Below are 60270 nucleotides of genomic sequence, written 5' to 3'. Positions count from 1 at the left end.
GGACCCGGTGGTGGCTGATGGTGGAGGGACGGTGGTGCAGGGAGAACGGGTGGTGCAGAGGACATTGTTGCGATTGTTGTTGTAAGGGTTTGGAGAGAGAAAGTTTTAGAGAGAGGAAATGGTTTTGTGATTTTGTGAGGAAGTGGTTTTAGAGAGAGAGATAGAATAGTGGTGGAGATTGATTTTTGGTTTGCAATTTAAAAAATAATGAATTTGAGTTTTAATTTTTTGATTTTCTCGGATTGTTATATGAAGATAATTGTCAAAGATGAAGAATATGATGATGAAGAAAATATCAAGAGTAAATAGTCAATTTCCCCCATGAAATTGTAAGTTTCATCAATTACCCCTCTGAAATTAACAAAATTTCAATTATCCCCCTGAAATTTCACAACGGTAGTCAATTTACCCCCTTCGTCAAATTTTTCTGTTAGTGAACATGACGTTTTGCAAATACCCCATGAAGTTTTGCACTTATGTGCAAAATGCCCCCCAAACTTAAAAATTTATATTATTTTTTTCTTAAAAACAAACAATTAATAGTTAAATATTAAAACTAACTATTAATTTTGAAATTTGGGAAAACTACATGAATATATACATCAAAATAGGCTTCAAAATGGGGAAAAATATGTATTTTTTAAAGTGACAATAATGGGATGATTTGTGGATTAATATCGGGGGTTGTGTAGTTTAAATGGTTTGAGCAAATTGTTGGAGAAGTTAAACGACTAAGATGGTGAAGGAGAAAATATAAATTTAAATCTGATTATTAATTTGTTTATAAACCTCTAAAAATAATAATTTGTCTATTAGAAATAACCATTATTGTCACTTTAAAAATACACATTTTCCCCTATTTTGATGTATGTATGCATGTAGTTTTTCCAAACTCCAAAATTAATAGTTAGCTTTAATATTTAACTATTAATTGTTTGTTTTTAAGAAAAAAATAATATAAATTTTTAAGTTTGGGGGACATTTTGCACATAAGTGCAAAACTTCGGGGGTATTTGCAAAACGTCATGTTCATTAACAGAAAATTTGACGGAGGGGGTAAATTGACTAACGTTGTGAAATTTCAGGGGGGTAATTGAAGTTTTGTTAATTTCAGGGGAAAATTGACTATTTACTCAAATATCAATGAAGATGATGAAAAGAAAAAATTAAGTGTTAATCATTCACCGTATGCTATAATAGACCTACATGATCCAACCGTTTTTATTTTGAAAAAAATATCGAACAGTTAAAATTAAAAAATTTAATAGGTCTATGGTAAACCACCTGCAATGTTGTTACACCTTGGACATTTATGGTTAAAATGTAAGGCTTAATAGATCATTTAATCCCTTAATTAATTTCAAGTTTTTATTTTGGTTCCATAATTAATAAAACTCATCTTTTGGTCCCTCAAATTCATCCATGTCTGTCAAAAAAGTCCACCTCTGTTAAGTTAAACTGTTTGATCTTTTTGTTAAAGGAGGACCATTGAATTACAAGTCTATTTTATTTTACATGTACCACCAACATCTAATTTTTTTCCCTTTTCTTCATCATCTTCATCTTCCTCTTCTTCATCTTCATCAATCATATTCATATCTTCATAAAAATCTTGAAACTTACACATAAAAAAACCCAGGAAAAATAAATTAAAACCCAAAAAATTGTTTCCTCCTCCTCATTCAAAATAGTAACAGCAGCAGCAGCATAAAGAGTACCTCTCTTCCTCTTCTCTCTCGGATCCCAACAACAACAACAAAAATCTATCAAAAAATTAGGATTAAGGATGTTGAATTTGCGTATAACTCTATCGATTTTATCTACTCACTCACGAATTTTCTAATCTTTCAAAGCTTTGCTATAGTGAATCGAAAGATTGTCCATAGCTTCAATCTGTACCATTGATTTCACCACACATGCTTGTATGTAACAAATTCAGATGCAAAGGAAGGAAGCTAACTTAATTATTAGATCCACAAAAGATATGGAAGCTTTTTGAATCAAGCAGCAAAGAACTCTCTCATGTGTGTCGTTGCTATGTGCTGAAGAGATTGAAATCATGTGTGCACTGTCCACTTTCCCTTTCTTCTTCTTCATCCTTTCAAGGAAATGTTTGTAGCACCTTCAAATTCAATCACTTCAATGGTATGCGCAAATCAATAAAATTATGAGTTGTTGATTGTTCTTGAATTAAGTTAATGGTGAGGGAAGCTCGAAGAATTGAGAGATTATGAGAGAAAGAGAATAAAGGGGGGTCAGAGAGAAAGAGAAAGGGATTTCGAGAGAGAGAGAGAAGGGAAACTCGAAATTATAGGGGATAGAAAGTGTTTTGTTTGATGAATTTTTTTTCTGGGTTTTTTCTCATAAATCCTTTAAAGATGATGAAGAACACAAGGGAAGAATATGAAGAAAGGGAGGAAAAATTAGCTATTGTTGGTTCACCGTAAAATATAATGGACTTTTACGATCGAACAGTCCTCTTTTTAAAAGAAAATCGAAGGGTTTAAATTAAAGAAATTAATAGGGTCTATGATGGACACCTACAATGTTGGTCCACCATACACATCTGTTGTTAAACTTAACAGAGGTGAACTTTTTTTTACAGACGGAGATCAACTTAAGGGACCAAAACATGAGTTTTATTAATTATGGGATCAAAATGAAAATTTGAAATTAATTAAAGGACCAAATGACCTATTAAGCCAAAATGTAATGGATAAGATCAAAATAGGTAACGGCAAAAAAACATAAGGGATCAAATTGAGACATTTTATAGTTATATGACCAAAATGAAATCCAAAAATAAGTTAAGGGACCAAAACATGTATTAAACCTTTATTTTTTGAGCAAATCACAACTAATCATAAGAAAATTAAACTCTTATTGAATTTGGTAATTTGTTTTCGGAATCACAGCTAATCAGAGGGAAATTTTGAAATTTGATGACAAGAAAATTCAAAACTAAAAAATCTTTAAATTTTTAGATTGGAATCTAAAAGAAAATTACAAGGGATAAACCGAAAACCGTTGATATTACTAAAAGTAAACATATATTAATCCTATAAATTATTCCTTTGAAAAGTTATAATCAATCTCTTGACTCATAAAGATGATCAGGTTTTTTAATCATCTATTTCTTATTATTCAGTAGATTGCACTTGTTCTTTATAATTATTTTCCTAATCTTATAAAAAAATTAACAAAATAGTTATAATTAATCTCTTGACTCGGAACTCTTTTCTCTTATTACAATCCTTTAATATCTTAGGCGAGTTCCTAATCGATGAAGGTTTCATAAAACATTAATTTCTAAAATCTCAACCTAACAATTATGTTAGATTGAACGGTGTGTTAGATCAAATTCAACACTTATGGCTAGTAATAAGTTATTATTTAAGATGAATTCATATGTTTATCAATATGTAAAACGATTAAGAACAAATATACTAAATATAGACTAGGATTGTAACCATATTGAATAGAGTTTCGCAACTACAAAGTTCAAACATTATTCTCCTAGTGTATCAAATTATTATTCAAAAGAACCCCGATTTAGTTTTTTATAGACAATTTAAATCATTCTCTTTGTGTATCTAGAAATGGCCAATTACTTGTTGTTTGTTGTACTGCAAGTTGTGGGATTGGGAAGTTGTTATCGTGTTGACGGTCAGTTTCGGTCACCATCCTTTTAAAAGATGAGTTTGAACTTGTCCATGGTTTGTTTAGATGTTTGGCGCGTTTACACGCTAATTTCTTTTGCAATTATAGTTTTAATCCTTGCGTTGGGTTTGTTGGGTTATGCGTTTGGTGTATATCCTATGCATATGGTTTCCTTAAACTGGATTTCGGTCTAGTGTGTCTTTGCCACATTTTGTTAATTGTTATTATTGGTTGTCTTTTGAACCCTTAGACTGGACCGGTTGACATGTAATATTATTTTTATTTTATTTATAAATTTTCTTGCAAGATCCCTACCATAAATCTATTTGTAATTACAATTATATTTTTTAAATGTTCTACCATATGTATTATCTGAATTATATTTTTTATTTAGAATTTAAAAAAGAGCAATGCTATGTATTCTGAGGTGGAACATCCCGAAATCATCCCAAATAAGCAATCAACCAATCACAATTCACCATTGGACAGAATACATGGAAGGATGGCGTCAAACATGGGAAATCAACAAATAAATTTGCAATGAAAAAATGTTACATGTATTGTGAAGGGTTCGTTGTATCTAAATTCCTTGTCTTTAGCATTTCAGTTTAAAAAATACTGGATGAGGCGTAAACCCAACCCAACTCATGAATTGACTTGGTTTGATTTTAGTGTTTAAACCACAAGCACCCCTACTAATAAAATGTCAACATTGTTAATGTTACGACAGTTAAAAGACCTATTGAGAAAAGAAAGGGAAAAAACGATAAGGAACTTTTTCTCAACAATAGAATTATAATTATAAGAATTTCGTTAAGAAAAAAAAGACAAAGAATCATATCAAAGTTGTTTGCTTGTAGAGTTTTTTTTTTTTTTTTTAATGCATTTTGCTTGTAGAGTTCATAGTTGCTTTTCTCTCTTCTGCCACAAAAAATATGGATTCCAAACATATGGTGAGTCAACTGATAGCTGCAAAAATCAAAGAAATAATTTTTAACCGGATAGAATCAAAGAGTATAGATCTTCTTTTCTTCTTTTGTATGCGTGAAAGAAATTAGTTAAGAGTGTTAGGTTTTAGATACCTGTTTGGTAACCTCCTTTTGATCTTTGACCTCTCAAGATGTATAGTAAAAAAAAATGTACTACTATTGTACATCCAATACTTTGTTTAACTATTTGCGTTGATTTTAGAGGGTAGATGAAAAATGCTCTAATACATAATATACGTAAAAGTTTTTCCTAGGTTACTAAAAAAATTATGGTTATTTATCCAAGTATCCAACCATCAATAAAAGTCAGCCACATAAATAAATGGCTAAATACTTTTTTTTTTTTAAGGAAAAATGGCTAAATACTTCTCCTAATCCTTTAAGACGTTATATCTTTATAATATTAAATTAATCATTTAAAGTTTTTTTTTTTATTATCAATTGGTCCTGTAAGTTTTTTTGTGTTTGTTACAAATTGATATTTTAAGTCATAGAATATTTATACTTTCATCTATTTTTTCGGTCAATTTTGTTAAAAAAGTGTTTATGGACATTGAGATGGTAGGTCCAAAAATATCTATGACAAACATCATTACTTACGCATATTTTCTTCTTTGTTTTTGAATGCAAGCATAATTTTACGATAAACATTTCATCAACAATATTATAAATCAAGTAATCGATCAATCTATTTTAAATCAAAACTGAATAACAAACATATGAATAATAGTTTTAAGAGTGGTGAATTTAGATATATGAACTTAACATTAAACGTCCACATAAACACTTTTTAACTAAGTTTGATAAAAATAAGATAACGGTGTGTAGATCCCCTCAGAAAAAGAAGAAGAAGGTAGTCTAGATCTAAAGAGAGAAAGATTACAACCTCAATTTTTTTTTTTTTTTAAAAATATAAAATATATTAAATAAAAAGAAAGAGATATAAAGACCGGGGGGCATTAACCTAACCTAAGAATAATCCAAACGAAAATACAACATGATAAATCCAGGTAGATCAACTCTGATATATCCTAACAAAAATTCACTAATCAAAGATGCAACCCAGCGAATCCACTAACGGGCACGAAACCAAGTTATAAAAAAATATGAAAAGTGAACATCTACATAGAACATTTAGAGTTTAGGTATGGCAAAATGATCGACCGCCAACACGGTAACAAAATCCAAGTGCCAACAACTCCCTGATAAATAACAAACATAAAAAGTTCTTTCGAGCAATACCAGAGTGAAGGTAGACCACCCCTCGAAACCTGCAGATCTCAACAAATCTGAAATATCAGAGAATCGAAGAAATCATACAACCAACCACAACATGTTTAAACGAACCAGACCCTATCGAGTTTTTTATCACACCCTTTCAGGTTTACAAAACAATCCACCGCAAAAAGGCCAAATCTGAATCCACCCAGTCTAAGAACAACAACACAACAGAAAGCAACAACAACAAAAACAAAGAACAAAATCCAAGGAACAGACCCCAAGCGATGCCAAACAGACGCCGACGATGGAACCACGACGACAACGAACACCACCAGCAGTCTATACAAAACGAAACAGAAAAATAAAAGTTAACCAACCTTTACCAAAACCGAATCAAACCCCTTCACCACTGGTGCATAGAGAAACGAATCGAAAAGCTTCTTAACAAAAAAAATGGATCTAGCTCCAAACAATCAGAACCGCAAACCATCGAATGGAAGAAACTGATGACGATCCAACCATCACGTCTCAAGAACAATGGAGAACCAGAGGAACGACGACATAAAAGAGTTAAACGTGTGGATCAACAACAACCTCAATTAATTATACGTGAAATGAGCAAATGACTCATTTAATTTAGGACGGAGGGAGTAAGCAACACAAACATTAGTTAATGGAACTAGAAATGGTGAGGTTTGTGATTAGGAAAATATCAAACGATAAGTGGTGTTTCGTTCATAGTAATGTTTGTGTGCCTTTTTTATCGGCCGTGAAACAAAAAGTCATCTGATCAAAAATTTAAATGCTTGTGGTTCAGTTAAGTTTGGATGATTTAAAAAAAAATTATATCTGATCCAGTTGTATACGGTTTAGTTTAGACCGTTTTCCGGATATTCAAAACAATTTTGTGAAAAAAAAAACTTAAAATTAAGAGATATCATAAAAACATGGTAAAAATCATAGGTTTGATGCAAAACGTAACATAAAATATGCTAAAAAATAAATTATTTATATTTGAAACATATGAATTAGCAAAAATGTTGGATTAAATTTAACTAATAAGTATTATTAAAAAAAATCAACAAATAACATATCAATGTAATGTCTACGAGTCTTAACTCAACTAATAAAAATGTTGAAACTGTTAAGACAAATATTGTGACCGGGGTTTGAACCTCGACTCCCCCACTTATATGTGAATTTTTTAATGTTTATTGTTATTTCGAATATTTAAAAATAAATAAATCAATTCAGTATTTTATACAAATAAACAAAGTATCAATATTTGTGTATGCTATTGGGTTTGGTTCAGTTAGATTTTATGAAAGGAATCTAAAATTCGAACTGGTTCCAGTAATCGTTACCTAAGCATATCCGATAAAATTCGATTTTATGCAATTTATTATTTTTTAATTAGAAATGCTAACAAATAGTCTTTAGGTATTTGATAAAAAGTTTAAAATAAAAGTTTTATCTTACGATTTTTGTATTCAATACATTGACACGTCAAAAAATCATTTTTCACACAAAAATCATCAATAATTTCTATTTTTTAATTTTTAACAAATTCCTAAAGCAAAACCCTTCTTAATTAGTTTTGATGTAAATAACTTAAATTCCAAAGGAGAAATTGGCAAGGGGATATTGCGTCGGTGATAAATTAAGTAGCTAGGAGGATTGGTGAGTTAAAGATGCCTGGAAAGGCAGTCTGTAGGCTGTACTGTATTAGCCAGGAAGAGAGAGAGATGGGACGATGAACTAGGGACATTTTGGGAAGTGCAAAGCATCATTGAGGAGAGTCTATCATTGTTTTGGCGTATACGAAGAGAGAAGCTAGTAGAAGTGAATAGGGAAAAAGTGGTGGGGTACATGTCCTATGTGGTCAAAAGAAATAATATTGACTCAGACAGAGCCTTTGACTGTCCCTTAGTGAAGTGAGTGAGAATGGAGGAGGAGGTGCAGCACTCTCTGCCAACCTCTGTCTCATTTTGTCAGTAACACCTTTCCCCCTTCACTCCGTAGTACTCCACTAGACCATTCCCAAAATTGCCCATGCATCAAATGCCCTTCTTTATCTACCCTAAATCCCACCATTAACTAAACACTGTTACTTCATCACTCTTTTCCCAATTATATGCCTCCTTCAACAATCTCCACCACATACCCTTTACCCATCTTCCCACCACATACTCTTTACTCGGATATCACTTCTGTACTATTGAGTTACCAATGTTATATAACATTAGTCAATTAAAGTGTGTCACGTAATCAATGTTAGTTATGAATAAAGAGAAAGATATGTCTATGAAAAAAAAGGATGTACCACGTGTTAATTGACCAATAATATATAACATTGATAGTTCGATGATACATAAGTGCTATCCCCATTTACCCATCTTGCTATTCATATTAGTATACAAATAACTAATAGTGTCACAGTCTCTTTGAATGTCTTTATTGTTAGAGTTTAATGGTTTGACTGCATGAACATTTTGTGCGGAATTTCGGGTTTAATCTCGAGTCGGAGTTTGATCTTAGGTAATCGCATTTTTTCCTTTTTATGTGTGTTTCTTTTGAGTATGTGTTGACTATCAGACTAATAACAAAAAACAAAAAAAATTGAGGTTGACTAGCACAATATTATAAGGAAAATGCTCAAAGTTTGCTTATATATAAAGTACAAAACTAATTTGCAAACTTATACAACTAACTTAGTACAACTGAGTTAGTCTCAAACCAAGTATAGTCAATACCTTTTCAAAACAAGGAAGACAAAAGGGTAAAAACAAATCAAATAAAAACAATTTTATGTCCAAGACTAGTACACACACATATCTCATGAAAATTCATCTGTTTAGAGACACAAACAAAGTACTACATTATTTAAATTAAATTATGTACACAATAATCACCGGATCAATACCATGTCTGTCTCAATGAACAATTAACATAGGGACACTAGGATTGGTTTCACCATCAAAGAATGGAACATATATATACCATGCATCAAGTGAAATCAATTGGTGAAAGTGACTTAAAAATACTAGACTACAAATGAATTATAAGTGGGTGAAAGAATGCATCACCAATAAATATTATACGATTTTCTAAATCACACAGTAATAAACTATAAGATCGATAAGCTAGCATATATTACTTAATATTTATCTTTGGCCATGGTGTTCAGAATTAATGAATGAGTGAATGGCACCGGAAAGGTTGCTAACAGCGGCGACAAGGGTGGCGATACCTTGCCGGTGAACTTCGTTCCGAGATTCCTCCATTTGAATCCGTCTTTGTTCAAGCTCGATCAATTCACGGTGCCGTTTCTCCTTCTTCTCTTCACATCTTCTTAGAGCCCTTGCCAACACTGATGCACTCCTCATTATGCTTGAACCAAGGTTCTTAACTTTCCTACGTTTTGATTCTGAGCCACCATCATCTTCATCATTATCCTCACTCTTCTCTGAATCTGATGATTCTGTTCTCTCTACAATTAAACAAAAAAAATTCCACAACACAATCACAAAATTCATCACATCCTTAGTTACAAGGTTCATGTTAGTGCTACAATTTACATTGCATGAAATAATAAATAAAATAAAGGATATGTAACAAATACCAACGATCCTGAATTAAGAAATAGTAAGCATGAAATAAAAAAATGTCCCATTCATAAAATAAAAACGATCCCCAAAAAATGCCAAGATGGAATTAATGAGAGTATTTAATTTGCATGAGTTTGGTTACATGACACATGAAATAGTATTGGTTAATGCATTGGCTACGTGGAAAACTGACAACCTTTTTTTTACTAATAAAATAATTTAGAGTAAGATTAAGGATTTTGTTAGGATTAAGGATTATGTTGATGATTACACCCAGAGGGATTAAGCAACTGAGAATCTATATTCTTGGATAGCCCACAAAATCCATGACAATCATGAGGTGGTACCCTTTCACACACTGGTCTGCATGATTGTACTGTATACCCTTTATTTATTTTATTTTTTCTCATTAATGTTTTCAAACAAAAATAAATAAAAACAAAAAATAAACAAAATTTCCTAGTTTGTTTAATGGGAACAAGAATCTTTGTGCAGTGAAGCAACGTGGTCTAAGATACCACCAATGACACCACATAATCTCTTCATGAACCGTCTGATGCAAATTAATCACTGTTTGATCAAACGGTCAGAAAACTATAACAGATAGCAACCGTATTTTAAATAACATGGAACTGACTGTACCATATTATTTGAACAGAGAAAAAATTAAAAAAAGATGAAAATGGGTCCCATTAAGTGTGACAGAAATTGCAGACCCTGCAAGTTTGACCGATAATAACCCACACACAACACAGCATCCAAAAACTGTTAATAACAAAAATATTACTAATAAAATAATGAAAAAATGTTAACATAGACACCAGAAACATTGTTAAATAAGTAAAATTATTTTCAAATTTGTATAGTTAAATTTTTAAAAATGTAAAATATAATTTTTTAGTACAATTTCTTTTCTTATCAAGTGCCTAATATCACTAGGGCACTGGTTAATATTGACCAAATGAAATATAAAAATAAAGAAAGTGTTTGAGCTGTGAAGCAGTATCAGTATCACATTGATGATTACTCTGCATTACCTGAAACCGCGGGAGCATGTGGCGGTGGAGGAGGTTGTTGTAATGGAAGTGGAGGAGGAAGAGGTGGAGGTGGTGGTGGAGGAAGAAACTGTGTTTGAAGTGGTAGTGCTGGTAATGGTGAAGAGGCTAATGTAACCAAACCTTGTTGCTGATGTTGTTGTAGTGGAGTGGGGTTGTTTCTTTGTGATTGTTTCCTTTGAAGAACTTCACTTATAGCTTGATAAACTTCAAAAACCATATTAGAAGGAAGATTTTGTTCTTTACGTTGTTGTTTGTTGAGAATCCAATAAGAAGGAAAATGATCTTTGTTGCTATTGTTGTTGGGTGGTGATGATTCTGATTTGGATTCATAATCACGAACTTTTTTGTAATCACGAAGTAAGTTATCCCATTTATCATTACATTGATTCTGGCTTCTCAAACAACCATGGCTCCAACAATAGTTTTCCACCCATTTCCATCTCAGTTCACCACTGCTCCTGCTGGTACTGGTGCTAGGGCTTGCAATGGAGGTGACATGTGTAGTGTTTGGTGTCCTATTTGGGTCTTGTGATGATGATGATGGAGTTGAGGTTGATGTTGAAGTGTTTCTTAGTCTACGTTCATCGTCTAGTTTCTTGGCTGTGATGAGAATAAGTGTTTCTTGGATTGTCCAATTACCTTTACGGTATTCTCTGGAGGAGGAGGAGGAGGAGGGTGGTTGTGGTTGTGGTGGTGGTGGTTGTGCGGTGGTGATGCTGTGGATAAGTGGTAGATTGTGTTGGTCGGTTAGGATTGATGGATGTGGTAATGGGGTGGTGGAAGTGGAAGGATCAGACATTGTTTAGATTTGGCATGAGATTTGGTGAGTGAATTAATGAATTTGATTTTTGGTTGGGTTGGGTTGTGTTTGTTTGTACTATTGTTGTGCTTGTGTTGTGTGTGAGAATGTGCTTATTTTATGATTGTTGAAGTTGTTTTGAGAAGTGAAAAGGGAGAGTGAGTGAGATTTGTTTTGTTTTGAGGAATGGAAATTGGAATGGAGTGGTACTGTGGTAGTAAATTTGTTGTGTTGTGGCTTGTGAGAGTGGAAATTGAAGAATGAGTTTTCTTTTTTCTTCTATGGTAAAAAGTAGTAGTAGGTGAATGATTTACAGCATTTGGTTATGAAAAGGTGCCACGTGAGTAGTATGGTGAAGCAAAGACTCATTGCACGTGGCTACACTGTGTAACTGGATGAGTGGGACTCTTTCTTTGTGTGCCCTGAAGACCAACTGAAGATGCATCAATTATGATCCGTTTATGTGAAAGAGTTTTTTTTTTAGCTTTTGGATGGAGGAGAAATGAAAATCATGATAGGGAAGTATACATAGACCAAGGGAAACACAGTTGATAATTTGCAAATGAATTAAGGAATTTTGATTAATAATAAGATAAAAGTGTTGTTCAATTAAAGTGGTCTCACTATGAAGATCATGAAAGTGATCTAAGTACTGTGGGTTTTTAATTCATCATTTACTTGTGAACTTTTGCTGTTAAGTTCAGTTAGAGTGATCTAACTAAATGGTTGGAGAGTACAAACTACGGATCAAAGCTGTCAAAGAAATTTTTACTTCACATTTTCATCTAAAATTTTGAGTTATTGAGTATATAAAATCTTTAAGTTATTGAGGGTACAATACGAGTTACATAGTCTCTATTTATGATCTCTCATTTGAAGAAATAAATATAGGAAGAAATTAATGGTGGTGGATCTACTTAATGATAAGATTCATTATCTATTTTTTCAAGTGTCTCTTACCACGTGACATTCTCTATTTACTTTAAGGTGACAACTAGGCTACCCATGAAAGAATGATGGATAATTTACCCAACCAATACACATTAACCACATAAGCACATATTCATGAACTATCTTGACCCCACAAATAAATTGCTCATTTTCATTGGTTGGTGGATAAATTACCCACCATTCTTCAAAGGTAATTTAGAAAAAACCTTACCGTAAACAAAGAGCGGTGCTATTTCTTTAGACAAATTTCATCCCGAGTCTATCCCAAACATTTGTTGGCCAATTACAATTATTTTTTGCCGGAAACCTGAAGGAGGAGTTGTTTAAGTTAGGAAAGGTACATGGAGAATACACGCTCGTGAAATTCTCGCTGTACATTGTGTCGGGATAACAAACATTTCCTTTTAATAAATAAAGAGGATTCTTACTCATATAATATAGTTGGCAAAGACATACACTATTATATATAGGGGTTGGGGTTCTAGCCATTAGATTAATTGACATAAAAAAAATAATTGTATTTTATGATAGTTAATATAAACTGTAAAAAACTGTAAAATATGATCATTTAATGTTAAAATTACAAAACTGTTAAAAAAACATGGTTGTTGTCTAACCGTAAATCAAGAAATACATTACGTTAATTTTCTTACAACAACACGTTGATTTTTCTCTCAAACACGCTACCCACATCACAACCTTTAAAGTAAATATTTGAAATACTTTGTAAATATTTTAAAACAAGAATATAAGAGAAATACAAAATTCATTTGCAAACTTAAAGTCTTTCTAATAAGTTGTGCATCTTGAAAGAAATGACCTGAGTCAATATATAGTCATGACAAGTGAGTACAACCCCCTTATTTTACTATCCATAGTGATGTGATACTTGTTCTAAGATGTTTCATTCCAATTATACCTCTAAAAATACCCCACCTTGTTTGTATAGAATATTTCTTTAGCTTTCATTGTCTACACCGATAAATTTCTTTTAGGATACTTTAGAATCTTTGACACGAATTACGTATTTACTTCAACATATCAATCAATAATAATTTATATAATAAAGTTTCATCAATTATTGCCGCACTTTTTTTTTTTTTTGGTTACATTTATTGCCGCACATCAGAGAACAAAAGAAACGACTTAAAAATATTTTTAACGTAAATTTACCTCATAAAAATCATGAATTTAACGTTCTTGTTCCATCCCTTTTTGCTATGGGATTCGGGCTCGAGTCCCAAACAACACAACTTTTTGTTTTCAATCATTTAATTAAATACAAAAATATTCAAAAAAAATCTATTGAGTAAATAGACAATTATCCATCGAAATTGTAAGTTTTGTCAATTATCATCGAAAATTAACAAAACATCAACTACCTCCCTGAAATTGCACAACATTAACCAATTTTCCCCCTCCGTCAAATTCTTCTGTTAGTCAACATGACGTTTTGCAAATACCTCATGAAGTTTTGCACTTATGTGCAAAATGCCACCTGAACTTGAAAATTTATATATTTTTTTCTTATCCTTAAGTGATAAAAAAATTTGACGGAGAAGGTAAATTGATTAACGTTGTGCAATTTGAAGGAGGTAATTAAAGTTTTGTTAATTTAAGAAGGTAATTGACGGAACTAGGAGTAATTGCCTCTTTAGTCAAAATCTATCTAACTCAAGGTTTGATCATGGGACCATTAATATTGACCGATGAACCATTCAAAACCATCACATCATCTATGAAATGTTTTTTGTTTTGTTTTACTTATCATCTATGAAGTGCTAAATATATTTATCATTCATTAAATGAAACCTTTGAGAATATATATATTCTGAAAATTCCTCTCTTAATATCCCACTATTTCCAATATATATTTAAATTTATCATTCTACAAATCTCATAGTTAAGTTTTCAAACATGATTAAAACATGTAATTTAATGAATGATGTTCTAGTATCAGCAACAAGCTTTGATGCAGAGATACAAGCGGCATACCATCAAGAAAACGTGAAAGGGTCTATGAGAGGAATCGTAAACATGGAACCCACCTAGAGCACATTCAGAGTTTTTAAGATTGCTTTCCTACCAGATGAACTAACATTTGCTATTGTCTTTTCTTTCAAATACTTGTTTGCTATTTTGAAATCACGTCGTATGAATCCCCCCGATCTTCACTTTCTTGGTCTACCAAATCTTCTTCCAACTTACCATGTGCATCACTTTCTCATTACATCCACGCAAATCAAATTTCTAACGGTCTTGTGCAACACTTTACAAGCATATTTTGAGGGAACCATTTAATATAATTTTTATGTTGTAAGATGAATTTTTGGTCCTTCAATATAGTTATTTACTATCATATCAGTCTTTACATGTATTAATTTAATGTCATATCGGTTCCTATCAAAAAAATTATTGTCATTATTGAAAAACTATTTTGATTAACAGAGTATACGATCAAATATTATTTTGAAATTTCGATACATTGAGAGATTATAAGATTTTTTTGAGAAGTCCTCCTTTTTCGTTTGAGTCCCCTAAAAATTCAACATATCTTTTTTATTTTCATATTTTACATTGGAATCCAAACCATGTATAAGAATAGGATGAGGGAGTAAAATTTATGAAATTAAATTTTTTTCACAAGAGAAATTTGGAAAATGTATCATGCGTGATTTTTTTTTTATTTTTTTTTTATGGGGGGTGGGGTGGAGTTGTGTATGAATTCACACAAATTCTTTTGTTCGACATTTCCAGGCCTACTCAAAGGAATTCTATTTTGACCTCTATATTTATTAAAACAAAAACCTATAAAAACAATGTTTAGTAGATTTCAATCAAATAAACACATAAAATGTCACACAAAAATTACGAATCAAACGACATTAGGAAACCAAAAAGAGCAAAATTCAGGCCAAAAGGCCTTAAGCCAAATTTGGAAATACAAACCAAATCCTCTATCATGATGTAGCAATTTGAAAATTACTCTTCTCAAATTTCTCATTTTTACCATTGTCGTTCGCATCTTCAACAGTAGTTAAGTGTCGTTCAACACATTATAAATCAGACGAGTCATTTTTAATTGGTTTAATTAATTTAAGAAGTATCATGAACGATAGGTAACTTCTGGAATAAATGAGTAATTTTAGATGGATTGGAGAAATTTTTAGTCTAGCAGTTTGGCTGACCCTAAGAAAATCCCAATAATATGAACCCAAATACCAAAGATGCACGACAAGAATTTAGAAATTCCTTTACGATGAGAAAATTTAAAGTTTAGGAAGACTGTTTTTTAGCTACAAGTACAAGTAGATTTTAATCTCAATAAAACTCGATCCAAACAAAAAAAAGAAACACTTATATTGGATCAAAATATTCATGTCAATCCCATGCCTAATGGAGGCCGACTTTTTTTTTTTTTTTTGATTAAAAAATGGAAGTTGACTTTAAATAGTCATTTGATAAAAAAAAGTTCAAACGATAATATCAAAAGGGTGTTCTATTTTGTCATATATAGTTTTTTTTGGGTATCTTAGTTATGAGGTGTTTTCTTCGAAAACGGATCACTTCCTGCTGTTTTGATATTAGATTGCCACCTCTCCTCTGCACTTTGCGTTGGATGACAAAAGAGGGAAAAGATTGGTAAGACATAATCAAAGAAGATCAAGATCCGTTTTCTTCATTAGCCAACCACACATATTGAAAGGAGAGGGATCAAATAGGGGGCACTTATGGGTCAACCTTGTATTAGTATAGCTATAGATAGAAGTACAAACTTTAATAATGGTCCCCATTCCACCACCTTTAAATAGCCGATGTTAATATTAGATGTGAGAATCAAATCTAAAACCACTCTTATAACTCATTTCTTTAAGAGTGTGTTTGAATGAGGTAATTAAAATTTTTAAAGATTTTCATTTCTCAATACTGTTATTTGGATAAATTAATAAGTTTTAATATTTATTTTTTAAGCTCAAATTTGAAAATTAAAATTATGGGTCAATTTATAAATTTCAAAAATTTTAAGGGGTTCAGTTATAATTTTTGGAAAATTTGAGGGGTCATTTACAATTTTTTTGGAAATTTATTGTAATCAAGTTGAAAATTTTGAAAAATTAAAGGACCAAAATGCAAAATTCGAAAAATTATAATAATGAAGAATTTTGAAATTCTCTAAATTTAACTTAAACAAGATACTTCATAAATTTCCATCATTTTAAAAATTCTTCAAAATTATTATCCAAACAATGAAATTCACTTCAAAATATTTAAATTACCTCAAAACATTGCATGATTTATGAGGGAAGGGGAGAGTTTGCTTTTAATTTTTAAAGACACTATAAAATGTTTTTTATAAAGTTAAAATATTAACATAATAAACAATCATATAATACTTCAATCACACTTAATTTATTTTTAAAAAACATGTTAAATAATCAATAATTTTAAAAAAAAAGTAAATTCTCCCCTCACTTTCCCTCCTAAACAGACTGTAAAGCTGTGTTTGGATGGAAAATTTAGAAAGAAAAAGAAGGGGAAAACTTAGTTTTCTTTTTTAAATTACAGACATTATAAATTAATCCCCTCACTTTTCCTCCTAAACCCTTCATCCAAACCAAAGTACGTCTTTCCCCTCAACCACCAAACCAATCTTATGTTTCCTTTTCCTGTTTTATATGCTCATCTTTCCTTTATTATTATGAATTATAGTCTAGACTTGTAACATGGTGGGTCTTTTCTTAACAAATATGCACTTCCACTCGGCTTTTATAATCTATGATTTAATCATTTACTGCATTTTTTTCAATCACTCAATAAAAAGAGGACAGAAAGAGAAGAACAGAAATAAGCAAATTGCAAATACATGATTAATTGCAGCCATTGGTATACACAATGTAATGCTACAAAGTGACACTCTTCATACAACAAACCCAAAAGAAAAGAAAAGAAAAGAGAGAGACAGGAACATAGTCCCGTGTCCCAAACTAGGAAACTACAATATTATTAAAAAACAAGAAACAAAGTGTAGTTATATGGATAATGATATTTATTTAAACACGAGTGCCACCAACAGGACCACCCTTGTGCATTGGATCTCCAGTAGCTCCTCCTCCAACACCATAGTCAGTGTCACGATAACCTGGACCATATCTGCTATTGTACAGTCCTGCATGGGTCAGCAATAAGCACAACAATTGTGTGAATGTTAGTATGATTATAAATGCCTCGACCATCTTCAGCCTCCATCCTCTATGTCCTCCTATGTGTATCTGCTTGCAAGCCAACCTATTCATAATGCATAGCAAATGTATTATAGTTAGTATGTGTCTGGTGTTCGTGTTCGTGTTTTGTGTCTGGTGTTCGTGTTTTCATAATAACGAATGATTAGATGTTTAATGTACCCCATGGCTAGAGCAGTAACAGCCCAAGCAATGACTGATGTAGCTCCAGCAGATGCTAAACTGTCACTCCTCCAAAACCTGAGATGATTTGCACCCATAAATTTCGACACTATACCAAGAACAGCAGCCAATATGGAAAAGGTCAAGAAGAACATGGTAGCACCATTTCCTCCAAAACCTGGAGAGAAAAAAAATATACACAATAAAGGGTCATTTCATTAGTAATGTGATGACTAAAAATTGAAGTGAATGGTACATAGAGAAAGAGAAAGGGTAAATGAACTTACTAGGGTGGTAAGTTTGGCCATTGATGAACCTATTGAGGCACCAACTAGCAAAACCAAGTACAATAAAATACATAACCAAGTTCAGAAACAACAATGGACCTAGAACGTTTCTTCCCACAGAAGCCATACTTCAGAAGTTTGTAGAAATCTTTTTGTCTTAAAAAACACACTGAAAATGCAGAGAGAATTGCTTGCTTTTGCACCGATTTAAACACTTTCGTTTTGTGAGCTTAAGGTGGCAATGTGAAGCTATAAATAGAGAGTTTAAAAGGTACGTTGAAGACACGTGTCAACTAACTGGTCTAGCATGTGTGATTTCATGTACAGGTGGTAGGACACTTGTCATTTTCTGTCAGAGTGTTCTTCACAAATCTATATACCTCTCTTTTTCTATTCTATTTTTTATATTTAAATTTGATTGATTTGAATCTCAAAGCTTAATATAACGGTGCCTTATCCATGGAAAGAAATCAAATAGTACTTTATATGAATGTGAATTCATATTACAAAATTACAACTCAAAAAAAAAAAAAAACTAAATTGTTATGTGAAATTCAAATGGATTAGTTTGTATGTAAAAATTCATTCTAATGATTTAATAAATTATGCTCGAAAAAAATCAAATATGTCAAACTCTTAAAAGGATTAATTTTGTTTTTCATGTGTAATGTTTAGTTAAATTGTTATTCACATTTTTTTTTCGTACAATTGTTATTCACATTTAATTAAGAGTTATTCAAATGAAAAAAAATAAAGATTGATTATCGATTAGTACCTTAATTTTCTTCATCACAAAGTATTCCAGATCAATTTAAATTCCATTGTAGTATATATCATCTTTTTTTATTGCACCCATTACTCACATTAAATGTTGTATATAATACTCTTATTAATGTGGTCATGGTTTTGGCATGTCGACATTGTTACAGAATGGGATATCTATTGGTTGAACACTTGTGCAGATGTTCTGTTCCAGAGAGATATTATTCTTATCCAATATTGGACAATTATAATAATCAGAATTCGGACTCTTATGTTTTGAGGTGCAGGTGCCACTCGCCGTTTAGAGTTGAGATTGAGACCCCAAGCATTTCCTAAGTTTTCAATTTCAATTTACAACTTTATGTAATTAAAAATATTCAATGAGACTTTGATAGTTCTTTTATAAAATCTTTTTATAAAATAAGTAAGTGCTTAAATTTTTAAATTGATTATAAGATTTAAAAGAAATAAAACATCGTTTTTTTTTATCACATAAGCGTCGGAACAAAACCTTAAATTTTCATAAATTTAGACTGATATTTTCATTAAAAAAAATTAAAAAAAGATTCATTTCCCTACATTTTTTATTAACAAACTCAGTTTACGAAGAAAATCAAATAACCACAAAAAGAAAATGGCTCCATTATTGACCGAAGAAAATAAACAGAAAAAATCTCTAAGAAAGAAAAGGAAAGGGACTCTTTCTTAGAATAAGAGAACTTGCTACAATCCAACTTACGAGAACTAAAACAAGCTTACAAGTTTACGTGCTTGTTTGGTTCCGCATCTTCTTAGTTCGGAAGCAACAACGTAGGTTTTTTATCCTTTTCGATTTGATGAATCTGATTGAGTTTATATATTTGAAGTTTTCACCTTTTTATATGCATTGTTCAGAAGCAAGTAGTATATTCATAATATACCTTGTAATATGATTAATAGAATCACATTCGCATAATAAAATAAAATAAAAATAGCATGACAAACAAAATATAGATTAGACACATGATTGACAGATTTTGTGGTTGATCAAATTCTTTTCATCTATCTTGATATGTGTCTTTTAAAAAAATTAAATGATGTTTTGACAGAGTTGCATCAAGAGAAGTTTTAGGAAAATAATGAATTTATCACTGGTTTAGGCGAATGACAAATAACAATGAAGTAAAACAAGAGATTTTGATCCTTTAATTTTAACAGGCAAACCATTAGGATAACAAATAACTTTGTCGTTAAGTCAACCTATGTTTGAGCTACTCTTCCGTTTATATTTGATTATAATGATTTTGGTACACTAAATAATTGAGAGCTTTAAGGATAAAAATTATTGTTGAATTTTCTGTGTATACATGGATCACATGGAGTTCAACAATAAATATATGCAAGATTATAATTATTGCAATATCTCAGATCGTCATTATTGCAATGTTCAGTGAAGAAGAATTGCTCATAATAGCAATTCAAAATCTGTGAGGTGGATCCTCTATAAGCAAAAGAGTGGATGATTGAACTCTTTAAATTATACTATTTCATTGTTAACTTGTTTATAGGGGCTATATGTTGTGAAATGTTATTTAACACTTTAGTTTTACATTTTGTTCAAAAAAAAAAAATTATAGTTTTACATTACTTTCTACCTAAGTATTCTTCAATTTCAAATAATATACATCGGTCACTTTGATTGCCTAAATATATCACCTACTTCAATTCCATTACTTTATTTATGTGAATTTTGCTATTCTAGTCATTTATGTGAATAATGTTAATGTGTCGTTTTTGTGAAATATTGAATTTTCAATATTGTTTCTCAATCTACTTTTGCAATTGCACGCTGCTCTCTCTCTTTTTTCTTCAGAAATGATAATTGAACACAGAAAAACCAAACACAATACAGACAGCGTATCTACTGTTCCTTTATACCCATATTTAAAAATAAAATAAAAAATCATTTTCTTCTTCCTCCTTCAACACATCTCTCTCTGCCATCCTCTCTCACACCGTCACACGCCCCTCTCTCTCGACGTGCATGTTGTCTCTCTCTCTCTCTCTCTCTCTCTCACGACCACCGTTGTCATCGGCCTCGTCTTTCTCCGATTTGCTCCTCACCGTGTCGTCATTTGTTGTTTGAACTGGTTCTCACCGACTTGAGGAGATGGTGGTAGGCAGTGTTGCGAGAAGGTCTTCGCCTCCGTCAGGGTGGTGGTGATCTGAACGGGTTTCTCACAACGTGAGGGAGAAGAGTACGTCGCAGACAGTGGCGTGAGAGAGGCCAACTTTGAACGGATTGATGGTGGGTGAGGACGATGGTGGTTGAGAATGGAGGGAGCGCCGGTGAAGAAGATTGTGGTGGAGGACGACGGTGTTGTGGAAGATGGTGGGGCGGGGGAGGAATAGAGAAAAATCAGAGAAAGAGGGAGAAAAGAGGAAGATGAAAGAGAGAGAAGTTTCTGGTGAAAAACCAACATTGCCCTTACATTTTATTGAAAAGTACAAAAATGTCCTTGGTGTTGTATTTGTGTCTAAAATTGTGTGTCTAGTTATCATTGCTGTTATTTTTTTTTATAAGTTTTGGATGGTTCATTTGTAGTTTTGTTCTAATTAAATTCAATGAAAGGGATTTTTAAATTAGATGAATTAAATGCTATAAATGATGAATCCAAACTAACACCTACGATAAAATCAATGACAAACTATTCACTCGTGCCATTTTTTGCGAATTTCACACGAACGTACCAGTTGGTCAAAGTACCTGAATTCGGTACCCGAGAATTGGTTCGTGGTTATACGCCACATAATCGAATTATGTTACTATGGTTCGAATTATGTTACTATGGTTAGTGTTATTAAAAGATCGAGTGAGTACTTTTAAAAAATGAATTACATATTTTACAATTGCTATAAATTATGAAATTGCTTTTTAGAGTACCATTGTTAATTGAGAAAATTTTCAGTTGACAGGACCATATAAGAGAGATCTGAACCTTCCCCACAAATTAGGTCCGTAACCGCTAACCAATCAAGTATAAAAATGACAAAAGCTTGTATGCCATTTTTTGATCGGCCGAAAACTAAAACCATCGTAAAATTGTTTAAAATCTCGCAAAATAGATATATGATTTTAAGTTAATTTTTTTACTAGTGGACCGCTACACCACTTTGGGGGAATTTGAATTTGCCAAAAACTAAAACTGCCTCAAAATTGTTTAAAATCTCGCAAAATAGACTTATGGTTGTTCAATTTTTAATCTTTTTGCGGGGGCCCTGACCAACCCATGAAAGGATCCGCCGTTGACGATGTTACAAAAGTTCGTCTTTTTTAGTTTTCAAATCTCTATATTTTTTATTGTTGTTAATTTTCAATATGACGTAAAAATGATAAAAAAGAAGAAATTTTTATTATGTTTGCAAAACAAAGTAAATGTTAGTGATGAGTCAAATTAATTGATCAAATGGATTTTTTTTATATATATTTAGATTCTTTGGGGAAACCAAAATGATGGCAAGTTAGATAAAACAAAAATTATTATAACTAATTTCTTGAGCAATTGAAAGTTTGCAAAATTTTGCAAAAAATAAGACAGAATTTTAAGTAAGTTTGATTTCAACAAACATCCTATCTATAGATTTGTACTATTCATGTGAGTGAGAAATTAAAAAAGATTTTGTTTTGCAAGATCGTATCGTATGGACACTCAATTAATTGATTTGTTGAGTCATAGCAAATGATTTATTCCATATTTTCGGGTCAAGGTTATATGAGTTGAGATTTCCTTTGACCAATTTATACTTCGCAAACGTTGGTTAAGCTTATTTACACATGAGCTCACCTTGCCATAGTAATATGTGGTTTCACCATATTGAAAAATGTATATTTGATTTTAATTTCGGATGGGGCAAAATTAATTTTAAAGGTGTGGAATTGATTTTAACTTAAAGCTATGAATTTGAGCTTCTAACTTCAAACACAATTTTACACTTAATGTTTTTCAACTCACTGCTACGTGAAAGAGTCTAAACATAAACCAATTCACATTCAACTAAAAATAACTATACAATATCAATTCATTCTAATCCAATCTGACTAGAGATCTGCAACCTTGGGTGTGGGAGGATGGTATATCTAAAAAACTCCACGAAATAATAAGCATGCGCCTGCCAAATATGAGACGTTTTTAGGATAGAAAAGTGTGTACCTAGATGGAAGCTACGAGTTAACCATTACAGTGGTGAACTAGGGTTTTGAGGAAAAATTTGGACAGTTGTTTTAGAGGACACATGTGAGCAGATTAGAGCACGTTGGCATATGATCCAGATTGGACGGTTCAAATCGCTCTGAGATGCCTTGATGCAGTGCATCTAGGGCAAGTCCATGTGATGGTTCGCGTGTGAGACTATTTTGTATGACATGATTGATTTTTCTTATTGATATGGAATGACTATTTTTCCTCATTGGTATGTGATTTGATTGACATTTTTATTTCCATGGGCTGATTGATTTTCCTCATTGATATGGAAGGATTGAGTTTTCCATTGATATGAGATCACTACTTTTTCTCATTAGTATGAGATAATTAGTTTCCCCATTGATATCACATGATTGATTTGTTATTGCAATGAATGATTTGCCTCCCCCATTGATATGAGATGATTTCGTAGGAGTCTTGCATAAAACATAAAACATGGATACTAACTATATATATATATATATGTCATTTACGTGTTTGGTGTATTAATATATTTTCTTTGATGTTAATTTCCTTAGTGTTATTTTTGTATGATCATTCTTGACGTAATTTCTTAATTTAAATGTGAAATTATATGTTAATTGTATTTCAGCAATTTTCCACATTTTTAACTTATTTATTGGAATTCTTAAAAAAAAAAAAATTATTCGAATTAACAAAAAAAAACTTATTTATTGGAACGAGTCATATGAACCAACCATCACACACCAATTTATATACAAATTATTTAGAAGAACATAAAGAAGTGGGTGTTAGAGAACTTTCGGGGGTATTATGAGTGTAGACAACTCTTTTATACCTTGAAATTTTGTAACATTTCTTTTTTAGAGGTTAAGATGAAATTAAATTAATTTTCATAAATTTTACCGCGGACATGATATTTTTGACTCAATAGATTGTACAGTATGTTGTAAAAAAATATATTTATTTTTGAATAATTGTTAAAAAAAAATTGTACGGTATGATTTATTTATTTCTATATGTTTTAAATTCAAGTTTCTTATTTTACTTTATGTATATTTTAGTAGTTAAATGCATTTTTAATTTACAGCTAAATAGTATGTCATTGATTTTATTGTAGATGTTAATGTTATTAAATTAAATTTAGATATAGACTTATGTTTTACAAGTTGATTCAATTATGAGAAAACTATTGTTCTGTGGCAAATTAAACAAAACTTGATTAACATAACATATTAGAATGTTTCACTCTACAACGAATATTGTCTACAGTTGTAAATGTTTATAGATTATTGATAAGAAAACTAGCATAACAAGATATCGGTAATTGTTTGAAGAGTGAGGAATAAACCTAGCATAACATATGTTAAGAAAACCTAGCATAACATAACAATTTCATTGCTGCAACAGAATCACAAACTAAGAAGTTGTTTGAAGAGTGAGAATAAACCTTGCAAAATAAACGTCGTTTTTTTTAAGTGAAACACTAAAACACCTAGGAAACATCACCGATCTAACAAATGCACAATGAAACCAACAACAACAACAAAAGTCATTGCAAGAAGTGTTGACTGTATATCTACCCCATGGCCACTCCATTTGGAATACAATCCCCCTGCAATTTAAAGTCTTACTTTCCCAATATTGAATAGCAATTGAACATTTAGTTTGACAACTTCGTTTTGTGGCGGCCTCTCATAATAATTTGCTGCAATATGTATCCGATACATAAAATCACGGTTCGAGAATATAGTTGTCATGGCATGAAGTGACAAAGCATGTAAGGGTTGTGGTTGTCGCGACTGTTCTACCTGTTGTGCAGATTGTGGTTACTTGCAGTTCAAATTGTTGTTTCAATTGCAATTCAGGTTGTTGTTCAGTTTGTGTACTTGCCACTTGCCACTTATAAAGAGAGATGATTTTCCATAATTACTACAAAAAAAATCATAATTTTTGTGATGCCTTATAATAGAAACTAAAAACAGAATTGCATATGACATAATATATATATATATATATATATATATATATATATATATATATATATATATATATATATTCATAATATACCTTGCAATATATGATTGAATAAAATCACATTTACATAACAAACAAAAAATGAGAGCATGACAAACACAATATAGACACAGTAATTGACAGATTTTGTGTGGTTGTTCAAGTTTTTTTCATCTATCTTGATATGTGTCTTTTAGAAAGACTAAATGATGCTTTAGCAAACAAACAAAAGTATAATTCTTCTGCCTCTATAATTTTATGACTCTCATTAGTTTAATACATTGATTGCACAAACATGGCACAACCTAATGATGCTTTAGCAAACAAACAGAAGTATAATTCTTCCGTCTCTATAATTTTATGACTCTCACTAATTTAATACATTGTTTTATATTTTCTCTCTTGAGAATCACTTTTCCTTCTTTGATCAGGCAAAAAATGTTTAACTTTTCTGTGAACATATGGATCACGTTGAGTTCAACAATAAATATATGTAAGCTTAACTTTCTTGGTCCATGTGTTGCATATATACACAATGCTTCAGATTTTAATTATTGCAATGCATCAGATTATCACTACTACAATGTTCATGCAGTGAAGAAGAATTGCTCATGGTAGCAATTCAAAATTTATCAGATGAATCCTCTAGAAGCAAAAATGGATGATTGAACTCTTTGAAATATACTATTTTATTGTTAACTGGTTTATAAGGGCTATAGGTTGTGAAATATTATTTAACATTCAAATTTTACGTTACATTCTACCTTGGTACTCTTCAATTCCAAATAATATACATCAGTCACTTTGATTCCCTAAATATATCACCTGATTCAATTCCTTTACTCTATTTATGTGAATTTTTCTATTTTAATCATTTATATGAATAATGTTAATGTGTAGTTTTTAGGTACTTTTTGGTGTGTAGTTTTTGGGTACTTTTTGGTGTGTATGTTAATGCACGTTGGCATATGATCCAGATTGAACGGTTTAGATTGCTATGAGATATCTTGATGTAGTGCATCTAGGGCAAGTCCATGCGATGATTCGTGTGTGAGATTATTTGTATGACATAATTGATTTTTCTTATTGATATGAAATGACAATTTTTTCTCATTGGTATGTGATTTGATTGACATTTTTATTTGCATGGGCTAATTGATTTTCCTCATTGATATGGAAGGATTGAGTTTTCCATTGATATGAAATGACTACTTTTTCTTATTAGTATGAGATAATTAGTTTCCTCATTGATATCACATGATTGATTTTGTCATTGCTATGAGATGATTTGCCCTCCATTTGTATGAGATGATTTGGTAGGAGTCTTGCATAAAACATAAAACATGGATAATAATTATATATATGTCGTTTATGCGTATTTTATTAGTTAAATGTATTCTTAATTTACAGTTGGATAACATGTCATTGATTTTATCGTAGGTGTTAATGTTATTAAATTAAATTTAGATATAGACTTAACATATTTTGCAAGTTATTCAATTATGAGAAAACTATTGTTGTGGTAAATTAAACAAAACTCAATTAACTTAACATATTAGAAGGTTTCACTCTCGTACGAAAATTGTCTACGGTTGTAAATGTTTATAGACTATTGATAAGAAAACTTAGCATAACAAAATATAAGTAGTTGTTTGAAGAGTGAGGAATAAACCTAGCATAACATAATAACAAATTCATTGCTGCAACAAAATCACAAATTAAGAAGTTGTCTGAAAAGTGAAGAATAAACCTTGAAAAAGCCTTGGACAGAGTTTACGAGTGTGTAGTTGTTGCTTCCTTCCGATCTCAATCCTGTAACCATATAATATACATGCAAAAAAACAAAAGTTCAAACATTGGCATAACAAAATATTCGCCTAACAAACACAAATATTGGATTTATCGTGTTCAAAATTCAAATGCAAACCTAAAATGAAATTCATAATTATAGCTTTAATTGTTTAAAATGTATATACACTAACAAACGTACTATGACAACATGTGAATGCGGTTCCTTGAAAACACAAAGCAACTTAGAGAAGCATGAAAAATATAGCTAATGTTGAAGAAGAAGAAGTTGTAGAGGTTGGAGATACATAAGTAAATAAAGGAACCTTGGAAAAATGTGGTCTTGTCTGAGAAAGAAATATGTATTTAAAACAATTTTTTTGTTTTTTAAATTGGAGTTTTTTTTTGGAGGGAAGGCAAGTTAAAATCTAAATTATTATATCGACAAAATTGCCCTTAGTTTTTTGTTGTTAAAATCTTATATTATCCTTTTTAGTTAAAATTCATATATTATCCTTGTTTAGATTTGGACTACATTTTCATCTTTGAATATGTAACAATTAGTCACAATAGTCCTTAATGAATTGATATTTTAAAATAGTTTTTGATTATGCACCATGTTAGTCAAAAAAGTCCTTATTGTTAAAATTTATTGTTAAAATGTTCCGGTAATATTGGCATATCAATCCCTTAAAATACTTACTTATTGTCATATACTCCCTCCGTCCTAAATTGTATGTCGCTTTGGAAAAAAAATTTGTCCCAAATTATATGTCGCTTTACAATACCAATGAAATATTAATGTTACTTTTCCTATTATATCCTTAACTATTAATTACTCCCTATTCTTTCAATTATTTCATTTATCTTTTTCATACCATTTATTAAGGATAATTTTGTAAAACAACTCATAATTTCTCTTCCCCACACAATATTAATTACATTTCTTAATACGTGTGAAATGGCCAAAACGTCATACAATTTGGGACGGAAGGAGTAAGTCTCTATAAGTGCTTACTTATTGTCATATCAGTCCTTATAAAAAAAGAGTTACGGCCGATATTGAGGGATGATTGTAACGTGTTTTGACTAACAATAAAGTGCACAATCCGTAACTATTTTAGAATTTCGATAGATTTAGAAATTACTGTGACTATTCATTACATATTAAGGAATAAAAATGACTATTACCCTTAAGTTTTTGATCCAATTTTTTTGGATTGCTTCCTCAGGTGTTCATTACTCTTTTGTTGGTCACCTCTTCCTTTCCCCCTTTTTTTTTTGAGAGACCTCTTCCTTTCCCTATAATGGGTATTTTATCAAGGAATTTATAGCAAAATCAGTTCAAGCAAGGCTATATTTATCGATATGTGGACTCATTTTGTGGTTATAACAGCACTCTTAGTTTCCCACTTTAGACTGATCACATATCCCCATTAGTATCATCAAGGCTAGACTTAAAAACTGGACGAATATAAGCATGAAGAAAGTAACCTTTTTAAGTTCAAGTTCGATTATTGTTATTGTTTGAAGCAAATATAAAACCCCTGCAAAAAAAGATAGCATATCTTCCGAAGAAAGAGTGGTCTTCTCAACAAAAACAGCCATGGAAATGTAAAAAGATACATTCAAAACATCTTCTCAAAGTTGAAGCAATGCATTGACCGATTGATGTCCTACCTTCATGATGGCTTGCAAGGTTATCATTATAGCTAATGCTTTGTCAACCATCCCACGTCCCGCATCGTTCATAAATTGTATCAATGGAGCAACTATCCCGGCTTTCACAGCTCTAGCTTTGTTTCCATGATAAATACATAGATTAAATATAGCGGTAGCAGCACCTTTTTTTGCCTCTTGGAGTACCTTCACAAAGTAACTTTATAAGATATGGGATAGCTCCAGCCGCACCTATTGTAACTTTGTTCTCGTCTAAAACCAATAGACTAAAGAGAGTCGTAGCTGCATTTTCTCTAGCCTCCATGCTGTCGTTTTTCAGCACATCGACATTATGCGGTATAACTCCTGCGTTTACTATAGTCCTTTGTACTCTCGTTGATGGAATGATTGAGAAGTACTGTAACAACATGCTCCTGAGTTCGAGGATCTGTTGAAGACAACAAGTCTACGAACTTGGTTATCTGCATTCCTCTTGGCCAGCAACCAGAGCTCACAGCAGCCGCCCTTTTTTGTTCAATATCATTACTTGTTAGCTTATCCAATAAAGCTTTGATAGCAGTTCTTATCCAATAAGGGATGTATGCAAAAGTGTCTACTGTATTTTAGGGCAGGTTATGTGACCAGCATCAAGTCATTTTTGAATGCAGGATCTTTCATATGTCTGCAAAATAAAGTAGGAATTTCATCAATAATCATAACCGACACCATCAGAACAATGTTTCACACAAAAAGGATTGTGGATAATACCTGACCGGTTGAGACAATTACAGGATCTTCCCTTAATTCAAGAGATATAGGACATCGAAAATCCTCTGGGATTACACGAGACCAGTGCTTAATTGAAACATTCGCGCCCTCATAGGTATCAACCTTAGGATTTTCTGCGAGCATGCAGTTTTTCAGTTTCCTAAGAAGGGATGAGATGGTTTCAACTTTCAAAACTGTCTCCTAGTTCTCCGTTACTTTTTATGACCAATTCGTGTAATTCACTAAACTCTTTCTTTAGATCATTCATAGTCTTCAAATGCAACTTCTCAGTGGGTCTTTTGAGGATAGCAGGATCAGGGTCTTTATCTTTCTGTGCTACTACTATATCCAAGTCTAATTTTAAATCAAGAAATTCTGTTTGAGCTTTGGCTCTTTTGAACTGAGCATGCACTAGTTCAATTTGAGAGATTAGAACAGTTAAAAATATATGGAATATAATCATCAATAAAATTGATGCTTCCTTCTTATCCTTGCAAAAAACAATGCTTTGAAGAAATTTAAAATCACAGCAAGGGAATATAATTGTACAAATGACAGGAAAAGAATGAAATGCCATGGAATTGCATATAGTTTAGCAATGTAAGATAAATTTAACCATTTTTGAACTTTCCTCTGACATCTCAAGTTTGTTGTATGAAAATCATTCAAGACATTTATCCATGGAATTGATTTCATGAAATGCTTGTTTAAAATGGCAAGTGGAGGGTAGAAAGAAGGGAATGGGTCTATGTTCGATTAATGCATAATAGAAACTATGCTGCTTGCATATAAAATGAACTGATCTGCACAGGTATTAAGCATGGAGCCGTGTGATGACGACATAGCGAACTATTCTTTCGCCTTTTACTAAAGAATACTGTGTCAGGGTCGCATTTAGCGGCATATGCTATAGTTTTAATTTTTTCCTCTATTTCTTAGTAATTGAGGGTCTAGATATATTGTAACACAACCGATGCCTTTTATAGGAGTCTAAATTATGCCACTAGGCAGGAACCCCTACTTGCATTGGATGATAGTGAATTAAGCCATGGTGGAGAGGAGATAAGAATAGCATAAATGACATGCAAGTATGCAACACTTTTGAATCAGATACTTATAATGATGAATATTACAAGGTATAAGTTCCCTAAAATGAAAAATATGACCAAGTAAGTTGGTACATTTCAGTAGTATAAATTAAAATAGTTTGTGTAAGTTAACTCAGTTGATATAGACATATATTTTAAAATAGTTTTTTTGTAATTACATATATTTTTTGGTAAGGACATATATAGTAATATATGCAGGCAGGGGTATAGTTCAAATGCCGGATAGCCCATCTAAAATTAGCACTGTTTAAAAAAAAAAACTAAGCACTATTTAGCCAAATAATTTAATTAAATGGGTTAGACTTATACAACTTTATATGTCGGTTCAGTTTATTTTGAATGGTTGTATCATATTTGATGAGATTTTTATTTTTTTTGGTTAAACTTTAGTGAAAAAAACAAGTTCTTAAATTATCACGTTTAATTGCATGAATGAGTGATTCTATAATAATTTATATGAATTTGCACACATCAACGATAAGGAATGTGATCTTGTTTTCGTAAAAGAAAAAGGACGATTTAGATTGAGGTTACGAACGTGTTTGATAATTTCTATTTAACAAAACGTGATTGATATTTGAATGAACTATTTTTATTTAGAACTTGTTTTTTTGGAGAAAATCATTTTAAAGCTTATGCGATGAACATGATTGAAACAACTTTTTTCGTATGATTTTTTTTTTTGGATAGGTTAGGTTCTGGACTCACCATCACGCTAGTGACGAGGACATCTCTCAAGGCTCCAAGATTACTTACAAATCATCCTCCAGAGAGGTTGTTAGATATTTTTGTGGAGTTTAATTTTCATTCACAAATTCAAGGTGGTATAAGCGAACTTGTCAACATTTTAGAGATCACATATATCGGATGCAAGCAAACATCTAGTTATTTTTTCTTTAGATCTGACTATTTGCAGAGAAAATTAGTTTGGATTATGTATTTTGGTTTGTTAACGCCTTATTAAAAAAGAAAAATGCTAAATAGCGCGACAATATTTTCTTGCTACACACACGAATGCGATATCACCAAAGAGAGGAATGGACTGAGAGGAAAATATCCCAAAGAGATATCTAACAAGTTTATGAATGGAACCAGTTTTGGAAACTTGAAGACATCAGACATAAGTGTCTGAAATTAAGATATGGCTTTTAGTGTGGCATATAATGAGACAATTCGTTCTGAGGATAACATGAAGTTATGCACTTGTGTTGGTTCTATGATACACAGCGTGTCTTTTGAATTCCATAACTCCGTGATAACAGCATTGGTTGCAATAGGTATAAAACAAAAAATGTTGTTCAAAGTTATCTTTCAAAGGATTTACATATTTGTGTTTTTTTTTTTTTTTAAATAAAATAAAATAAAATCTTATATCATTTCATTGATAAGAAGATAAATAATACAAGGTGGTACATCATAATAAGAAATGTGACTAGTTGGTAATGTGGCTACCCTACCAATACATAAGCGATCTCATTTGTTTGTCTCTGACTAAACTTAATTTAATGGTTTGTAAATTTAGAAGCCAAACTACGTTTACAAGTTGTTATGTTGTGACCAAATTCCGCAGCATCTTCCCCATTTTTTTTTTAAAGCATATATTGTTACTTTTGATAAAGCTCAAAATCAATATTATTTGTTCAAAAATAAGCTCAAAATCAATATTATCAAACTTTAGAAACAACCAGTCCTCCAACAAACAATCTGCTCTCTCCACAACTTGTGCACATAACCCTGTCATGTCTTGCCACAGTTTGAGGTTACGATGTTTCTATATATTCTAAAAAAGAGTTGCCATGTGTTACGTAAGTTTCGACGTGAGCTGCTCTAACAACAAAAAAAATGGCTATAACTTTTGTAATAGTTTCCATAGTAGCTTTATGGATATCATCCTAGAGACTAGTCATACACCATACTTGTATAAAAAAAGGATAATCAAACATCACATGATCTAGATCAGAGAAATGTGTTATAATGGATATGATTTTTAAATTGGCTATCTTGTCACAAAATATATACAATTTTAATTCTAGATTGTTAAAAAGGAGTCTTGCCGTAAAACAATTTTATTTACTTTAACACCGGATTTTACGAAATCATCCCGGTAGTAGTGGTGTGATATTGCCATTTCAACTTATCGTTATGGTTCGTGAAAGTCCCTTTCGCTGTACTTTTTGAAAGGAATAACGTGGATTATTTTTTACTAGAATATATCGGTAAAACCTAATTCATCACTATAAATTAAATAGGGTTTAGAGTGCTTATCGAAAGAAAAAAAAAAAAAAAGGTTTAGAGAATTGACAAAGAAGAAAAGGTACGTCGCTTTCTCTGAAAAATTTCGTCAAGATGAGTTCTGATTTGTCGTCCGCTGTTATCCCTTACACCGATGAACTCACCGAGAAGTTTTCATGTCCGGTAATGAAATCCTTGTGATGTTTTTTCTAATCTAGCTTTATACATTGTTGATATGTAAGTTACAATGCTGATTTTTTATTCATTCTGGCAGATTTGTTTGGAGATATACTTTGAACCATGTACTACTTGTTGCGGCCACAGGTGCGTATCACACACACACACACACTGACCATGTCTCCATCGACACTTTGATAGATATGATATGTTAATCATGTGATAGGAAAAGAGAGATAGAAAAATAATGATCATTGTTGAATGAGTGTATGAAAACGATTAATGTTCAAGTATCATATTGTTGATTTTATATCTATGTTAGACATTTGTCATGACTCATACTCAATTTAGTTTATTGTGCATCAACTTCTAACTTTTCTAATTAAGAATATACACTTTTGTAGTTTTTGCAAAAAGTGTTTGCAATCTTCCATATATATGGCTGGACAAAGGTGCCCTTTATGCAAGGAATGGATAAGGTATTCATGAAGTAATTAATTTTTCAAAATCAAATATGTATTGTTGTCTTTTGACTTTGTTATGTTTTTTCCTTTTGCAGTAATAGATTCCCCTACTCTGTGAACATAGCTCTTTGGGACGCAGTGCAATTCTTGTTTCCTAATGAAGTTAAATCGCGGAAAGCAGTTGATGCCTCAAATATATCAAAAGGAATAAGTAGACAGCCATCTGAGATGCCTCCATTAGATGCCTTTCTACAGACATTCGATCGTGTGATGTTAGCTGCTCTTGCTCTTGGACTGCCTTGGCTCACATATCTTGTATTAAGTGAATAATTTCATTTAAATATAAAGTTGCTGTAGAGATTTTTACACTGTCAATCAATCAAACCATTGAAACATTAATAAGATTTGACTTCAATCATAAATGTTTCTAAACCCGAACTTATTATCATTGGTTGTCATTTGTTGACGGTGTAAAACTTTTTACACGATTTTCTATCAAAATGAAACTCTTCAAGAAATTTTAGGTGTCTTGCTTGATATCTGTTATATTCAAGAAATTTTAGTTTTTACCACTTCTTTAGCATGCTAAAAGGATATAAAATTACAATTTACATTGGTGTTCTAGTCCGTTGAGTTGTATCAGTTGTGTTCTTAAACTCTTTTAGTATTCACAGACATCAGAAAGAATTATATTCTCCATTTTCTATTAATTTTCAATGAAACAATTCTTTTCTTTTGGTCTATCATAGTAGTTTTCAATCCATTTATTTTCGGTTCGTAACATTTTAACTGCTACACAAATGGATGGAAGTGAAAACAATATGGGAGCATTTTTAGCTAGGCAATAAACAATGAGAGTGGCAGACCGGCATATCTTCTGCGTTAATTCTGAGTGAACGAAGACATCTCCAATATGAACATTTAGAATGCCACGATCTTCTGTTCCCACTTTAGACTGATCACATATCCCCATTAGTATCATCAATGTTAGACTTAAAAACTGGACGAATATAAGCATGAAGAAAGTAACCTTTTTAAGTTCAAGTTTGATTATCGTTATTGTTTGAAGAAAAAAATAAAACCCCCACAAAAAAAGACAGAGCATATCTGCCTAAGAAAGAGTGGTCTTCTCAACAAAAACAGCCATGGAAATTTAAAAAGATACATTCAAAACATTTTCTTCTCAAATTGAAGCAATGCATTGTCCGATTGATGTCCTGCCTTCATGATGGCTTGCAAGGATTATCATTATAGCTAATGCTTTGTCAACCATCCCACGTCCCACATCGTTCATAAATCGTATCAATGGAGCAACTATCCCGGCTTTTACAGCTCTAGCTTTGTCTCCATGATAAATACATAGATTAAATATAGCAGTAGCAGCACCTTTTTTGCCTCTTGGAGTACCTTCACAAAGTAACATAACTAAAGAGAGTTATAGCTGCATTTTCTCTAGCCTCCATCCTTTGTTACTCTCGTTGATGGAATGATTGAGAAGTACTGTAACAACGTGCTCCTGAGTTCGATGATCTGTGGAAGACAACAAGTCTACGAGAAGCGGTATTGCTCCTGCCTTGACAATACATACTCGATCTGCATTCCTCTTAGCCAGCTAGCAACCGGAGCTCATCATCAGCCACCCTTTGCTGCTCAATATCATTACGTGTTAGCTTAACCAATAAAGCTTTGATAGCAGTTCTGTCACAATCTGAAAGACTGGATCCAGATTTTTTTGTTCTGTAACTCCCTTGCTTCTTTGGTAGTTCAACACCATTGCTATCACACCATAAACCAATCAGACTCTTCAAAACGTAGTTAGGAGTAAGGGATGTTTGCAAAAGTGTCTGCTGTGTTTTAGGGCAGGTTCTGTGACCAGCATCATGCCATTTTTGAATGCAGGATCTTTCATATGTCTGCAAAATAAAGTAGGAATTTCATCAATAATCATAATTGACACCATCAGAACAATGTTTCGCACAAAAAGGATTGTGGATAATACCTGACCGGTGGAGACAATTATAGGATCTTTCATTAGTTCAAGAGATATAGGACATCGAAAATCGACTGGTGCTTAATTGAAACTATTCTCGCTCTCATAGAGTCATAGGTATCAACCTCAGGATTTTCTGTGAGCACGCAGTCTTTCAGTTTCCTAAGAAGGGATGAGACGGTTTCAAAACTGTCTTCTAGTTCTCCGTTGCCTATTATGACCAATTCGTGTAATTCTTAGTCCTCAGATGCAGCTTCTCAGATGCAACTTCTCAGAGAGCCTTTTGAGTATAACAGGATCAGGGTCTTTATCTATCTGTGCTACTGCTATATCCAAGTCTAATTTTAAATCAAGAAATTCTGTTTGAGCTTTGGCTCTTTTGAACTGAGCATGCACTAGTTCAATCTGAGAGATTAGAACAGTTAAAAATATATGGAATATAATCATCAATAAAATTGATGCTTCCTTCTTATCCTTGCAAAAAAGAATTCTTTGAAGAAATTTAAAATCACAGCAAGGGAATATAATTTTACAAATGACAGGAAAATAATGAAATGCCATGGAATTGCATATAGTTTATCAATGTAAGATAAATTTAACTGTTCTTTAACTTCCTCTGACATCTCAAGTTTATTGTATGAAATATCATTCAAGACATTGATCCATGGAATTGGTTTCATGAAATGCTTGTTTAAAAGGACAATTGGAGGGTAGAAAGAAAGGGAATGGGTCTTTGTTCTGACCAACGTCCCACATCGCTTAATGCATAATAGAAGCTATGCTGCTTGCATATAAAATGAACTGATCTCCATTAGCATTAAGCACGGAGCCGTGTGTTGATGACATAGCGAACTATTCTTTCGCCTTTTACTAAAGAATACCGTGTCAGCGTCACATTTAGCGGCATACGCTAGTTTTTGGAAGAGTCTTCTTTTTGGAGGGCTCTGCAATATAGTTAAAATTTTTTCCTTTTTTTACTTAGTAATTGAGTGACCTACTAAGGCATTTTATAATGTTTAATAAAATAAAAATACATTAAAGAATATAACGGTCTTAATTAATTTGTTTGCTTCTTCATAAGATATTGATTAGTTATATGTTTTATATCTATAATCAATAATGTAATATTTGATTTAAATTTAATGTTAGATTAGTTTCAAGAAAAACTTTAATAGATGTTGCTCAGCTGGTGCTGGAGAGAGGTCAGAACAATAATGTTGCAAATTTTAAGTCAAACTTTTCTTTTGGGGCAAGTCCAACAACAGTACAATCTTAAGAAGAGTCATTTTATTATCTTGCACCTGTCTTGAAGACATATACTAGTGGCTGTTAAGTTAGGAAGGAAGAAAAAACTACAAATCAATGGAAGAAGAATAAATTAATATGAGAATTGGGTTTCAAGAATGTAAATAAATTATATGAAATTGTTATCATTTAAAATTTATTGAGAATTAGGGGTGTCAATGATTATCCATGGATATGGGTAGTATGATATCCATCTCCGTCCCATTAAATAAATTTGATACCCATGTCCGTTCTTATACCTGTACGAGTATCATAATACAGATAATCAACAAGTATTTAGATACCCACATATATTCACGGATATCTATAAATTTAAAAAAAAATATTTTTTTAATTATCTAAAAACTTCAATTTTTAAACATCCATTTTAATTTCACAAGTCATACAAAATCCATTCAAATTTTGTAAACCATACAAATTTCATAGTTGATACAAAATTCATAGTCCTTACATAATCTATGCAATTCTTGAAATCCATACAAATTTACAACTAATCAACGTCTAAGAAAAAAAAGTATAAAAAGACTTATGTTCTCTAAGCTTAAAACTAAAAAAAGTATAAAAAGTCAAATCTTATGTATATAATGTATAAAAAAAGTACAAATTTTCAACTAATTATAAAACAAACATACAAATATCAGTAGTTTATCTAATATATTAATAAGTACATATACACGCGGACACATGTACAATCAAATCTATATCCGTATCTATAAAAAAATATGTCCTCGTAAATTATTTTATCCGCATATACTTGCAGAGATGAGTTTGTATCACAATATTCCCAGTTTTACCATTTATTATTTTACTATTTCTCATTTTTCAATGCGTAGAGTACTATGTACAATGATAAACTACATCTTTTCTTCAAAGTAAAAAATGGTAAACTACATCTTGAATTTCTATACCAAAACATTCAAAGATATATTTTTTTGGGTGTTAATCATCCGGATTTTAGGGAAAGGACCCTAATATTATGGAATTCAGATAAGATAAGTAAAATTTAATTAGAAATTGTTCCTATCAAGAATTGAACTCAGATTCTTTCGAACGATTCATCTTGATGGAACTCATGCATTTTTTTTCTTCGTATATTAAATAAAATGACAAAAATAATATTGCAATTTTATAAAATTACCATTATTAATAATGGGTTAGTAACCAGTGTTATAAATGTATAGGTTAAAAATAATGACTCAAAAGTGATGTAGAACATATTAATTTAGGACTCGGGGACAATGTCAATTGTCAACCTAGAAGTCAATCCATAATTAGGTCAACCTTCCAAGGCAAGCTCCAATGCAACATCTTCTTCATCATGAAAGGAACATCCAAAATCTCAATGTGTTAATTGAAAGAGTACATTGAGGAATACTAAATAGGAGTCTAAATTTAATCAATTTTTCCAGGGTTCATTTCTAATTTAGCGACATCTCACATGCTTAGAGATCTTCAAAGGCTAGGAATATTCATACGAAGGAGAAATTACTGGTGATTGATAAAAAAAAAATTGTTTTTTTTGTTTTGTTGGAAAAAGCCAAAGAAACGATGTCACAGTAAAATAGAGACAATTTTTTGACAGAAATAAAACAGAGATGACAATAATTTATTAAGATGTAAATTATAATTTTGATTATATTATGAAGCCTCTAGATCAAACTGATTCATTTAAGAGAACTCTAAGATCAATTGGCTAACTACAAGAAAATAAGGTGCACATATTATTGTATTCAATTCAATGTTGGTGTGGCTTTTTTTAAGTCACAAACAACACTTTTTTTTAAGTAAAGTAAGGCTACTTGTTAATGCTTAGCAGCTGGTTTGCTTCCCTTTCCCTGTAGACAATCAAGGATAAAAAAAAAAGTTGAATTTTGGTAAGAGCCCGCGCATATATATATATATATATATAAGTTTTGTTAGGATACACCCACTAATTTTTAAGTGGGAGTGTTTTAGCAAAAATATAAGTAAAAAGTTGTTAAATACACCTTAAAGTAAATGTTGCTAAAACACATCTTTTAAAAAATAAGTAGGTGTATGTTAGCAACTCTTACAGGCATTTGCTAGAATACACACACTTAATTTTTAGAAGGTGTATTTTAGCAAGTTATAACTAAAAAGTAGTTAAATGCACCTTAAGGTGTAGCTTGCTAAAACACTCCCATGTGTTCCAACAACTCCATATATATATATATATATATATATATATATATATATATATAGTCATGAATCATGATTCAAGCCACCATCATATAAGCACACTGTTTTGAAAAAGAATTTAAGATACCTTTTTCTTATTAAGATCTTGAGGCTTCTGATGAGCTTTCTTTGAAGCTGATTTGGAAGCTTGGCCCTTATCACTAGCTTTAGGAGTAGCTTCTTTCTTGGCCTGCCCAAAAAGTTGGGTTCCAACAGGTTTGTCAGCCTTCAAGGATGCCATTTTGCACAAAATATCTTTAAATATTTAAGCAAGTTAATTTGTTCTTCTAATACATATGTTGTAACACAACCGATGCCTTTTATAGGAGTCTAAATTATGCCACTAGGCAGGAACCCCTACTTGCATTGGATGATAGTGAATTAAGCCATGGTGGAGAGGAGATAAGAATAGCATAAATGACATGCAAGTATGCAACACTTTTGAATCAGATACTTATAATGATCAGTAAAATTCACTGATATTATCTTTAAATGAATATTACAAGGTATAAGTTCCCTAAAATGAAAAATATGACCAAGTAAGTTTTTTTTACAAAAATATGATCAAGTAAGTTGGTACGTTTCAGTAGTATAAATTAAAATAGTTTGTGTAAATTAACTCAGTTGATAAAGACATATATTTTTAAATAGTATTTTTTGTGATTACATATATTTTTGGGTAAGGACATATATAGTAATATATGCAGGCAGGGGTATAGTTCAAATGCCGGATAGCCCATCTAAAATTAGCACTCTTTAAAGAAAAGAAAAAAAACTAAGCAATATTTAGCCAATTAATTTAATTAAATGGGTTATACTTATACTACTTTATATGTCGGTTTAGTTTATTTTGAATGGTGGTATCATATTTGATGAGATTTTTATTTTTTCTGGTTAAACTTTAGTGAAAAAAACAAGTTCTTAAATTATCATGTTTAATTGCATGAATAAGTGATTCTATAATAATTTACATGAATTTGCACACATCAACGATAAGGAATGTGATCTTGTTTTAGTAAAAGAAAAAGGACGACTTAGATTGAAGTTACGAACGTGTTTGATAATTTCTATTTAATACGAACTATTTTTATTTAGAACTTGTTTTTTTAGGGGAAAATTATTTTAAAGCTTATGCGATGAACATGATTGAAACAACTTTTTTCATATGATTTTTTTTTTTTTTGGATAGGTTAGGTCCTGGGCTCACATCACGCTAGTGACGAGGACATCTCTCAAGGCTCCAAGATTACTTACAAATCATCCTCCAGAGAGGTTGTTAGATATTTTTGTGGAGTTTAATTTTCATTCACAAATTCAAGGTGGTATAAGCGAACTTGTCAACATTTTAGAGATCACATATATCGGATGCAAGCAAACATCTAGTTATTTTTTCTTTAGATCTGACTATTTGCAGAGAAAATTAGTTTGGATTATGTATTTTGGTTTGTTAACGCCTTATTAAAAAAGAAAAATGCTAAATAGCGCGACAATATTTTCTTGCTACACACACGAATGCGATATCACCAAAGAGAGGAATGGACTGAGAGGAAAATATCCCAAAGAGATATCTAACAAGTTTATGAATGGAACCAGTTTTGGAAACTTGAAGACATCAGACATAAGTGTCTGAAATTAAGATATGGCTTTTAGTGTGGCATATAATGAGACAATTCGTTCTGAGGATAACATGAAGTTATGCACTTGTGTTGGTTCTATGATACACAGCGTGTCTTTTGAATTCCATAACTCCGTGATAACAGCATTGGTTGCAATAGGTATAAAACCTGTTGCAGCGAGGTTACCAGCCGATGCTAACGGAATATTGACTATAACTGATTAACCGTCGATTGGATCGGCCTTCAATACTTGTCCACTTTGGCTGTTGCATACTTATCCTTTTCAAAAAGTTTACTAATGAGGAAAACTATAACATTTTTATGACAAACTCTCTCTATTCACGAACTTAGAGAGAGCAAGAAATGCGATCCTGATTTCGTTTGATTTTAAGAAAGCAAATGCAATTAGAACTATGGTTGGTGCTTGTTCAATACTTCGCGAGGATGCTGTTTGTTTTCTTTCGAAGAACATCGATTGCGGAACTTCAGTAATTGGTTGTGTGTGTGTGTCAATTTATTTATGGAATGTGTTATCTTGGAACGGTTCAAAGTTGAAACCTTCCATGTTTCCTACCTTACTTACTAGCTGTTGCTCAGTAGACCTTATGAGCACATTATATTTCTATTTTTGAAATTAGCTACTAAGTAGTACTTTGTTTTGAGATTTTTCTTTATTTATGAATTTTCATTTCCATGATTTTATTTTATAATTTTTCTAAGATACCATCTTTTAGACAATTAATTATACATATTATCAAATGTTTTATTTGTCTTTTCAGGAATTCATTTTTTTTGTCACATTTAGTTTATTTAGACATTAATATACATACTTTATTGTTATTATTATGGTTGAGGTTTTATAATGGATGGTATATATACTTCGAATTTTCTTGATGTCACTGTCTCCTTAAAATTGAACTTTAGCAGCAATTAATAAAATACTGATATTTTCTCACCATCAATATATTTTATTTAAAAGGCCAAAAACTGGCATGGAATACTAATGTGACAACATAAGCAAGTGGTACAATACAGATAGTACTACTGATAAAATTCATGAAACATGAACCATAACAGTAACCTTATGGATTCTTCACATTTATAATACAAAGTTCCAACAATTATTTTTTCAAGTTATTTAAGTTTCACTTGTTATCTTCTGCTTACTGCTAGCCTGAAACAAGTAACCAAAGATTATTTAATCAATGTCACAAAATAAACATAGTATTCTAATTTCTAATATATATGAAACTCAAATAATTTGTTCATATTATGCATTTATTTACCTTCCTCTTAGGCTGAGATTTCTGCTCAGTTTTCTTTGGTGCTACCTTAGAAGCTCTAGCTTTGGGAGTGGTCCCACTAGATTTGGCAGCAGGCTCTTTCTTGACTTGCCCTGATGGTTGAGAGCTACCAGATTTCTCAGTTGGTTTCTCAGCTTTGAGTGATGCCATTTTACACACTATACTCTTCTAAGGATAGTTTTCTAGCTTCAATGTTAATTATAGCATTACAAGAGATACATCCATTTATAGCTCAATTTTAGCATTATGCTATATCATCAATTTGCCAATAAATGGAATAAACTGAATTGTCAGCTTATGGAGATATGCTTCAGCATATAATGCTTTGCCTTAGTAAAGCATATTTTACTGATATTTTTTTATTATAGTTAGATACTGCATGTTGAAGCCTAAGACCTAAGTGCATCATATGCTGATAATCTGAAGCACTCTTAAAATTGTTCTAACTTCAAACAACTAAATCTTTATTTTCTTTTTGGTATAACATCCATAAATGATAAACATTTTCAATTAATTTGCATAGATAATGGCTTTTTCTTGTTATTGTTACAGATTACTATAGATAAAGGCAGCAACAGAAAAAGAAATGGACTATGTCATTGTGGATATATATGTTTAGTGATATAATTTTTTTCCTGAACTATATCTAAACTAAGTGTTTATCCATTATGGTAAATTAGATAACCAAATAAATTGTGATAATGAGTCCTAAGATTAGTTGAAACTTTCACTCCTCTTGTTTTTACTATCTTTTGGATTCTTTTTTTTCAATGTTTGATTGTGTAGAGTGTGAGAGGAAAAAAACAATCTATTTGTGATATTTTTCCTCTTATTTTTCTTTTGTTCCCTTTTCACACATACCAAGCTTGCCTAAGTGATTAGTAATCAATTGAGTAGCTAATTGTTTCTAAACTAGAATTATTACTTCTTAAAAAAATCACTTCATTTTTTCCAGTTCAAAATTAGTTCCATGTATAACAAGTTTGTTTCTTCAAACCAGTACTACATAATCGTGACAAGGAAACAACTCAACATTACATTCAACAAAATAGGATATTATATACATAGATTTCCAATTAGTCATATTGATTTTGCTAAGGAATACAAAAGTTCATTGATCTGATAATATAAACAGACAAAATACAGAATACCAAGAGAATATGCATTTACTAAGGAATATATGATTTGCAACAATAAACCATAGTATAGTACTGAGATAACTAAAACATCAAATGAACTAACTCTAATCGGCACATCTGGTTTTTCTCCATAAAGAATTGGGACTAAATTTCTGCAAACATTGATCGTTCCATTTCATTTCATTTTCATGTCAATTATTTACAAGGAATTAAGTTACTTCCCTTACAATTCGAATCAAATCACCTCTTAATTTAACTGAGGCAGTGAATGAAACAACTGATCTTGAAAATAATAATACGATCTCTTCTGATCTATAGAGCATTGACACATACATGGCTCAACATCGGCACTTACACTTCCATACTAGTAAAATAATTTGAGAAAACAATTGAATATAATCATATGTGTCCGTGTCGTGTTAGTAACACTGACACAGGTTGGACCCTAGACACGCATTTAATTCGAAGTGTTGGTGATACATAGCTTCTGATCCATTAAGTCCTTAGGCATTTAGGTTGCCCCTCCTCAAAGCTAAATATGCCACAACTCTGTATCCAACAAACATTATAGTCAATGCAGCCACATCTCCCCACATATTACCAAGCTCCAAACACTTTATGGCTGGAAAATCTCTTGCCCTACAATGCAACCCTTCTCTACATTCATAAACCTCATTTACTGAAAACTGAACCCCTACAAGCAGCTTATAACAGTAATGACTGAAAGAAAAGTACTTTAACCAAGCTATAAAAGAAGGCATTTTCTGAATGTAGTAACCACCAGCTAAAAGAAAAACCAACATTGTCACTGAAGCTAGAGTTGTGGCCTGCTTAACATCCATGAGAATTGCACCAAGTGCTAAGCCTATTCCTTGAGAGACCAGAACATTGAAAAGCATTATCAAAAGGGTTAACACAAATGTAACTAGGGAAGGCTTAAGACCACCCATCCAGTAGGTGATAGTTACAAAAATTGTCGGAAGAACAAGCTCCATTGGTAAGTCTCCTACCATCCTAGCAACATAGTAGGATGATAGATGGTACATCCCTGACGATCTTTCTTTTGTTAGCATTGGTCTATCCAGTGGAAATGCAAAGATTGCATTGAAGAGAGGGAAGAATCCCCAAAAGATGGAGAAGAAGAATAGAAGTCCTACCTGTTACAAAGGTTATATTGTGAGTACTACTGCTACTATTGAGAAAATAGAATAGTTGAATGTAACATGTTTCATGTCGTGTAAATGTGAGAGACTGACATGTATTGGACACCTAACACGCCTTCAATGTGAATTGTCGGTGCTACATTAATTACAACCTATTTGGTTTGAAAAAGTGTTTTCTATACTGCTACTCTTTACCAATCTCCATCATTTATATGTACTTATGTTACCATTTATTTTTGAATTTGATCCGAAAAAATAGACTATAGAGTAAAAAATGATACCTGATCTTGAATGTGTGAGGGATCAGAGTGCCACCAGAGGAGTCCTGAGAGAATGGAAACAGACAAGACTTGGAAAATCTTTAAGCCAGAAAAAGATTCATGCCTCCTCTCTTGTAAACCCCTCTTAAGCAGAACCTTGAATTGCTCCCACCAGCTAGTGCACCACTGGTTATCAGAAGAACCTATAAAAAATTAACAATTATCATTTAGCCATATGGTATGGTTTTGTACATAATAATTCCATGCCTTAAAGTAGAAGCAACATCAATCAAATGAACACGAAAATTTCACTTACGTCTAGATGTTCCTCTTGATGCAAAAACCACTGGTTCTGTGTTAATGTGCTGAATATCTTCTTTAAGAGCAGGGTATAAGTTTTTCTTATAGGATGAAATTAATGACTGTTTCACTGAAGCTTGATCTTGATCATGCTGCTCTATCTCATCATGTTTAACATCAGCAATTATGCCTGAAAAATCCATAGTCTTAAGAATTAGAAGTCTCATCATCATATCTCTAAAAAATTACCATGCAAATCTACTAATCTTTTAAGGTAAAATATCAACCATGATTTTAATATTTCCAACATTTTTTTTTTTCATGAAATATCTTGTGCAACTTTTTGATAGAGTTGAGTTTATTTTCTTATTTAATTTAAAATTGAAGTTGAATGAACAATTAAAATGTACACTCGAGCTGTGATCAAATACACACAAGTTGTAATGAAATTATTTGGAAAAGATAGATTTTGTGCATGGTATCACTATGTTTGTCAGAATCAGAGTCAATCACACTTCGATTTTCAAAAACACTCATCGTAATTCTAGCAAAATCACTGTTAAATCAAACAATCAAACATGCATATCTTTTGGTACAACATCTTTTCAATTGTACTGCTTATGATACCCAATCCTTTTCAAATTGTCAAAAGAAGTTTCACTTCATTAGAAAATCCTCAATCTTTTTTCAGCACAACCTTTATTATTAATTATTTAACATTTGAAAATAAACCTTCACCCAACAAATAACGACAAGTGTAAAACAAACTCCCCCTTTCAGTATCACTCCCAAAATGGGTGTCAATTTTGTTTAGTGACATTGACATCCACAAAATACCAACCTTTTACTTTCCACTTATATACCAATAAAATAACAAACATAAATTTCAATTAAATACCAAAAAAAGGGCAACCGTTTGAAAATTAAAAATAACTGCAATTTTGATCCCTTGTAGACCAAATAAACCAAAAACTATCAGATTTTAAAATAGTTATAGGAACATCAAATCCCTAAATTATTAAAAATAAAAGGATCAAGACTACAATTAAGCTAAATAAGGTCAAAGAGAAAATCAACAGGATTAACAAACAATAACTTACCATTAGCAAGATCAAGGAGAAAATCAGCAGGATTAACAAAGTTAAACCCTGGAACAAACCCAACGGATCCAAGATAATCCATAACCCGACCCGCATTACCACTGTAAATCGGATACCCATCAGACAAAACCACCACTTTATCAAACATCCTATACAACCGGCTTGAAGGCTGATGAATAGTAGTAACAACGGTTCGACCGGACCGAGCCAAACCCCGAAGAACCGAAACAATAAGTTGAGCTGTGGTCGAATCCAAACCTGAAGTTGGTTCATCCAAAAACAACAAACTCGGGTTCACCAACATTTCTTGCCCAATACTCATCCTTTTTCTTTCTCCACCGGAGATTCCCCGGAAAAGTCCCATACAGCCGCCAACCTGAGTGTTCCGGCACCGCGTTAGGCCGAGCTCGGTGATTATCCTCTCCGCGTGTTCGACCTTTTCTTCACGCGTAAGTGTCTTGGGAAGTCTCAAGAGTGCGGTGTAGGTTAATGTTTCCAACACCGTTAAGTGAGGGTAAACTACATCGTCTTGAGAAACAAAACCTATTTTGCGTTTCATGCAGGATGAGTCTGAGTTTCCGTTGTATGTTATGGTTCCAGTGACTTTTCCGGCAAGTCTTCCGGCTAAGGCCGTTAGTAGGGTGGTTTTGCCACTCCCTGAGGGTCCTAACATTGCTGTTAACTCGCCGGGTCTTGCTACTCCGGTGACTCCGTTGAGGATTTTTCTTGTTACTTTTGATTCTTTTCCCATGACGCAGCCATTTTTCTTTTGGTTTGTCATGGTTATGCTGTATGAAACATCTTCAAACTACAACACAAAATAAAATAAATAAATTTATGTGCATGTTATGTTAGAGACATCAAAATTTAGGTGTTTTTTCGCGTGATTCTTCCCATAAATTCCACATTTTGTTGTTATAACAATGTTTGAGAATATCGCGATGAATTTGAAAAATCATCGGCAGTTACAAGTATTTTACGAGAATAACCACGAAAAGCAGCTAAAGAAATGCACATAAGTTTTGTCCTATATATTACTATTACATAATAATATGAAATAATTTGCATGTTTTTATCTTATTACTTCAAATTTTATTACACGACATGCTATACAGAAAATGACCAGTAATTAAATAATATGGACAAAACTTAGGTCCACCATGAGCTAAGAAATTAAGAGACTAAGTTCAAATATGATACGAGACACTTATAAAAATAGTCATAAGTATCATTTTGACTTATAAAATCATGTTAAAAATGTAATCTATATGGCATATAAATTGATAAGTAACTTACTTTAAGTGTAACTGGTCGCAAGGATTGAGGAAGAATAGAAAATGATGTGAGTGGTGTAGTTGGATGAGAAGGAATATTAATGGCGTTGTGATCAATATCCAAACTTGGTTTAACTTTGTTAGAAGAAGAACCATCTGGCTCACCATGTATAGAGCTGTTCTCTGTTCTGTTTGTGTTGGGTGAATTGTTATTTGGTGCATTAATAGTTTTTTCTTGCTCAGGGGGCATCATCTTAGATATAAGATAAAGTTTTGTAGATCCTAACTATGAATGAAGAAACAAGGCTAGAGGATAAACTCAAAGTACAATGAGAATTGAAGGAGGAAGAAGAGAGTCACATGAGAGAAGAGATTTAAATTAAAGGTGATTTATTAGTTATAAAGTGAAGAACAAGGCACGAGAAGCACACAAAGATGTGATTGTATGATAACAACATATATATAGTCTTAGGAACAGAGGTCTTGTTGCTAATATTTTAGTTTTTCTGTTCAATCATGATTAATTATCAAAGTTGTTGATTAATGCAAAAAAATAAATATAAGATAACAATCAGAATAGAGAAATGAGAGAATAATTTTTCTTTTCACTTTACAACTGGAAATGTACTGTCGATGGATATAACGGTAGCCTTCAATACAGCCACGTGTATGGAGGAAATATATGTTTTTTGTTCATTATCTTTTTTGTCACTAAAGTATTGGAGATTTTTAAAGTTAAAGGTAAATTTAAAAGGTTCTTCATTAAAAAAGTTTCTAATAATAGTAATTATAATCTAAATTAAACACGTTTAGGTCCCAATATAGATTGGAAAGTGATTTCCTTACACCTATGCACATAATTTCCGCGGTCTATTATTTGCCGCATTCACCTAGATCATTTGGATTGAAATTGATGGTAGATTAAAATACAAAGTATCGGAGTTTGAATTTTGGATTATTTGATCACCATCCAACAATCATAATTGAGATGATAATGTGAATGCGGCGAATAATTGACTGTTAATCACGATCTATATTCAATATTAAGAGGGAAAAGAAAGAACTAAAGAGAGTAATATGATATGATAAATAAATGATAAGATATAAGGAGAGATATAGAGAAAATAAAAGTGATAAGATATGAAGAGTAATTTTGAATTTTTTTTTATTTTTTCATCACGTCACTTATTTCTTTTTCATTTCTTTTCGCTTCTTTCTATCTTTTTTCTTACACTTTATTCACACAGTAAAGAAAAATATTGCGTAAAGTTTTAGACAATAGTTCTATAATTTTAAATAAATGTACCAATTTTTGTAGTTAAAAACTGTGAAGAGGAAACAGACTAAAGAGAATAAAGACTATATAAAAAATTACTTTTTTCATTTACTCTTATTAACAATTATTACTTTTATCAATTCTCTGCTTATACAAATTAATAACATAAATTATATAATAATATTCTTTTGTTTCTCTTTCAAAAAAGAAAATCTTTTGTTCCTAAACAAATAACTCGTCCTTTTTTTAATAGCAAAATAATTAATATGTGAAGACAGAAATACAAAGAGGCATCTTTCAAAAAAAAAAAAAAAAAATACAAAGAGGCGAAATCCAAACAAGAACAACACAACCGTCTAGAGAAAGAACACAACTACAACGGAAAGTAAACCAACAAAACAGCAAAAAAAAAAAAAAAAAAAACAGATAATTGGGACTGTGAATAGTGAGTACCACGAATAAGTTATAGAAAATTGCTATTCTCCAAAAAAAAGCCACACTCCTATACGAACCGACCAAAATAACTCTGTATGAGTTAATTCATGCAGGTGTATAACTCAGCGTGACTTAAGTCACGTTCGGCATATGACTTAAGTTAGCGTGAGTTAAATTATGTAGGTTATATTTCAGCTTACCGAGCGTGAGTTAACTCACGTGGAGGATATTTCGATCGGTTTGTATGGGAGTGAGTGTTTTTTGTTGGGAGAAGAGCAATTTTCCAAGTTAAAAGGAGGTGTTACGGTGAACAAGGTGTTGGGTTGATGTTTATTAAATTTGCCCTATGACGAGGAGTAAGCTAGAAGGGAGATTTTTTTTTTAGTGGTGACCGGGATTTGAACCCGGATCTTGCATATATTATACATTGTCTCAAATTTTCTAAAAAAAAATTATACTAGTATCATATTATATTGAAGATGAGATTGCTGAAAAATTTATCTCATATATGATATTTGTAGATTTTGAATGTATACAAGTTACAACCATGACGAGTACCATTTTAGAAGTAAATGTTAGTTAATTTTATTTTTGTTTGACAATATAGTACAACAACTTTTATAATTTATTAACTCTCGTGTAAAATATATGACATTTCTAATAGAACTCCAACGTGTGAGTAGTTAGTTAGTAGTGTCTTTAAGAACAATTCATGTTGAGTCATCAAATCCGTTTGAAAAGAAAACACATTTCTTGTAATATTTGTATTTGTTAAGTGAAGGTAAATTTCTTACAAGGATGTTCCCTAAACATAGTTATCGGATCGATAGTGAGCTATCATAAATCGATATATGATTCTAATTAACTCTGCTTATATTTGTTCTTACTTCTAGGTAACATAAACCTCTTTTTAGCAAAATCTTTTTTGTCAAATGATTTCAAAAGATTCTTTTAAATATATTCCAAGTGTTTAGGAAGACATGTCATATGTATGTCTTACACGACGTTAAGGAATATAACCAACTAGCCCTAACGTTACTGCTAGCAACACATTTTCTAACACACTCTTTTTGATAGGTTAAAATTCACATGAGACCCACTAAATTTATATGAGACACCCATCAAATTTATATGGGACACGTATAATTTGGTGTGATCTATGTGAATTTTTTACCCAATCAAAAAGAATGTGTTAAAAAATGTATATTGTTACCGTTTTTCCTAAAATATTATCCTCTTTGTACCAAAAAATTAACATGATCTTTTATTTTTTACAATAAAAATAATAATATAATCCTTTAGTGCACTTCTAACCAACATGTTAACTAATGGATATGATATGTTATCATGTTTCAGTCTATAATTTCTGATATTGAAAAATTAGATAGAGCTTCTTATCATGTTACTATCATTTTATCTCATTCCATGCATCATTTCTAAAAGCTTTTACATTTTACTATTATTATTATTAAACAACAAATGACTATTGGGAAACTAATAAGATTGTTATAAGTTCATAAAATTAAAGGGACAGACGTGCCCAACGAGCTGATCTGACCCAATGAACCAATGTATCTTGACTTATAATCTTTAAATTGTAAACTATTGGAGGTATTCAAATTTAGGCCGTAATCTAAAAACTCAATAAATTACATAAAACCCAGGTTTTGGATAGCGCTTTTTCTGAAAATCGTTTGGATGTTGGATTTCATATTCTTTTTCACAAAGTGAACCAAACCGAATTTAATTATGTATCTTATTTTTTTTCTATGTTAAAGTTATAATCATACAATTTTTAATACAGAAATTACTACTTTTAGATGTTTAAATAATACGTTTAAGACACCTGTTAACATTTTTCTAATTTTAATACTATTTATTTTATTAGCAATATAGATACGTTAAGGAAAATAGATAGGATGATTACTTTTATTGGTATATAAGTTATATTAATTTGCTCAAAAAAAAAAAGTTATATTAATGGTTATTTCATTTGTACTATCTTCTTTTTTTCTTTTGTATAATTTCTACCATCATTAATACAATATACTCCTAAAATTTTATTTTGGTTTCTATCTATGGATGTCATGTTTATAAACGTATACATTGTGAATTCGATACTTAAAAATCACACCAATAAAACTCGGTATGGAGCAAAAGGAAAGAGTAATCAAAATTAAAGTAACTTTAAGAAAAACAACATCAATAAACAAATCTAGATTTAAGTGTGAAGAAACCACAAATATTTGTTTACCTAGTTCGGATAAATTTATCTTACATCTAAAGGAGGGAGTAGCTCTCCTATCCACTATGAAATGAGTGATGCAAAAAGATTACAAAAAATTTGATCCCAAACTACAAAGAACAAACCCTAATTTCTAATCGTTTTTCTAATCAGTCAAAAGTCAGACCTACAATGAATTCCAAGAGAAAAAAATAAAGTAAGTTTTTTTTTTTTTTTTTTTTTTTATCTTTTCTCTAATGATATGTCACTACCCAATGCGTTTGTGAAATGTTTTCTAACCAAGACCTCCAAATTGCTGAACCAAATTGCGCCAAAATTTTTTATGAACTTCAATATCAATTTAATTTGAGCCAATTTTCAACCGTTTCATCAATGGTTTCTTCCTCGAACTACAATTATGCTTCAAGAAAATTCAACTCTTGATTATTTTTCTCATTCTCTTTTTTCTTTCATGATTTTTTTATGTTTAAATCGAAGGTCTTTATCTTTTTTTTCTTCCCATTTCAATCGTCGATGTGAATCATTCTTTGTTCTTTTCCATTTGATCTTTGCTTTTGATTATTGTTTCATTACAATCTTTGATTTCTTGTTACATTTTCTGATCACTTCAAATGTTTCACTAATACTTATTGCAAAATGATAAAGTGTGCGAACTAGTTTTCGCTCTAGTCACACAAATGATATTTTTTTTTGTTGGTAATAACATGAATAATATGAAAACACGGTTGGTTGTTTCTCTCTTATAATTTTAATTTGATTCAAATAGAAAATTAATTGTTCCGTGAGTTAGCTTCATTGGTTGGGATAATGCATTGTATATTGAGACTGGAGTTCGAACCCAGACACTTCACTTGATTATAGTTTCTAAACACTACCAACATCTCATATTTGTATATCGTCCATATCAGTGAACACATATTTGTAATTTGTTTTGTAAGATATTTTTATTTTAAATTTATATAAATGAGATAAGATAAGAAGCATAAGCACATTCATGAGACAAGCAAAACAAGCATGGAAAACACACTCATGTCATGTGCAATTTGTGTGATAGAGTATCATGCCATATAGAACCGCTCATGAAACAAAATGCACCTCTCAAATTAACGTCATAGCAAGCTTAGGTGTAAAAATTGTGAGATATTCTTCAAGGCAACATATAATTTTATTTATTAATTCATAGGTTTCATCAAAATAGCATGGAACAGAATATTCAATAATTGAAGAGGAATAAGATATGCATGCATCTACCTTATTGTAAACTTCATCCCTTAAACAAACAAGCCAGAGAACACTGCTTATTTCGACCCACGTGCACAAAAAAATGTGAAAGTATAGTGATAAGGGCACGAAGGACCAAAATAGAGTATAGTTTGAGGCAAGCCCCCAATAGTTGAGGGACACACAAAAAGACAGAAACAGACTTGTCCATCCTTCTTATTTTTTCCATTAAAATCCTTGCTTCATTGGAAACATGGTGCAATGGTACAAATCTTAAAGCTACTTAAACTTTGTGATTTATTAGTTCTTGTTCTACTAAAGTGAAGCATCCACTAAAATATGTCTATCATGTTCAGTACGTTTTGGCTTTGTGCTCTTGTAAGTTTAGTGCATAATGGCCTATATGAGTGTATTAATTCTTCCAAGTTGTTAGAGATTCACACAAAATGCCACTCTCTTAATGCTAGAGGCCAAAATTGGTGTATTCTCCACCTTGTTTTGCATCCTATTCTTCTACTTGTGTCCGTGAGCTACAATATTATAATTTAGGCCGTTTAATTTTGGTAGCACAAGTGTCATTCCTATAATTCTTAGCTACATTAAAGGCTGTGCAAAACATGTCAGATTTTAGTGCTCAATTTTCTTTATTAGAAAAAGATATGGAAATTTCTTCTACTAAAAAAAGAAAGGCAAACTGAAAAGTTGGGCATAAAATTTGGATAGACTATACCATGTTAGAATTTGGATCGAACTTAATTCAATTTTACAAAATTGACGTGTAAAGTAAAGATTGCATTCACTTATAAATATATTGTCAAACTTCGTGTTATCTTGTCGTCTCTTATAGTCTAGGACATTTAACAAGTAGATTCAACAAAAAGTTGATGATGCAGTCAACAAAGACAGTCTATGGGGGGGGAAAAACATAGTTATCAATCATAGGTTCGTCTTCTCTGAATTAAATGATAAAATTGGAATCAAGGAAGAGGAAATGATACTGAAAATATTGTGCTTTATACTCTTGATTTATCATTTCAATAAGTTTATTCCCTAATTTGGTATCTACATAGACGGTGGGAAACAATCCACTTGGAGAGGCAGTGTCCTCTAATTTCCTCTTCAGTGAGGTGGAAGTTGGAATGCTCGTTCCTTTTTACAATGAGATGGATATGCGTTGATTTTAATTTCGATAATATAAATTTTTGAAATTTCTACCAAAAAAGAACTATACAATTTTTATATGAACAATAAAATTGCATGATATAATTGGTATCAAGGTTGTCAAAATCAGAAATTTACTTCGGGTTAAAAGGGAATAGCATAATCGAAACTCGTAAAATCGCAATCAAAATCGAAGGATTTTATTCGAGGACTTTTGTAGATAGGAAATTGTAAAACCACAATCAAAATCGATGGATTTTACCAAAAAAAATATAATACTATATATATGTTATAAATGGTATATAGTCATAAATGACTTAGTTTATAAGAAATCGTAGAATCACAATCAAAATCGATGTATTTTGCCTATTTTGAAATTCTACTATGGATTTGACTCGTTGAAGGGGAAGAAAGTCGCAAAATCCTGAATTTTAGAATTTAAGTTGGGATTTTGACAACAAACTATCCATTCTTTGTTTTTGGTACAATGGTATCCATTCTTTTCGCGAAATTATTTTTTAACAAGGGAATGATCTTAATACTCATTAAAAAAAATAAGGTTCATCAAACCTCGTTGCAAATTTGCAATATTTTATTTCTGTATGTTTTTCATATGATAGCCTTTGATTTGGTAAAGATATATATGGCAATGATATTATTAGAATTAACTCGCTTACTAGTAACTAACTTTTTCGGTGCAAACGATGAAACGATGTAATTAACTAACTCAACTAATAAAAAAGGTGGCAACTAAGCTACTTGACCCCACAAAAAAACCATAAAAAAATATTTACATAGTTGTCAGATTCGTTTCTTTTAATTGAGAAATTCTTGTGTAGGAACGAACCTAACTAGCATTATTACAAACAACAAATTAAAACATGACACGTCATATTTTTTTTCTTTTAACCATGATTGGTAGTGGTGAATACTGACCGCAAATAATGGTTGAGAGAAAGGAGGAGCAGTTATTTTTCATTTCTTAAATTATTTTCTAATTATTTTAAAATAAAATAATGATGTGTCATGTTTTAGTTTGTTGTTTGTAAGAATGATATTTAGATTCGTTTCATACAAGAATTTCTCCTTCTAATTTATCAAAGTTTAATTCTCCATTCCACTAACTAGCAATATCCACTTCAATAAGCATGATTCACTCTAGGAAAAAAAATATTAATTTGTGTGCACCGAAAGGGTACAAATTAATTTCGTTACAAATGTATTCTGCAGAAACAATATTTTCATTGTCTGTAACTTTTTTGCTCAAAATAATAAATTTTAATAATTAATTGGTAGATTAGTTTTTCTTCTTCGTCCAAATTCAAATCCAAATCTCCAACTCTTTATCACTTTTAGTTCAACTCAATTACGTTATCCAACTCCCCCAATTGTCCACGACTCTTACCCTTTTTTTTTCTAAAAAATATTGAGAAAGAGATCATTATTATTGATTGAAGTGATACAAATGTTCATTTTTTTTTTTCAAGATAATAATGTTCATTTTATTCAAGTTGATTTAAACATTGTCCCTTAAATTTACAATGTAGTAAAACTCTTAGCATGAAGAAATATTAATTTGCATGAGAAATATTACACGTGTATTCTTTTTAAAAAAGAATATTGCATATGCTGATGTTCATCAATGCTCCATAATGTTTGATAAACTTCACACGTGGAAGGATTTAGTTAGTATCATTACAAGTCTAATTAAAAATTTAACTTTATTGAGCTTTTTTAATTATGGACAATCCAACTGAATTACCATCCTCACATGTGTATAGCACAAGCTAATAATAGAGCACTTGTTTTCAACCATAGACTATAATTTAATCAATTACACTACACTACATAGTGTTGTGGCGGTTTGACCAAATTTTGTGAATTTTGCTGTTATAATAACTTGGTAAATTGAAGGGTTGGCCATAAACAACTAGTGCTAGATATATCAAGTCAAAATGGTTAATTATATTGGACTATAGTTGTGACGTACTATGTTTTCTTATAATATCATATTGGTCAAGCTCTCATATGGTCCACCCAAATTTATATTTTAAACTTATAATTTATTAATATGACCAATAAAAAAATAGTATACACACGGAAGCATAATTGTTACTAGTAGATATTAATTAATTGTTGACTTCTTTTGATTAATAAAGAATTTTTAGAGGTCAGCTAATCATGATTATTTTTTTTGGAGTATAAAGCATAAAAGCATAGCAATAGCATTAGCGTGATCATCATTAGCAATAAAAATAATTTCATCTAGCATTAAGTAGTCAATTGATTTAACCACGTGTATGGACGGAAGCAACTGAATTCATCATTTAAATTCCGGTTTTGACTTTTTTCTCTCTTTATTGAACCCACATTTATAGTGTAAACATTTTGCAGTAATCTTGACTCAATTTTGTAGTGACATTCTATAATATATGTAGAGATTGAAGTTTGAATCTTGGACACTTTCAGTCATTCACTTTAAAACAGAACATATTTATGTAAATATTGATAATCAGTCATGAAATAATTAGATGTGTTATCACAAAGATGAATCTACAACTCAATGTAGTTTGCTATATATGATTCTTAATATTCTCTCCTCTTTAAAATGTATTAAATTTTGCTCCCTTGGATTTTTTTCCCTGGTTCCATCCCTATTCACATGGTATATAGTTAAATATTGATGACTTTTTTGAGAAAGAAACATAACGCATTGGTAGTTTGTGTTGTGTGCATGGTAATTCTAGACTTAGGTAGATTTTGCATGTGTGTATTCACTATTCAGACAATTTCATGCATGACAGTTTGAACTGATGAACTTGTTGATTAATTAATTAACCTAATGTACAAAATTAAGTATACATTTTCTTACCTGGGTATCTTTTAGCTGTGTGACTTTATTATATAATGCTTTTTTGCAAAGAAAAAGATATAAACTTAAAAAAGAGAGACATAGGACAAAGTACATAGCTCAATATATCATTATAATGTCTCTGAACTGATATCTCTTTTATGATTTTTGGGACAAACTCTGAACCCTATCAAAAATGTTTGTCCCATCATGGTTAATGGAAATCTCTCATACCTTGAAAGTGGACAAAAGACAAAACACTACAAATGTCCAGGTACATGTCATTTTTCATCAACTTGCATTGTTTGTTTGTAGTAGTACTTCAAATTACCATAATATTCTCCACAAACCATACCCTAACGTAAGTGCCAAACTATAGTCTATAGAAGTTCAAAAACTTCAGTCAAAGTTTTAGTGCCTAGTATAATTGTAATTTGAGAAGCAACTAAAGTTGCTCTATGATAGTTTGAGTAGGGTATACAAATTGAACACTTGTAGTGGGTTTGGTCATAATGAGTATATGTTGTTGTTTTGAGTCATTTTTGCACCATTATATATATGTAATGAGCAGACAAAAAATTCATTCAAACTCCACTTTTCACCCCTTATTCTTGGACTCTTCCGTTCATACTCTTCTACTGTTCCTTACCCTAGCACTTTAACAAGGTATTGCCTACTATCGGTAATGCCCGCATTCACCCAAGTCGGCACAAGAGTGTCTATTGGATCGAGATTGAACGGTTAAGAGTTTAAGCTCTATATGTAGTTTAAAAAAAATCAAAAATTTACATTAAAATTTAAATTGTATGATTTCAATCCAATGATCACTAATGTGCCAACTACGTGAATGTGGAGATGAAAAGTACATGCAATGTGAATTTGTGGTGGAAGACAAGTAGACAACTAGGGGATTTGGATTGCAAGCACTATCTCACTGTCAAAGTTTTTTATTTTGACAATCTAATATTAAATCAATAGTATAAATTATTTAGTAATAATTTAGTGAATGTGTAATGTGAGTTGACTGGTCTCAAATCAATAACTTAGATCGATTAATGCGTGTAACTATATGAACTTTATTTCCTAAAAGTTGGACTCTCCTCCACTCTAAACTAGTTTGTCCATTTACAATTGCATTATTAAGTTTTTGAAGGAAAGAAACATGAAGTACTCACACGGATGCATTGTTGTAGTATTACATCACTGTGTCGATATACCAAAGAGGACCCACGTCAATCCTCTCATGTGTATATAGCTAGGGTAGTTTTACAAATTTTGATTCATGGTCATAATTTAATACCTCCACAAACTCCTTAAGATCTTCCATTCAAGCATGGAATAATAACTTAGTTCTAATGTAACTTTTTTAAGATGGTCTAGATTGGAGTATTTGAGAATTTTGGGTTATTAATCAGCTTTATATATATATATATATATATAAGTTGCATTACATCATACAATTAGTTTAAAAGAAATTGACCCAAATAAGTGTCAACTCATTCAGTGTTTAAGGCTTTGACAACATAGACTCACAATGATAGTTTTCTTGATTATGCTATTTTAGTGGACTCCTTTGCCTTAGAATTTTAAAAAATAAAAATAAAAAATCAAATTGTTATTGAGTAGATTCTACATATTCTACCTTAAAAGTTTATTTATTGGAAAAGAAATTGATGCTCTCACATCTCATCTCATAATATATATTTTTCAAAAAGGACATCTAAAGTAAGATAGGTTATGCCATCTTCCACCTGAACAACGTGTCATTCCCTTTTATATATCTTAGTTAGGTCGGTTAGCACCTTAAAAATAAAATATAGTTTCAAACAGTACATTTTACTCAAATTCTTTACAATTTGATAATGGAAGTGAGAATCCTAGTGAAAACAATAGATAAATGAAGGTGAAAAAAATGAAATGACTTCACTAATAGAGTACATGAAAAAGAAGTCATAGTACAATGCTGGTAGTCCTAGTGTTAGATTGGCATAAGAGTTTGTACTAAAGATTCAAAATAGGTTGGACACCACTATATATCACTATGAAAGAGGGATCATTTTGTGGTAGCTTGAGGCAGATTTTAATTATATAGAATTCCTTGCAGTCACCTTGATTGAACCTCACTGTCTTAAATGCTGGCATGGTATCTCCTTTAACTAACATATAGCATCTTCAGGTTTTTGTGGAAAGGAACATACTGAAATGAAAAAAGTTGGAGATAGAGGCCTGTAAAATTGGTGATCAGATTCCATTTCTGTGGGGGACACTAATTCCTTCTATAATAAGAATGAGATAATTAAAATAAATAAATGACATAATGGCTTAGTGGTTTCAAGTAGTTTATGAACATCATTTATTAACAAATTATTAAAAAAAAAGTCCGAGTTCAAATTCTAAAACAATCATTAGTTAAATTTTACGTGTTCTTCGATCGAACTTCAGATTATCAAAACTTATTTATCATAGCAACCTGAGTGTTAAGATCAAATAATAAAAAGTGAATGTAGTAAGTGGTGACCAACAAGGCTAAACCATACCATATCTAGAGTAAAATTTTGGAAAATTGGAATTTCTTATTGAGAGTAGTTTCCATCAGCTTTCAACGAGACCACATTTCTTTTTAGAAAATAAATTCATCGACGTCTAAAATCCTTTGACACATTAAGAGAGAAAAGAGATAGAAAAAGTGATGTGATAGATGTTATATATAGTTGATATGATTGAAAAAATAAAATAAAAAGAAAGATGTGTTTAAATACAAGAGTTGTTATTTTTGTCACACCTCTAGCATGTAGTGGAGACACATGAGCCAATCTTTTGTTAGTGTTGATGAGCTAAATCATAATTTGTCATCATTTTGAGATGACACTTGACAGGATCCCATTACAATCAAGTTTGTGATGATAATTATATTAAAGGTGATGCTAACAAATTATTTTTAGACATTTGTTTAGAAATTTTAAAAAAATAAATGATAAGTTTTATGTATAAAAACATTAATTTTCAAAGTTTCAATATGTTAGAATGTATAATTATTAAGATATTTTTTTTTAAACTTCTTAATAAGTATCTTTTAACATTTCCACTACAATAATAGAGTAATGAGATATTAAGTATAACTATTGGACCTTGAATCTCCGATGAGTATCAAATTCGGCCTAGTTGAAGTTTCAAGTTGAAACAAATCCAAAGAAAAATGATGCATAGAAATAGAATACGGTTGTTCAATAGACATTTAAAAATTATTTACTTAGTTGAAAATAATCGATCAGACGATTTGATTAAATTTTAACATAAAAACAGTCGGTCGAAAGTTACAAGAAACAAAATTGAAGCCTATTAAACAACTTACAAATATGATACAACTTGAGACTAAGAATCTACCTTGGATTTGGTCAATCTTCCACATCATTTCATATCTAATTTCTATGGCCCAATTATGCTTTTGTTACAACAACTTACGTGGTTTTGACGTAGGAGTAAAATTATTTTTAAAATCCAACATTATTAAAAAGTGATAACAAGTTTTTTTTTTTTTTTTTGCATGTTTTCACATACATTTTAAAACCAATTCAACAATACAAAACATATATAATAATGATAGCCAGTGTTGCACACGATGCAACGAGTTCAAATTAAGAATGAGATCTAAATACATGCAACTACAAATCAAACAATCCCATGCAACTACAAATCAACAGTTTCAAATCATGTTTTGCACCAAATATTCATAATGATCTATAGATCTTATCTCATTATCCCCTCCCAAATCTCAAATGTCTCATTACCAATAAATCAACTAAAATGAGAAAAACAAATAGTATTAGTTTTATTCACTTATGGTTTGTTATTATGTACATATAATATAATATCCATTTTTTATTTGTAAATCAATAATTGATAATATTTACTTTACACTCTAACATAAGATACTCTGAATCATATTCTATTATCTTAAAATATTATCATCCATTCAAATTTCCCTCTAAATCTATAAAATAAAGAGGAAAACAAGTGAAGTGGACGAAGCCTGTTGCGGTCCCATGCAACTATCATGCATTACACTGTGGTACGGTTGTAAATTTTTCTTCAAAAATATGAGATTTACATCATGTGATGTTGTCTAAAATTTGAAATATAGATCTATTTGTTAAATCATATCCCGTATATGTTCCCTCTTCATCCAAAATTCATCACTAGAGCTGAGTTTTAATTTTTTTTTTTTTTTTTTTTTTTAAGAAAGTTCTATGAAAGGAACCTAAATTAAACCAACATCCAA

The 60270-nt window shown here is 31.3% G+C and overlaps 3 protein-coding genes, 1 long non-coding RNA gene, 1 other non-coding gene and 3 pseudogenes across 5 annotated transcripts; 2 read left to right on the top strand and 6 right to left on the bottom strand.

The window, feature by feature from the left end:
* Positions 1–8749: 8749 nt before the first annotated feature.
* LOC25484907 (trihelix transcription factor ASR3) lies at positions 8750–11744 on the bottom strand. The gene is made up of 2 exons (XM_013613971.3): positions 10516–11744; positions 8750–9360 (listed from the first exon to the last, which is right to left on the bottom strand). Exons 1-2 carry the CDS (start codon positions 11333–11335, stop codon positions 9035–9037), a joined length of 1146 nt encoding a protein of 381 aa, XP_013469425.1. The 5' UTR covers positions 11336–11744; the 3' UTR covers positions 8750–9034.
* A 5380-nt stretch (positions 11745–17124) lies between these two features.
* Positions 17125–18206, bottom strand: LOC25484906 (membrane protein PM19L). Its single transcript, XM_013613970.3, has 3 exons — positions 17976–18206; positions 17689–17866; positions 17125–17572 (listed from the first exon to the last, which is right to left on the bottom strand). Exons 1-3 carry the CDS (start codon positions 18100–18102, stop codon positions 17338–17340), a joined length of 540 nt encoding a protein of 179 aa, XP_013469424.1. The 5' UTR covers positions 18103–18206; the 3' UTR covers positions 17125–17337.
* A 9963-nt stretch (positions 18207–28169) lies between these two features.
* On the bottom strand, positions 28170–29866 carry LOC25484905 (U-box domain-containing protein 14-like; annotated as a pseudogene).
* Positions 29867–29994: 128 nt separating this feature from the next.
* LOC112418850 (uncharacterized) lies at positions 29995–30117 on the top strand (annotated as a pseudogene).
* A 4210-nt stretch (positions 30118–34327) lies between these two features.
* LOC25484900 (U-box domain-containing protein 14-like) lies at positions 34328–36978 on the bottom strand (annotated as a pseudogene).
* On the top strand, positions 35970–36086 carry LOC112418845 (U5 spliceosomal RNA). The gene has a single exon (XR_003008922.1). It is a non-coding gene; the product is annotated as a U5 spliceosomal RNA (small nuclear RNA).
* Positions 36979–41209: 4231 nt separating the features above from the next.
* On the bottom strand, positions 41210–41928 carry LOC11406968 (uncharacterized). Its single transcript, XR_003008755.2, has 2 exons — positions 41549–41928; positions 41210–41436 (listed from the first exon to the last, which is right to left on the bottom strand). It is a non-coding gene; the product is annotated as an uncharacterized lncRNA (long non-coding RNA).
* Positions 41929–42850: 922 nt separating this feature from the next.
* LOC11408504 (ABC transporter G family member 21) lies at positions 42851–47312 on the bottom strand. The gene is made up of 5 exons (XM_024785141.2): positions 46825–47312; positions 45529–46336; positions 44445–44618; positions 44150–44331; positions 42851–43862 (listed from the first exon to the last, which is right to left on the bottom strand). Exons 1-5 carry the CDS (start codon positions 47053–47055, stop codon positions 43209–43211), a joined length of 2049 nt encoding a protein of 682 aa, XP_024640909.2. The 5' UTR covers positions 47056–47312; the 3' UTR covers positions 42851–43208.
* Positions 47313–60270: the final 12958 nt, after the last annotated feature.

This window comes from Medicago truncatula, chromosome 1 (assembly GCF_003473485.1).
Source record: "Medicago truncatula cultivar Jemalong A17 chromosome 1, MtrunA17r5.0-ANR, whole genome shotgun sequence".
Classification (NCBI taxonomy): domain Eukaryota; kingdom Viridiplantae; phylum Streptophyta; class Magnoliopsida; order Fabales; family Fabaceae; genus Medicago; species Medicago truncatula.
Note: the sequence above shows the minus strand (reverse complement) of the source record. Positions and strands in the feature narration are given on the sequence as shown.

Coding starts and splice junctions, on each gene's coding strand:
- LOC25484907 (XM_013613971.3), bottom strand. CDS start 11,335: ATGTCTGATCCTTCCACTTCCACCACCCCATTACCACATCCATCAATC. Junction 9,361..10,515: donor ACATGCTCCCGCGGTTTCAG/GTAATGCAGAGT, acceptor GTTTAATTGTAG/AGAGAACAGAATCATCAGAT.
- LOC25484906 (XM_013613970.3), bottom strand. CDS start 18,102: ATGGCTTCTGTGGGAAGAAACGTTCTAGGTCCATTGTTGTTTCTGAAC. Junction 17,867..17,975: donor TGGCCAAACTTACCACCCTA/GTAAGTTCATTT, acceptor TTTTCTCTCCAG/GTTTTGGAGGAAATGGTGCT. Junction 17,573..17,688: donor GTTACTGCTCTAGCCATGGG/GTACATTAAACA, acceptor CATTATGAATAG/GTTGGCTTGCAAGCAGATAC.
- LOC11408504 (XM_024785141.2), bottom strand. CDS start 47,055: ATGATGCCCCCTGAGCAAGAAAAAACTATTAATGCACCAAATAACAAT. Junction 44,619..45,528: donor TCTCCTTGATCTTGCTAATG/GTAAGTTATTGT, acceptor TGGATTTTTCAG/GCATAATTGCTGATGTTAAA. Junction 44,332..44,444: donor ATCAAGAGGAACATCTAGAC/GTAAGTGAAATT, acceptor AATTTTTTATAG/GTTCTTCTGATAACCAGTGG.